General features: G+C 38.4%; 2 protein-coding genes across 2 annotated transcripts in view; both read left to right on the top strand.

Annotated features, from left to right (window-relative positions):
- Window positions 1-5,987, top strand: part of cnga1a (cyclic nucleotide gated channel subunit alpha 1a) — a 13,475-nt gene extending 7,488 nt beyond the window's left edge. The window contains exon 10 of the mRNA XM_042215465.1: window positions 5,894-5,987. Within this exon, the coding sequence (XP_042071399.1) occupies window positions 5,894-5,987 (94 nt within the window). The remainder of the gene's footprint in view (window positions 1-5,893) is intronic.
- A 5,848-nt stretch (window positions 5,988-11,835) lies between these two features.
- Window positions 11,836-35,697, top strand: tacr3a (tachykinin receptor 3a). Its single transcript, XM_005949988.2, has 5 exons — window positions 11,836-12,524; window positions 15,603-15,800; window positions 16,564-16,714; window positions 30,973-31,169; window positions 32,988-35,697. Exons 1-5 carry the CDS (start codon window positions 12,157-12,159, stop codon window positions 33,319-33,321), a joined length of 1,248 nt encoding a protein of 415 aa, XP_005950050.1. The 5' UTR covers window positions 11,836-12,156; the 3' UTR covers window positions 33,322-35,697.
- Window positions 35,698-72,089: the final 36,392 nt, after the last annotated feature.

Genomic DNA, 72,089 nt, shown 5'->3' with positions numbered 1-72,089 from the left:
AGGTACATGGAAATTCTTGTATGGATTCACTGCTGCTAGGAATTGGACCGGTGGTTAATTTAAGTATGTGGGATAGCCTTAACCAAGTAGTGTTGGTTCTTAAATCTAACCAAACAGCACATGAAGCAAGAGAACATAAAGTCTAAAAGAATGGAGTCAAATTGAAGTCAAGAAGGGTGAGAGTCGCCTCCTTTTTGGTTTCACATACTGTTGTTTCAACAGTGTTCTTTATAATTCTTATTATAAATGCCAGTTATTATTTAACAATTAAAGAAAATTTTTCATGTTAGTCATACACTATGTAAATAATTGAGCTTATTTTCCATTTCATTGTGTTCAAATATTAATACTGCAGTGAAGATTACTGCAAAAAGTGGAGCCTATGGTGTCACTAAATTGATATTCCTAGTAGTCTGTTTTTCTCCTCAAGTGAAACAGGAAGAGCTGGAAATAAAAATCTAAAATGTAACAAAAACATTCAGTCATACAATGAAGGTACTTTGTATGAAATCACATAGCTGTCTTCAAGAGTGAAGGCACATTTGTGAACCCTGATTTTTTTCAAAAATAACATAGAGAAATCTCTTGTTTCACATCAAAAGGACCTAATTCTTTTTCACTCATCAGCACTTTATTACTATTGCACTTCACCTGAAAATAAATGAACCGTTTTAGATCAAAGTAAGACATCTGAGAGAACAAAAATAAATGCCACACACTCGGGTCCCCAAATAGAGTGTGAAAGCAGCCAGGCATGTGACTATTGATCATCCTTTGTGCTGTTCTCCCAGTGCTGCTGAACGTATGGCACTAGCAAAGAGTTTGTGAGCTCTCATATGTAAATCAGTGATAAAGCCAAACCAAGAAGAAAAGCAACTCATTTGTGATAACTCACAAGGATGAATGAGTAACACAGAGGACTGTAATTTGTTGGCGCTTGGAAAATTAACAAGGTGCATTCTGAGAGCAGAACATCTTGGTCCTGATTAATGAAGGGATGACAGCAGGTTCATTGCACTGTACTTCAGATGGTAGCAATTTAGTGTTTAATTAAAAGTCCATTTTCTAAATATTGTCTCTCAATAAGACAGAATAAACAGATATGCATTCAAAGGTTTATGAAGTCAAGCCTATCTCTATTGTTATGCAGATTCAGTTTTGGATTCTATAATGTGTCAAAAGCACCAAAACCCAATTAATGTGTTTCAACTTTATTCTTTTTTTTATTGATTATTCTTTTCTTCCAACTGTATAAGATAAAGGTCTAATCATCTGTTAGTTTACTCAGATTGCACAGAGTGTATATTTGTTAATAATTTGAATCATTTTGGATAAGGATAAGTGTAAGATAATGGGGAATTTCAGTTTTTACTTTATAATTTGTTTAGGATAAGATTTACAGTTAAATTGTATTTTCTTTCCTTATTTCATTTTTATGTACTGTTCCTTTAATACATGGTAACTGTGCACGGGGGGAGCGTTCGCGACTGGCAGTGTGGAGTAACGGGGCTTTAACTAGCTGTGGAGTCAAACAGTTTTCTTACCGTGTTTGCAGTGTACAGGAACATTCAAACGGATTATTTCAAGACTGTGGAAATAAATGTTTGCCTGATTGTTTTTCAACTACAAGCGGATTATGTTCAACTGCACAAAGACACGCGTATGGCCCAACTACCAGCTAGTGCTTCTGCGGTATTACCACCAATTAAATGACAGTCAGAAGAAGAGATGGCACAGTGTGTTTATTTTATCCCTGTGTTTAAAAATGAGGGAAGATGAGCATAATTGGATAGAAAACTACTGATGAAGACAGTGGTAACCTTATTTATTAATATTTATCGTCCTGATCTAAATGAAATTTTGAAAGGTTTAGGTTGAACGCAAAAGCAGATAACAAGAAAGTCTTTGTTTTTATCTGGAAGAGCTAATGAACATTATTGGCTAGGCTGAGAAATACTAAGTGCTGGATGGCAAGGTGAGAGGCTGGGGGTTTTGGGTTACTGTTGAGCAGATGGGTTTTCTTGCACATAGGAATAACAGATAATTTAACTGGTAACCAGGCAAATATTTTTTTGCTTATCTACAGAACACAGCAAAAATGTTAAGTTAAGGGACAGTTTTTTTTGTGTTGTTCTGTAAGGATCTGGTCAGGTGATTACTCCAGCAACACTTGAAAGACTAGGAAACAACTTTATTAGCAGAACAGCGTGTTTTGGCTTGTGGCCTTCATCTTGACCATTACAAAATACCAAACATCGTTCTGTAAGGACAATAATAATAATAATAATGGATTGCATTTATATAGCACTTTTCGAGACCCTCAAAGCGCTTTACAATTCCACTATTCATTCACTCACATATTCATACACTGGTGGAGGCAAGCTACAGTTGTAGCCACAGCTGCCCTGGGGCAGACTGACAGAATCAGAATCAGAAAGACTTTATTTATCCCCAAGGGGCAATTAACATACAACAGAGCAGCATAACGTTGAAGATAAGAACAATAAGAACAGGCAATAAGAGTGAGATAATAAATACACAGAATATACAGTATACACAGTTTTAAAATTACACAGTTCAAAACTAAAGTGACTGAAAGGTGAATAAATAACTGTGAGTGACTAAGAGTGAATAAAGTGTCGGTAGTATAAAAAGAGTGTGGGGTAGTTTATGTTTCTGGTGTGGGAAATGGTCTTATCTGCTGGAGTTAAAAAGCAAAGAGTGGCTTTGGGGACAAAGGTAGCTCTCCTCCTCTCAGTCCTGCAGGAAGTGCAGCGGAGGCATCGCCCGGAGGGGAGCCATTGAAATGCAGAGTGAAGAATGTGAGAGGGGTCGATGATGATTTTGGCTGCCTGTCTAAGGGCCTGTTGGCTGAAAACCTGTGCCAGAGTTCTGAGGGAGTGGAACCAGCAGGTAATGAAGAAGGTCATGATGCTTTCCAGGAAGGCATAGTAAAAAGTCATCATGATGGGTGTGCTGACTCCAAAGGAGTTGAGTTTCCATATAGCCGTTGGTGGCACCTCCTGAGAATCTCCTCTGTGTTGGCAGAGAATTTCAGGAGGTTGTCAAAGATGGTTCACAGGTATTTGTACTCCTCGGCCATCGGCCCCTCTGGCCAACACCAGTAGGCGGTAGGTGAAGTGTCTTGCCCAAGGACACAACGACCAAGACAGACAGAGCTAGGGATCTTAAACTAAACAAATATTTAGTTTAAGCCAAACATGGTCTCTAATGGTGTGAGTGTCTAGAGCAGGGGTAGGCAACCCTAGGCACAAGGGTTAACTGATGGCACGACCATAGCTGGACTGGCCATCGGGCATTTGCTTGGTGGCTCGATGATTTTTTTAAAAGATTTTTTGTAACGATGTAAACAATGAAAGGTGGTGGATTGGCCAGATGCTGGCCGGGGTGTGAAAATAACTCAGTTGTTTGGTAGTGGCTATCGCGGAGCTTCCACAGATTCAGTAACATTAGCAAGTGGTGGAGGCCAGCAGGTGGATGAGAGAAAGGGGAGGCAGGAGGAAGAGAGACCCGAGTGTCAGGTGAACTGAACTTCAAGTAAGAAGTTATGACCTGCAGTCTATCTGAGTCAGATATGAACCAAGTTGAGGTGGGGTTTATTTTCGTTGTGCTGACTTTTTACAGTCAGTTACGTCAGTTACAATAACTCCTACTGCGTACTAGCTAGCATGACGGAGTTTCTATACAGCTGGGTCGGTGCTGTGATGTTACTGATAGTGAACTTTATTTTATTCATAAGGTTAGTTAGTAGAGTTGCCAACCATCCCGTAAAAAGACGGAATCGTCCCGCATTCAGAGAAATTATTACACGTTTCGTGTTGAGCTGAGAGGGGACGCAGTTTGTCCCGGACTTCATCTAGAATGAAAAAAGACACAAAGGTGGAGTTATTCAAAAACAATAACATTTAAGCACAGAAAAAAAAACAAAAAAAAAACAGAAACCAGAAACCAGAAACCAAACACACAACAAAATAAAACCCAAACAGGAAAACAGGAAAGAACAGGGAAAAAAATTAAATAAATAAAAAATTAATTAATAAATTTAAAAAAAAATTTAATAAAAAAAATAAAAAAATACACCAGTTAGCCAGTACAAATCAAAAGTTCAAAAGAAACACCATTGTTCAAAGAAGATGATCTTCTGCGTGAGTTTAGACAGGGCAACAGAGAGTTCACCAAGACCAAAAGATGTGGGAAAGTCCAGGAAGGAATCAGGGTCCGGCAGAAGTGCAGTTTCACACAAACACAAAGTGCAGTCAAATGGGTTAAAGTTTATGTTGGATTCCCATTAATATGATTGAGAAAAGGGCCCCAGATTTCGACAAACTTAAAATGGGTGTCAGCCAAACGATAACGAACCTCTTCAATATACAAACAAGCAATCATCTCATGTAGCCAAACCCTGAACAATGGCGGAGATGGTGATTTCCAGGCTCTAAAAATAAGTCTTTTAGCTACAATCATGCCAAACATTAAGGCTCTCTGAAGAGGATGTCTGAGTGCCAATGAGGTTAGGGAGACACAATGCATTTTTGGGACTTTCAGGTGTATGGACCAATGTTTTATTTTCTGATCAAACCAGAAATCTTTAATGAGCAGCTAGATTTGTCTCGCATTAACTGGCTAAGTTAATGCCAGTTAATGCAACATCGAAGCAGCTGGTATCCACAGCTGTGCGTGTTCATGGAGCTTGCATTTTCACCTGCTGGACATCACTACCTGACAAGTTTAACTGTCTTCAGAACATTGCAGAGGCCTTATTGACAGTATTTGGCTCTAATATCTGTGTGAGCACATTTTCTCCTACACGAAGCATGTCCTCAGGTAGCCGTCTGAATGCTGGAGTGCTGAGTGGGAGACCAGAGATGACATTAACATGTGTGTCTCTGTATTAACAGACATGCCATATTGGCTTAGTTTATTTTTCTTATCATTGTTGTGAGGACACCATAAATAGCATTTGTATTTTCTGTTGTACAGTCCATATGCTGTTATGAAGTTCTTGTTGTGGATAAAATGTGTCTTTTTTTTGTTTATATTGTGTAACTGTTCATATAGAGCATTATTAAATTTATTGCTAAAGCAATCATATGGCACACTGACTTCTGAGGAAATTTTAAATGGCACTCGCCATCAGAAAGGTTGCCTACCCCTGGTCTAGAGGCTCTTAGCAGTGGGAATGGTGGAAAGAATATTTTTATAACTCATCCAACTGGATAACCAAGTTAGGCACACTGACAAGTGTCCTAGTGACTGTCAAAATTAACGCGTTAATGCAAATTAATCCGCCATCATGGTCAATGTGATAAAAAAAATTTAACGCAATTAATGCATCTGGAGTGCAGAATGACTCAAAATCCCTGAAATGTTTCTGTCAATGCATTTTGGGCAGTTTTTGCAAGTAGAGTTACCTTTGCACATGGGCAAATGGGCAGTTGATCAGGTAGTGCGTATATTTTCCCTTTTTTCTCGAGTCTGTTTGCTCATGCAAAATTAAATGCGATTAATATAGAATAAAAATAAATGATATTTAATCGTGATTAATCAAAATGAATCCACTGTAACCCTGTAACGTTTTAATTGTTTGACAGCACTCATTTATATTATATATTAGTGTATACTTACCTATTAGTATATAGGTTTTTTAAAAAGTTGTATTTCACAGGAGAGAACCTGTGTTAAAAGATTGAAGAAAACTATTCATTCATATTCATATTCATATTTTTTAAATCACTAGTTCTGGCACAAGCAACTGGATCTGCATAGGCTAGGCCTGTTAGGCGTTGGCGGTTAGACTCCGATTGCCTGCCTCGGCAGGTGTTCCATGCTTGTGTATTGGCAGGTATGTGTGGGTGTGTGCGTGTGGATACAGGTGTGTCTGGGAGCACCTGTTTACAGGCATCTTCAGGCCCGGATTGGAGTCTTTGCCATCTCCAGGCCTGGCCAGGTGGCTGGCCACACCTTAAAAAAATGATCACACACCTGCAGCTGATCAAACATCGTCGGGGGAGCTACAAAGCAGTGTGGCTGAGAGCTCCTCGACACTGGATCGTTTTGTGACTTCCCATCAGTTCTCAGTAAATGTGTGAAGTAAGTGCCAGTCTGCCATTATGTAAAGGTACTCACGGCTGCTTTTGTATGTGTGTTTCCCCAGGAGGATTTGTGGAAACAAGGAAGCAGCAGACGGACTGTACACAAGGAACAGAGACAGAGCACGGCGCACTGGAGAAGGGAGAAGACACGGAACGGGAGTCGGGATCGCACTGGGGATTTATTGTTGTTTGGATTGTTACATCTCTGTAAATAAATGCACTGCCTTCATCTAACAGTCCTGTGTTTTGGGTCCTATTTTCCTCCACATCCCCACAGTCTGCCACACGGACTGTGACACTCAGCCTGATGTTCTAGCATACCCAACCCATGGGAGTTTGGAGTTACAGAAGAATAGGGTGGCAGAGAGTAGATATAGTTTCCAACTCTTTGTTCTGTTGTTCTCTGCTTTACTAGTACTCTAAAGATAAAATCAGAATGCTGGCAGAGTGGATGCTTTTCCAGATGATGGAAGTGAACTGAGGTCCCCTGTCCAAGGAGATGTCACAGGGAGGAGTTGACCTCAAAACCCCTTTCTGACCAGCCCATTTGTTGCTTCCCAGGCAGATGGCAATTTATGCAAAGGCACGAAAATGCAGAAGCAGTCTGTGAGTTATTATGAACGATCAGAATTAAACTCTTAGGCAGCACTATTTAGCAGATTTTAACCTCCTGTCCTTTTAATGAGAATTTTATTTTCTCTAAATATGAATGTGTTGTTACTTCTCTCATCAAAAACTGTAACAACAGTAATCAGTAATGGTGAGATCAATTACATGGTTGTGAGAAGAAAAAAAAGAAACTTTGAAAGTGAACTTAGCTGATTTGGTCCAGGTCTTGTGTTTGTTTGATCTACACCAGGGATTTTAAACTCATTTTACATCAAGTACAGGAATGTTTCTGTCATTTAAATGTTTATCTATTACTGAACTACTTTATTGTAGTTTCAATGTCCCTGGGGAGGTATTTATCTGGAAGAAATGTTGCAAAATGTACAAAAATACAGTTAAAGGTTCAGAAATTTATGCTCTCCATTATATTTCCCAAAGCTGTCCAACTTGCCGGATTGGGGTCTTTGCCAGGCTGATTCTGGCCCACAAGCCTTATGTTGCAGTACTCCATCCAAAACAAAAATCAAGTTTCCACATACAGGTTTAAGCTTTGCCTATGATGAGCACGGGTTTATACTTATCACAATAAATGCAACAAAATATCTCCTGTACGGATGTAAAAAACATTGTCAGAAGACAAAAGAGGTGTATTGTTATTAAACACAACAGCTTCTCCTAGTGATTACAGACGTGGAAGTCAGTGTGATTTTGGTCTGTTTTAAGGACTTTGACTCTGAACATGCATCACTTTATTGTCTCATTTTATTTGGTCATTCAAGCCATTTGTTTGGGGAAACAAACTTTTTACTTTAGATCTTATTCCATGCTCAGGCAACATGATGTCAGCCCAACTGTTGTCCAATCCACAACACACAGAAGGGCGAATGAATGTGGTGCTGTCCATGACAGCTGACCGCTTTATTTCTAATTGTATGTCATACTGGATGATATCCAAAGCTGCCTCGGGGACAGCTCACGAGATCCAAAGAGAAAGACCAGCATGTCACAATTTTTTTTAAATGTTTGATGATGGTTACAGTGTTTCAGTTGACCAATTTCTGACCCCTTAGCTGTGTACAACTGTAACATTGTTACTGATATAACACCTAATTTTAGCTTCTCTCACTCTGGGGCCCTCCTTCAAATAGCCCAGTCTGTGCCATCGTTTTGTAATTTTATGTGCTGTATAGACTGTGTGGCTTAAGAGTCTGAGTCATTATTTGAACTGTCTTCAGTTCAACCAGCTGTTAATATTTTGCTGACATTTTTATCACATTTAGGGGGAAAAGACTGGGATCACTGGACTTCTACTTTTACATGAATAAAATGGACCTTTTTGAATTTGTTTCCTACCACAGTCTATCTATAGTCTATCTTATATCTAATAGTGTGTTGGTCTTTAAAAGCTGAAAGAAATCGACAAAAGGTCAAAAGCTGCCAATATCCCACCCAGGTCATTTCCACAGATCTCACAGAAAATGCAACCTTTATCTTACCTCTGATTAATGCAAGTATGTATGAGCAAAGTGAAATGTTAATAGAAATGTTGAAGTGCTAGACGAGAAGACAACCACATTTCTTTGCCTTTCTTTTGTCCTTTCTCCCTCCCTTAAACCCAACCACTCACGGCAGATGGCTGTCTCTTCTCTAGTTTGCTTCTGCCAGATATTTCTTCCTGTTCAAAAGCCTTTTTTCCTTCCCACTGTTGCCAAGTTCTTTCTCATAGGGATTCTTTGGATTATTGGACTTTTCTCTATATTTTGTTAGAGTCTTACAATATAAAGCACTTTGAGGTGACTGCTGTTGTGATTTGGCGCCATATAAATAAACTGAATTTAATTAAAATTGAAATCTAACATGAATGTACAAAATATACTTTACTTTAGCATATCACCGCCATCCATGATGATTATTCCAAGCAATGGTGCTTTATTCTTATCAGTGCAGCAGACCTTGACAGCTGATGTAACTGCACTGAAGCTGGTTTTATTGAAGACAGTTAATCTTTGCTCTGGTAGGTGTATATCTATAGCAACAAACTAGAGTTTGACAGTCCTACCTCATTATTCTCATTTTAGTTGAGGTAACACTGAATACACTCCCTTGCTTCTAAATTTGAGTCCAAATGTTTCAGCAGTGCAAGCATGGCTGCTGATAACATTTAATTGATTAGTGTGTGGCAGTCTGTTGTTGGTCAATAGTTGCACTTTGACAGCAAAAACTGAACTGAACGAACAATACAATGAAGTCCTCACATGAGAGCCTTCTTAGGAATTCAATTTTCAGCTGTTAATGTCTGAGATATGGACTAATTAGGAAATAATTGAAGAGCGATGCACATTCATTAGCAAATAAATTGCTGTCCATGGTTGCTGTCCACATTTTGAACTGATCAAACCAAATAGCCCCGAGCTCTAACCCCAGTTTGAAACACCACAGCACCAGCAGTGAAAAGAGCTACACATCAGCTGTCCTGGCATGTTTATAAAAGGTACTGTTATCTAAATAGCTAAACAAATGACACATTAAGTCAGAAAATGGAGCTTCCCAATGACAATCAAGCCTATCAAGCTTTACAACAACAACACAGCAAAAAAGCAGTGACCAAACAATAAGTCCATGGTGGCTCATTACACAGCTGTTCTCAACGTGATCCAAGGGGAAAACAGACAGGAGTCAATTTCAAGTTGGTATGCGTCACATACAAAAGAAGTTGTTGTTGTTTTTTTCCAACATTGATGTTGCTGTTAAGAAACTGTGTTTGCTGACAGATATGAATGGAAATCTTACCCTGCTTTAATAATATGTATACACACAGTATACATTATGCTGTTATATTATACAATAAGGATCTGATATTCATTTTAACCGACATTAATATGCAGGATTGCAAAGCAGAACAAAATACTTATTATGTAAATCCTTCCATACATAACATTTCTTGTCTTATCAACTACATCATCAATCATTTGAACATTTTGCAAATGTATTGACTTTTTTTTTTTTTAAATTACTGGTAATTTAGGTTTTGTTCCTGCACCACAAAACCATTTAATTACTTCTGCACAGTTTCTTACTCTATAGCCATTACAATGTATTATGTTAACAGTGAGAGTAAAACCATTATGCTTCAGATTGCAGGGTAGCAATAGTTGACAGGTGTAGCGCTTGTTTGTAACTATTTGCATCTTTTTATGCACCTGTATCTCTTGGTAAACAGTATAATTAAGATGAATTTCAGAAGCTGCAAACAATGTCTTCGTGTCAGGAAACATTGTCTTACTTTTATATGACACAGCCTAGGAGATGCAGGCTGCAGTCACTGCAGTGTAATTGTGCCTAGCAGAGTGAAAATGTCTAATAAATGTCCTCTCACATTTAAATGCAGCATTAAATGTTCTGCTGAGTCAGAATTCAAAACAAAGCTTACTTTTTTCTTTTGTTTGAATGCACACATTGAACTGAGTTAAAAGTTTTAGTTTGAGGAAGACCTACTTGACTGTGGAACCATACCTGATAACTGGGGATGTATTGTTTCAATGAGGAAAAATGACACTGAGCAGCTGCCACAGTACAGTGGGATACACTCACCAGCTACTTTATTCATCAACTGCTCATTGATGCAAATATCTAGTCAGCAAATCACATGGCAGTAACTCACATGTACTTAGGCATGGTCAAGACAACCTGCCAATGTTCGAATCAGAATTAAGAAAAAAGGTGATTTAAGACACTTTGAAAGTGGCGTGATCGTTGGTGCCAGTGCAGTGTGTCTGAGTATCTCAGAAACTACAGATCTGCTGGGATTTTCTCACACACATCTCTAGTGTTTGCAGGGAATAGTCTGAAAAACAGAAAACACCCAGTGAGTGGCAGTTGCCTGGGAGAAAATACCTTGTTGATGGCTGATGTCAGGGGAGAATAGCAAGACTGCTTTAAGCTTAGAGGAAGGCAACACTAACTCAAATCATCACTTTGTACAGCCAAGGTATGGAGAAGAGCATCTCTCAACGTGTTAAACATTGAAAACAATGGACTGCAGCAGCAGAAGACCACACTGGGTGTCACTCCTGTCAGCTAAGAACAGGAAAATGAGGCTACAATTATAACAGGCTCACCAAAATTGAACAATCAAACACTGGAAATATGTTTCCTGGTCTAATGAGGGCTGTTTTCTGCTGCGAACTACAGATAGTAGGGTCAAAATTTGGCATAAACATCCTGAGTGCATGGTTCCATCCTGCCTTCTATCACCGGTTCAAGCTGCTGGTGCAATATTGAGGGGATATTTTCTTGGCACACTTTCACATCCGAGCATTGTTTAACACCACAATTGTTGTTGATGATTTTTGCTGTTGCCATTACATAAGGGATTTTTTTCAGACTGACACTGTGCCCATCTTCTGATGGCAGCTTCCAGCATGAAAACATGTCACAAAGCTCAAACCATGTCAAACAAGTTGTACAGGTGAGTGCATGTTATTGTCTGTCAGAAAGCTTTACTGAACTCAATTGGATTTTATTAGCTGTATAAAACATGTAAATGCAGCCTGGATAGAGGTTTGTATAGCACTGTATGGGGAAAAAAGCAATGTGAGCTGTTGGATGTCTGGAGGGAACTTCAGCCTGTCAGTTGTAAATGCTGCATGGGTCTGACAGGAAAAGGAGAAATGAGACAAATCACAGCTATACCAAAAGTAAAGGTGACACAGGACACTGCACACTTTCACTTTCTCTCCAGTACAATTTAATAATAATAATAATAATAATAATAATAATAATAATAATAATAATAATAATAATAATAATAATAATAATAATAATAATAATAATAATAAGCTGCACAAAATTTAATATATCTGGAGAACCCAACAGCAGGAAATGGCACTGATGAATTCATTGACATAGTTGGAACAACAAGTGTTAGAGAGAAAGACTGAATGAATGAAATGTAATATCCTGTTTGTAGCTTCGTTGGAAATACTGCAAACAACATCATCTGACGGGTCAGTGTAGATAAAGGTGCACACTAAACACGGACTGATTCTACACCGCAGAGAGACAGAGAGAGAGAGAGCATTATTCATGAAGTGTAAAACAGTCGCCACTAGAATCAATCAATCTTTTTTCACTTTGTGCCACTTGTGCGTCACTGAGCGCGCACGGCGTCCTGCTGCTGGAGGAGAGGCTGCGCATTCATAGGCACAATCAAACACTGGGATTTACTTGTTCCACACACAGTTTCACTGCGTTTTATTAGTTGTGCGCAGAGACGTGCATGTCGGATCAAACAAACGGGGATCTTGTTAGGGGTGTTTAAGTTGCGCGCTATGGCGCATGTAAGAAAATCCTTCTTGCCAATCCAGCTGTGCGCCTAGAACATATTGGCGAAACAACTGAAACCTTTACAACATCAGGGGAAACGGAGAAGAGGATGACGGCTTCATATAACGGATCCAACATAACGACGAACCACACCAACCAGTTCGTCCAGCCGCCATGGCGCATCGCTCTCTGGTCTGTTGCCTACAGCTTCGTGCTGGCGGTGGCGGTGTTTGGAAACCTAATTGTGATATGGATCATTCTTGCGCACAAGCGCATGAGGACAGTGACAAACTACTTTCTGCTGAACCTGGCGTTTTCGGATGCGTCAATGGCTGCTTTCAATACTTCAATAAACTTTATCTATGCCGCTCACGGGGAGTGGTACTTCGGGGAAGCCTACTGCAAATTCCACAATTTCTTTCCAGTCACATCTGTGTTTGCAAGCATCTACTCAATGGCGGCAATAGCTGTGGACAGGTGGGTTTTATAAGATGCAGTAAAAAAAAAAAGTTAAACAGATAATGGTCTGTTGCTCCACATGCACCTCATACACCAATTCGTTTTTTATTGGTCACCAGGTAAATTGATTAAGGTCTTATTTTAGGTTTAACAACAGCCTTTAATCAGTTTCTTTCATTTTTTTTTTCAATATTGGAACAAATAATCACTCAGTGTGAGGATGTTATACAAACACTAGAGTTCAGACCCTTCATTCAGCAATGGGAATATATCCCACTTATGTGCACAGTCTTAAATGCAACTAATAATCAGAAAAATAGAATATTAGAAAACACACAGGATGAAAGATAACCTTGACACTTTAATCTGGATCATTTTATTTCAACCCTGAGTTCAAGCAGCACTTGTGGGAATGTGAATTAAAATCAGTGTAATATCTTGCTTCAAGTCAAAATGCGTTTTGCAAGGCAAATGAATGTATTAACTTGTTCCCTTATAGAAACTGATTTGGAGTCCTCACCAGTTTAGTCTGATGCCTCTGTTATCAACTTCATCTTTGTCCTTTTTTGTTCCCACTCTCTGTCCCTGCTGTTACACGTTTTTTTTGTTTGTTTTTTTCCCAATTCCCAATGGAGTAGTCAAGTCGTGATTTGCATAATTGTATTGGAAAGGCAGTTCCTCAGGAGGGTGACTGCCATCTCATACACCTTGAGCCTGTTTCATAGATTTAGTTTTACATTTCAATGCAAGTGAATCAGACTGAAACAGTTGTTTTGGACAGAGTCTGTGCTGCAGTGAATGACTCTGTGTATGCCAACACCCTAGAAAAGATTGCCCTTTCCTCCTACACGCTCTGGCTCTTGCTTTCTGTCACATGCACATCTTTTCCTTTTTTTTCTTTTTTCTTTGCTCATTCACACGTCCTCTTTTCTCCGTTGGTTCGTTTGCGGTCTTTCTCTCTGACAACCCTTGTGCTTTCCATTAATGTGAGGATGCAGTCAACACTATCACCAGGGCTTTGAAACTGATCAGTGGACCATCATACATCATAATGTTTGAATAAAGGGATTAAACTGATGAAAGAAGTAGCCACAGGCTGAACATAATGAAAAGACAAAATCATGTGAAAGCTGCAAGCAAGTGCAGTGTGTGTCTACAGCTAGCGTTCACGTGTCACAGTGCGTTGTGTTATTGTCTGAGGTGTTTTCTTCCTCCAGTGCTTCTTCTTGTCGCTCAAATGGAACAATGTAATTCCTCAGGCCGTGCTCATTTTGGCTTCTCTCAACAACAACTTACATGCCTTTATATTTTTGGTCCACAATGTCCATTCAATTTGTCATCTGTGTACAGAGAAAGAGAACATCGGCATGACCTAGATGATGTAGATGTAACCTCCGGTCATGCTTTTCGTAACCCCAGTATGGTGCTGTCTCCGCTCTGATGTCTTGAAATGGCATGAGGCCACAGTTCATGATCATCTGTGAATTTGTCCTTCCTGCTGAGTCTCTCAGTTGCCAAGTGTGTTTCCTTGGGCAGTGGAAAGAAAAGAAAACAGGTTTCTGTGTGAAAGGTAACACCACTGAAGATTTTACAATGTCCCTGTGGTCATTTTTTTTAAACAATTTTTCATACCTCATATAATTATTTAATTATATTTTGGAGGTCAATATTGTAACAGAAATTAATTTCTTAAAAGCTTATGTACAATTTAATTTTCTTTGTTTAAATAGCTTTAATTGGGAACACTTAACATAGCTTTTACTAAAGAAAATGCAATGTTGTTCAAATGATAACAATATAAAGAAAAAAATGAATAGAAAACCATGGCTAGTAAGGATTAAGTACAAATAACAATTAATGATTCCTTTGTGATACTCTAAAGTGAGGTTTGCAGACTGATTACACATTTTTCTTTCCCTTGAGGACTTTTGAGAGAGCACTTGAAATGTACCTCTGTACATTATATTTGGTCTGAACTCTTCATCTGAGGTAATCTCTGCTAGTTAAGCACATGCTGGTGATTGAGTGAATGTTTACTTGGTAATAAAACAGTGTTGTGACATAGCTTCAAAACAATATGCTTTCCAAAAGCTGTCCTGTGTAGCTTCAGGCATGACAGGCTTCCGAGTCACACCCAGTTCTGTTGTCTCCCTAAATGTTCTTCGATAGATATCAAAAAGGTGTACACTTGTGTTATTTTATTTAGGTTTTTCATGTTTGCTCACTGCAAGTCCATTCCATCAGCTGACATTGTGCTCTGGAACATACTTGATTCCACATTTAACAAGGTCCAGTGAGAAGCAATAAGTTCCAAACAATTACTGGTGAATTTGCTGTTATCCCCGAGAGGGTTGTGGTCACTGGAGTGAAAGGACAAGGCCTATTTTTTTTTTTTTACCATCCTATGAAGATTGAATTAGCAGCTCTAAGCCCCTGTGATTGCCTATTGAAAATCATGTAACATCCTGAGCTGAGTTCATGAAGATGGTAATCTCCTGTCAGTGTTTCACTGTGTCAGTCAAACAAAATCTCATCACAGCTTTTTAGGAATGAATAATCCATCAGCTTCCCCGAAATTCAAACACCCCCATGTAATTGGACTTATACAAGACTGCCTTGTAGAAAATGAGGTATATTTTTAATGTTGAAAATGTTGTTGAATCATAAGTTGACTTAATGGGCGATTCAGTCAATTCCACTTGTGCATTAGTGACATTTTCCACTTTAAAATTATACTTTATATTCCAGCAGCTTGTTGAAGTTAAATGCTTAGGTAAGAGAAATTTTTTTCTTTATTGCATACAGCAAATAGACTTGATGCTATCTTTTAAATTTCACACTTTCTCAAATAATTACTTTTGAACTGTGAAATATTGTTTCATGTTCGCCTCTTGAGTCCTCTTAAAATCCTTGACATGAAACAACTTCAGAGTGTATAACGACCACTGATTTGAAGACAAATTTTGAGATGTTACGATCTGTAAAAAGTAACTGCAATAAAGACAAAATAATAACATTAAGGATGTGTTAACTCTGACATGTACGTCAGCAATTAAATAGAAACACAGAATTCTCTTTTTAACCTCTTTGCTGTAGGTACATGGCCATCATCCATCCTCTTAAGCCTCGACTGTCAGCGAAGGTCACCACAGGGGTTATTGTTTGTATCTGGAGTCTAGCTATAGTTTTGGCTTTCCCCCTCTGCTACTTCTCAACCATCCAAACCATCCGAAGCATACCCCAAAGGACTGTCTGCTATGTGGCCTGGCCCAACAGGAAGGATGACTCCTTCATGTGAGAAAGATTTATCTGTTTTTTCTGCTATGTCTGATGTTTGAATGTGTTGGATGTACTTATACAAATAATACAAGCAAGATGAAATAAAGTAATAAATCCCATCCTTCATTTTAAACATCACTCTGTACATTTAAACAAAGTAGAGCAGAGCAGTATTGTTGGAAACACTACAGGGTAGTGTTCCTGTTTGAGCATTATGTGTGCTAAGCTCAGCAAAAAAATAGCGATTTTACAACATAATGATTTAATTTTTGTAAGTATATAGTTGTACAGTGGTAGTTTTGTTTAAAAGGTAAAGACATTGCAAGTATTTGGAAAACATAAACCCTATGACTACATCTGATGAAAACTTGTGCCATTGTCAGAAAAATGGCAAAATATGAAATATTGCATTGTTTACTGTCGTATTCATTAGCATTATGAGAGTAAAAAATAGCATTCCAGAGAAATTATGTTTTTTTTTTCAGAGGTAAATAAGAATAGAGAAGCATTCAAAAAATACAAAATATAGTAAACACACCAAAACAATTTGTTAATTTATTGTCTTTTGTTATTTTTTCTGGAAGGTAGCACCAAGTGCAGTCATTTGGGATTATAGTGCAAGTGTTCCCAGAATGTTACATTTTTCAGTTGCAACAGGAACTAAGAGCACAGAGGTGGACATGTTTATACAGCATGAAACATATACTATGTGTGAATTATGTATGATTATTTTTTAAATGTTCCCACTTCTTTGACAATTTTTATACTTTCTTCTTAGGTATCATATCATAGTAACAGTCCTGGTGTACTTGCTGCCCTTAGTGGTGATGGGCATTACTTACACCATAGTGGGGCTGACACTATGGGGTGGTGAGATCCCTGGAGATTCGTCTGATAACTATCATGGACAGCTCCGGGCTAAAAGGAAGGTAAGCGGGCTTACAGGGGAAATAATACACCAGCATCTGAAAAATCAAGATATGACCTATGGGAACCCAATTTGCAACTGTGAATGTGATAATTGTTGAATGCTTAAAGGCAGAGAAATGGGAATAAGTATTTTTCTGCCACTGAGAATCCTGAAGCTTCAGAGTACTTTCATCTTGCTTCTGTTTTATAACCTAACCTTGCCACCAAACTTAATTATTTTCTCTGGGCCTATTTTGTGTACTTCTTTGGACATGCCATGGTTAGTGTAGCGTTGCCTTGGAATAAACATCCAGTGGAAGTGGATGACAAATAATTTTAACCTTGTAGTCTCCATTAGAAAATTTAAAGTTGTGAGAATGCAGCTGTTGTTAAAACACACCATATTTCACAGGTAACTTGTTCTGCTGCCTGCTGTCAAAAATAATGGATTACTGCTGTAAGGCTATTGATGTAGCACTTTTCTTCTAATGACTGTAGCTCCAGTGACTGTCCAACCAACCAGTGGGTATTAATTTTGAAAATGTCATTCACTTCAATTGCCTAAAATACTGAAAAAAATGCACACAAAAAGAAAAGAGAGAGAGAGAGAGAGAGAGAGAGAGAAAATAACACAAAGCAGATCTTCAAACTGCTGTAGAGGTGATTGTGATAAATTAGGTTTGTCATAATATTTTTAAAGTACAGATTACAGCCAGGTTAGAAGGACCCACATAGACCCATATTTGTATAACAAATGCGTGTATCCATATGGATATATTCAGTTATTTATAAAATAAATATTATTGGAAATTGTACTTTAATGCAATTTTAACTTGGACTATGTATACGTTTCATAGTTCTATGTTTTGTTTTGTTTTTTTAAATATCTGCTAGTCTGCTCTAGTCTCACTTCAATAAGTTTGTATTGGCTGTACTTTGGGTGGTTTTTTTGGGGACCCAGTTAGACAGATGTAGAGACCAGCCACAGGGGCGGCACCACAGACCACGCCATGCCACATACTACCATCGCCCAACTGAGGCCATCTTGCCAAACCACCCCCAAGCGACAGGGATGTGTCTGTTCAGGTCGCCGCCCAAGTATCCAGCGGCGCCAATGACAAGGTGGGTCCAGGGGCCACGCACTTGTCCAGCGGTGGCCCCGGAGCTGGGCCGGGGGACACACATGTGGCAATTCAGGGCAGCGCAGCAGTCGTGGCTGTGAGGCCTGGCAACTCGGCAGGCAGCCGGCACGCAGGACCACACAACACGCCGGCCTCTGATGGAAGAGAGGCTGGATCAAACAGCATGCCAACCTTGGGCTTGGCAGGACTCCCGCACACTTTGACCTCTGTCTCCAGCTTGGCAGGTCCTGCAGGTGCAACAGACTCCAGTGAGAACGCTGCTGTACCAGGTGGCACGGCCAGTCCCTCCGTCACCCGGACCGCTGGGCTCAGGCCGAGCTGGTCCCCCGTTCACTTCATCCTCCACCTCCGGCTGGTGAGGTTGCTTGCGTGCCTCATCCTCCACCTCCAGCTCTGGCTGCACAGGTTGAGGACACAATGGTTCCTCTGCGGCCCTCCTCCGGGGAGCTGGAGCAGGTGCAGGCACCTGCAAGGCTCCAGGTGCTCCCACCCAAGAAGTGGGTATGGGCGCAAAGGCAGGCTGCGTCCTGGCTGGCCCCACTCTGCTGGCCCCCTCTCCTACACTGTTGGGGAACGCCGGTGGGGGTTCCCCAACAGTGTAGGAGAGACACCAACAACAACAATTTAAAGACAGGACCCAGTTTCCATTTTATGCGACAATTGGGGATGTCCCTCAGGTGCGTCCGCCTTCCCTGCAGCCGCACCGCAGACCACGCCCCACTACAAAGGCATTTTAAAAAAGCAACCATTGTTGGCTCACCCACAACTATTATCTAGCTAATGCTGCTGCACACCGATTATGCTTTGGTTTAGCTTTGGACCTTTTTCTAATTTTGTCAAAAACATTTAATTCTTCTTCAAATAAAATGTCTATTTGCTAACAGGCATGATCTGTTATTAATGCCTTTCACGGTGTCTTCACGGTGCCAGCAAAATTATATCTATGAAAGAACAAAACATATTTACTTTTCTCAGACAACACTAATAAAGGTAAATATATTGGATAGATTGGAAATCACTGGAGGAGATGTAAGGTCCACTCAACAGTAGAACAGTCATTACATTTACTAAATGATGTGCTTGTAATTTTATATATACATATACATACATAGATAGATAGATAGATAGATAGATAGATAGATAGATAGATAGATATGTCTGATCGGGGTTTTGTACATAGACATATTCAGATTTGACCCCAGACATATATTTTCTTCACTTGTTTTAGAGCAGAATTGTTTAAATCTTAATTTTACCATTTAATTTTTTTGTTTTTTGTAATTGATGAAGCACTGTTCTGTTCTCATTGCTGGTTTACATGGTACAGTGTGTTTATCTGAGCACATGAATGTCATGCAGGTTGAGAGTACAGTGCTCTGAGTCTCTGGTCAGAATAGATTACACAAAGGAGAGAACAGCACCAGGCTTACAAGCTAATGTTTTTATGGTACTCCAGGCAAAACATACTAAATAAATAAATATATATATTCAGCTCAGTGAGCCGAATCAATTTGAAAACTCATAAAAAAAAATCAGCTTGGTGACTGGCACAGAAATGTAAATGAATCTGATGGAAATATTGTTGTGTCTACAGCTAAATAGACACTATAACTATAACTCATTTGAGTAAGTAAATGCAGATGGTGTCAGGGTTCCTGTTCCTAAAATGACTTCATGTTTTTTTCATGTTTTAAAGGATTGTGTCGCCTTTATGAAAGTGTTATAGACAATGTGCATAGAAGATGTCAAACTGTGCATTGTGAGCCCATTTTAAAGGAAACTCAACTCCAAGTTGACCTTAAATTGCTTTCAGCTCTTCATGGTATTAGTGAACAAAGCTATGGCTCATTAGCTGTGTCCCAGTTTAGTTTTACTTATTAATTCTGAGCAAATTAAATTTAATGGGTTCACAGTGGAAAGGCTTGTCAGTACGCATTGTGTATGAGTTTAACTTTTTTTTGAGCATGCTGACCATGAGCTTTGCAGTCAGTTCACTGCACAATAAACATGATTAGCTCCATAAACGTGCTAAAAAATGAAAGCAAACACAAAAACATCAGGTAGAATCAGTTCAATATTTTCTGGAATCACTCACAATTTTCTTTTTCTGATTGATGCCCTCTGCGTTGTCTGCCACATGGTCATCGTGCTGGACCAAAACTAGTGTTAAAATAATCAACTGTGGCCGTCACTGTGAGAAAGAAACTGGGATTGTTTTATGTGTAAGGAAACATCAAGCACAACTTAGCTCGACTTAAGCTTTCCTAACTTTGTAACATAAAATCTAATAAATAGATACATCCAAGAATACAATTTTACTTAATTGTTGGAATTTAAAAATGAAATAATAAATGAAAACAGACCCAGGATGAATACAGTGTAAAAAATGAACTTGTGTTATTTGCACGGCTCTTATTTCAGTCATTAGTCTGCAAACTGCTGTTATTTACAGTTACAGTTGTGTAAGTGGAGAATGAGGTTAAATAATATGTGACTGATTCGACATAACAAGTTATGTTATGATAAGTAAAATAAAATAAAAGCTTTTTTCTAAATGTTACACCAAATAAATGTCCCTCTAACTTCTTAGACGAATGAGCAAGTAAAAACATCCTGTTGTCAGAGCTTTTCAGTCATATCAGCTCACTTTGACCACAGTGACACAGAATTCTAACTATAGCCAAAGATAACTAGAGTAAATATAAAATCGATTTTTAAAAAATGATAATTTCATTTGTTAAGGAGAAAAACCTTCCTGTATGAAAAATTATTTGCCCCTTAAACCATATAAATGACTGTGCAAAGCTTGGCAGCTTATTGCATTTAGCCTATTTCACTTTGTTAGACAGCATCTAATTAAGTGATTTCTTAAATCAACAGGTCTGGCCTGAGCCTGGCTAGTGAAAGTGAATTCAGCTTTCCAAATATAATGTTGTTAATCACAGGTAATTCATGATTTAATAACAGAGGTCAATTAATTTCGTCACATAATGCCAGGCAGGTTTGGAAAGCTTTTTTTCCTTAGTAAAAAAAAAAAAATCATCATTTACAAAGTACCTTTTGCATTTTCTTGGGTTAACTTTGTCTGTAATACCAAATTTTATTTGGTGATCTGAAACATGTAGGTGTGACAAATATGAAAAAAAAAGCAAAGAAAAAAAGAAAGAAATCATGAAGGGGGAAATACAAATTTAAAACGTTATTTTCAGACAGGCCAGGGAAAAAATTCAAGCCAATTTATGGCCCTTAATATTTGTTTTACATTAGAGTGGAAAAAAGGATGTGTCAGGGCTGGTCTACTGTGCGACTGGGAAGTTGCAAGCCTGTAACCATGTTTCTGTCATTTTGCTCATAAACCAACAACACAGATTGAATTTATTTTGTTTGTTTGTTATACAGTCTGCAGATTTAATGTAATCTTACAATTAATCAGGCTTAATCTGAGAGAATGTTTCAGTGCAAAAAGAAATTATAGTGACATCTTACTACAAAGATCATAACGTAAGCATGTATGTCTTTTCCCTGTTTTGTCCGAGACGTTTCACTGAATCTGGATGAAACTGATTAAGTAAACTACCACAGGAACTATGTGTAGTAGCTTATCTCAGAAAGGAAAAAAACCTTTATTTTCCTTGTTGTTATTGGTAACACTTTCCTCTTTAATCCGAAAAAAAATTCTTATTACTTACATATATTAATTATAAATTTATATTAATTGACAAAAAACCCCGGTAACGGTTCACATCCATGAACATAGATTCCTTTTTCATCATAATTTCACAAACAGCAGGGTGTTATAGCACCGTACAGACAACAACGCAGCTGCTGCATCTTGCTCATTGCTGTCAACTCCTCAGCTTTTACAAGATGGTTCTTTTGCAGCGGACTAGCTCTGCAGGTTTGCTTTGGCAGAGTTTCTACACACCCATAAAGTGGAGTTGTTCCTCTGGCTGGAACTGAACCAGTGACCTTGAATGTGTAACTCAATATATCATCTTTAAAGCAGAGGTAAAAGGAGAATACCTACTACCTGATAAATTGCTCACTTACTTAAAATTATCTAGCAAAACAATGTCCTCATCATCAGCCAAATTATACCTTCGCTTGAATGAATCTTAATACTTTGAACTGCCGAATCACGTCTTTCTTTTTCACCGCATTTCTGGAGCATCTCATGACATGATTTGCTCACATCTTTCTAATGCCAAACTGCCTTCAGTGGGTCTTCTGCCTGAGCGCCAATCAGCATGCTAATTAACATGATAAATGACAAAGCTAATATGAAAGTTGTTTGTAGCTATGATTTTTTTTCCATGTTTACAATCTAATTTGTTTGTTAGGTCAGCAAGATCTGCTATTTAGTACTAAAGACGAGGTATATCTACTAATATTAGCTCTGTAAAGCTTTGACATATTAAAAATTTAGCTACATGTTAATGTTATCATCTAGAAACTTAATGTTCAAACTCAGTGAAAGAAATGTGTAACAAATATTAATTATGGTTCATGCAAAACCTGAGGGGGACCTCACATAAGTCAAATACAAGTGTATATTTTAGTCTGGACCAGACAAACAAACTGCAATAAAAAATACCCAATAAATACAGAAATGATTTGACAGTGTCTTGTTTGTTTGAACCAAACATAAAAAAGACACATTTAAGCTCAGTTTTGTAATTTTTCATCCTAATAATAGATTTCCTGTGCAACAGGTCTGCGAGATGAGACAAAGCAATAAAAGAAATCTTGATTGTGTGCATCATTTCTCATCGTTGTGATGAAAAGTGGATTCACACTGCTGCATTGTTTTGAGTTAATCCATTCTTCTGCAATCACAGCACCATGGGTACTCTATTTTAAGCTCATGCCTGGGGCTGTGCATTGAAAATGTCAGTCTGACACATGAAACACTAGTGACCTGTCGCAAGACCGCCGTGCAGTCCTTTAAGGTAGTTTGTGCTCAGTTTTTCTTTCTTGGTAGAGTCTTGAGAATGATATGTGAGAAGGTAAAGATCAGTGTGGATTACATTACAAGATGAGTTATTTGTAGATATTCAGTACAGCAGTGTTAACCTGTATCATGTGCAAGTGTAACACTAACATCAGCAATAATGAAATGTTTTAATCCCATCTGGGTTGATCCATGGCCTGAGAGAGACAGTCATACAAGCATCAGTCAGTGTGGAGGGTTATGCTACAAAAGCTTTATTAAAGGTCATTAATAATATCATATAACTTTGCTGCTTTGTTTTTTTTATTTATTTTTTGAGTGCATGCTGACCTTAAGGTGTGTCACACTCTTTCTTCTCGTCAGTGACTGATCAAAACAGCAATTAAATATCGGCCTCACACCTTGACAAGGACTCCAGCTGAAGCCCTCACTGCAGGCACAAATCATGGGTAGATTTCTACTTAGACCCTGTGGTACCTTGAGTCTCCCTTTCTTTTATCTACAGTTTGTCTGCTCTCAAAATATCGTTTATTATTATTATTGTAATTAAATATATTATTACATTATTCTATGAATATTATTGCTTTAAAGCTTTACTGTTTATATACTAATAGTTCTCACAGCTGCTAATATCTAAACTTCATTCTAGGTCATTAGTAATCATTATTTTCTTGTTCATTTTTTCATTTTACTGAATGAGTTTCTCTGTTGCTTAATCAGTTAATCAATATTGTGTTTTATTTAAACTCACTATTTGGCGATATCTGTTCCACACGAAGCATTACTCATTTTAGTTTCATGCTCAGTAATGTATGGTTATTTACTAGCTTAATGAAGTCCAGTGTTAGGGCAAACCCCAAGACTGTTTTGGTGGTTTACGGTCTAACTCTAAATTATTCATATCTCACTAGCTTTATTACTTTTTGGGTTTTTTCAAAAGGAACTGAGCATTAAATCAAAATGTCCCATTTTTGTTTGCACATTTCCCACTTTTCATTTTATTTAGATGTGAAATATTGTGGTAATGGAGATTTTTAAAGAAAGGTTCAGTTAGTATGTTCACTTTGGCTTAATTTTGTTTTTGCAGTTAAATTATGTATATAACCTATATATGTGATATAAATATATATGAATTTAATGTTGGTGCTGGACTCTGTGCTACATTTGATTCCCACTCTGTGCTCCTCAGGCTGATTTCCACATTGCAAGCAACATATTTTTGTGCTTTTCTTCCTCTACAAGTTTCACACCAACAGGGGACCAAGTACACGCCTGCAATACAGCATGTAATGTAATATTCAGTGAGAAAGGACCACTTTCATTTAGTCCCTTTTACATGTCTTGATATAAAATAGCTTAAAGGTTTCACAGGAATGCTACTGTATGCCAATTTAGGCTTGACTAACACAATGTTTTTAAGATGTAATACTGAATACAAACACTTGAGATTCTACTCTTAGACAAACACATGTTTGGTCAGAAGGCTTTAGTGTCATATTTGAACACACTGGGTTCCTTTTACATCCATCCAGATATTCGTCTTCTGCTGCTCATCTGCGTCTGTCTTGCAACAACCTACTCAATCAATCAATCAAAGCTTTATTCGTCACATGCAGGTTGCCCTGCAGTGAAATGGGACCCCCCCCCGACCTTACACATATAGCACAAACATTACATGGGGATACAGGTCGGAGATTGGTAGAATCAGAGAAAAAAACATTGAAATGTACACTACAATGGGGAAAGTACAAGAGGAAAAAAAGAGACCCCTACTCATGCTGTGCTTCCATGGTAGGACAGCATGAGAACAGGAAACAAAAAAACTCCTCTGCACAAAAAAGCACATAAATGTCCACAGCACAACATTGTGAAGACATGACAAGCCACAGGGGTGGGTGGGGGGTGAGGAGTAATCCGAAGCGAACACAGCAGCCGCCCTGCACAGCGCTACCATTCCAGCGCGGCACACAGACCCGCCGTGTTCCCTCGCAGGAAACAAGCATCGAAGGCGTTGGAAAGGGAGGGGGGATGAGTGAGTGCCTATCAGTGTAAGTGTATGTGTGTGCGTGTCCATAGTTCAGCTGAGACAGTGTCCTTCGGCCTATCAGGCTAAGTAAACAGTCCTCCAGCCAATCCAGGTGTCCTTGCATGGGATGGGAAGAATAGCCGTAACACAGTCGTTATCAGGGAGTGATTGTTCGGCTCCAGCCTTGGGCCTGCAGCTGGCGCCGTGATGGGGATCCGCAATGTTCATGTTGGTTTTGTTCATTTCCATGCGAGCAGCCCAGGAGAATTTTCAGGCTGCTCTTTAACACTCTGACACTGGTCTCTCAATCTCCCGTTGGAGAGTCGCGAGCCTCCCCATGATGGTATCAAACTTCTGTTCCATGGTGTTGTCATTCTTTTGATTCTGAGACCTCACAGCTGCAGTGATCCGCTCCACGATGTCTTCCAACTGTCGCTCAAGGGTCCCATTTTGAGCATGCCTCTCTTTGATGTATCCCCCCATACGCTCAATGGTGTTGTTTTGAGCCTTCACAGCAGCTGTAAGCGTCTCCAAGGTGTTGACCATATTACGTTCGTTGTGAGAGGTCGCGCCTCGTTCCATTGCGATTCCAGCGGGCAGCCTTGGGGGGGTTTGAACAGCCGGTTCCGTTCTACTCTGGTGTTCCTGGGAAATCTGAGATATTCCCAAACCAACCAACAGATATAACCACTCCATGTCCACTCATGTCTTCCCCAGGGCCTCCTTCAGTTAGACTAAAGCACATTGCCTAGGAGGCATCCGAGGTAAATGTTGAAACCACCTCAGTTGGTTCATTTCAATATAGAGGAGTACTACTCTGCACTCTTAGTGTGTTTGGAAATAATCTAGAATAGCATTTTACCGAGGTTAGGTTAAGTTGGGAAAATCACTGGACAAAAAGTCTTAACTATGATTAAAAAGAAAAGTATTTTTGTCCAGTGAAGGCTAGCTCCTGTTAGCAATAATTAGCAGTTTTGGTTAGTTGTAGAAGAAAACGCTATTGAATCGCGTTAGTAAAAGATCAAGATATGGGTTAAAATGCAGTCTTTCCATTATCAAACGCTGATTTTCTTCATTAGCACAGTGAGGCGGCTTTTGAAGCCAGCATCAAATAACCAATCAAGGTCCTGACCATGAGGATTTGATGACTTGAGTGTTGCACTGGCCTCTTCAGACAAAAGGGCCCTACAGGATAGTAACTGCCGGTGTCAGACTGTCTTTTGTAGCTGTCTCAAAAGTATTTAGTATCTTTTCTCAAGATAAACCAGAGAAAATATGTTGAGTCCAAATTTTAGACACTGATTAAATCGTATGATTTTCCTTAGATTTTTCCTATGTTTTGTCATCTGCCTTCCTGCTACCCTGCTGTTAAAGGAAAATGATCGTACCCATAAAAACAATTTTCTTTAAATTGAACTGAATTCACTCAGTCTTTCACACACATTTCTCAATTATGTTTTGCATGGGGTAGATTTACTGCAATAAGCTGTTAGTTGTTAAGAGGCTATATCTATCTATCTATATATTTAATATAAAATAATACATATATATGCGCTTTAGATTGGATGTCAAGAGGAGTTCAAGTATTTAGGAGCCTTGATCACAAGTGCGGAAAGTGTTGAGCAGATGATTGACAACAAGCACCTCAGTTCGTCGTTGAGCGACTTGTTTGTCACGGTGACTGCAGAGCAGAGCAAAGCTGTCAATTTACTGGCTGATGTGCAGCCATAAGCTGTGGATAGTGATATAAAGAATGAAATCACAGATACAAGTGGGGGAAATTAGATTCCTCTCAAGAGTGTCTGTTCTCACCCTGAGAGATAAGGTGAGGCTCAGTCACTAAGGAGCAGAGAAGAGCAGCCGCTCTTCCGGATCAAAAGTAGTCATTTCAGGTGGTTTAGGCATCTATATAGAATGACTCATTCAGGCATTTCCAAGACATGCTGGTGAGATCATGTCTCTGAGATGGCATGGGTACGCCTCAGTGTTGAGCCAAGACAGCAAAAAGCAGAGGCTGGGGGGACAAAAATTTAAGGTTACTTATACTGCTATTTAATGATCTGAGAGGGAGTAAAGAATAAATACAAAGACAGAATTCAAAGGCTTAGTCTACCTGTGATACACAGTCCACAAGTACAAATAGTTGAATGTCACTGCTTGTACAGTAGAATAACAAAACTGTATTTTTTTCTTTCTTTTTTTTGTAGGGTTAAAAATATCTTTAATCTGGAACTTAACCTGTTCCAAGCATAAATTACATATCCATGTACATGGCGAGGTAAGCCACCTTCATGTTACAGAAGCCCCAGGATTAATCCCAAGAGTCACCTGGATAAGATGAAATGCTGCTTCGTAGTGTAGGCCTCCAGTGCAGATGGATTTGTGTCTCCTCCTGGGATCAAACCAAGCACGTAGAACACAATAATATGGAACTACTGCCTCTAATTTCTCATAGTCCTAAGTGTGTTTGTTTGTTTTTTGTTGTTGTTTATGTTGTGTGTGTGTGTGTGTGTGTGTGTGTTTTAGATGACTTTTTTTAAATACTGGTATTAGACTGAAATCCTTTTTTCTTCCTCCCCTCACCCCAAATGCTCCTCCCTGATCCTGGTTCTGCCAGTAGTTCCTTTCTGTTAAAAGGGAGTTTTTCCTTCCCACTTTTGTCAAAGTGCTTGCTTGAATATTAGACTGAATACTTTACTCTTGCAGTTGCTGCCTTTATAAGTAGCCTGGTGCTAAATTACTGCCAATACTGTGAGCTCGGTTTTAAATAATTGTTGTTACATCTTACTTATTGTTTTCGCTGGATTTCACTTAAATTTAACATGACTGTTACAAAGCATATGATTTTAGGTATGAGCCCCTGTTTGTCCTCAATTTTTCATTCTAATATTGTCTGATGTCACTTTGAATTCAAAGCTCATTTGAGTACACTGCTAGACAGAATAAGCCCTTTGTCCCCATATATTTTCTTTCCTTTCAATAACCTCCAAAACACCCAAGGTAGAGTATGTAGAAATAAACCTTTTGCACTCTAGCCATTATTTGTTTCAGTCTCTTGTGCGTCACAGAATATCCTTTTTAATATTGTTTATGGACCATAGTTGCATAAGGAAGGGACTGTGGGTTATTTTTACTGCACACCAAATGTTGACCACTGTGGACTACATTTTACTGTAAAAGCTTGAAAAACAAACTCTGTCCTATACTCATTTACCAAAAAGGTGCTTTTTTGTACTTTTGTTTGATGCCCAATGGTACAGATACCTAATCTTCAAAGAAATGCTTTATATTCTGTTCCCCCTTTAATATTATGTTTGTTAACATAATAGTTCATTATTATTATTTAAAGCATACTTCTTAAAGTAAATATTTAAGTTTGTGTGATTACGTTTTCTGGCCGTCCAAATATGGACCATTTAAACAAAATAATAGAATTTAGCAAATGTGTCTGTCGTTCTGTTAAGTTATGAACATGTTTAGCCTGAAGAGGAAGTGCCTGTTTGGCTTTGCCTTCCAAGGTATATTCGCAAGAAATCAAAAAGTGCAGCAAGATTTTTAACAGCTGTTCCTGTAGTGTTCACTGAAAGCATTTCAATTCAGCTCAATCGAGTTCAAGTGAATTACTTCATATATATAATTAATATAACACCAAATCACAAATGCAGCCACCTCAAGGTGTTTTATATTGTAAAGTAAAGATCCTAAAATGATACAGGGAAAACCTCAAAGATCAGATGACCTCCTGTGAGCAAGAAGTTGGAGACAGTGACAAGGAAAAGCTTCCTTTTAACAGGAAGAAATCTCTGACAAAACCAGGCTCAGGAAGGGGCACCCATCTGCCAACTCAAACCAGTTCGAGATGAGGGGCAGAAGGCATGCTGGTAAACACAGAGAGATTGACAATGATTCTAAAAGACTGTATGTTTTAAAGATCTTTAAAGGAAGAAAATAGTTTTGAAAACTGGCTCCATAGGCAATGCAAGAAAGTCAAACACAACTAAAAGATGGACAAGAATAATAAATAAATAACAGCATGGTAACTACTACCATTTATATCTTATGGTCTAATAAGATATAAATGGTAGTAGTTACCATCAGTAAACACCTTCGAAATCAAAATGGATACAAGCAATCGTTGCCACTATGTCTTGCTCTTTTATCTTCTGTCATCCTTTCAAGGCTCTGTGACACACAAACAAAATGTCCAGCCTTTTATAAATGTAGAGAGGTCCTACAAATAATCTAGTGTAAAATAAACTTTGGAGTCAAAACCTTCCCCTCAGCTTTTCCCCATAAATTACACCGCTGGAGGATTCTTTTGCTACAGATCATTGTACATGCAATGGAAACATTTATACTTACACACACAAGGCGTTCCTGGTCTTTTATTGGTCTTTTGACTTGTTTAAGTTGTATTATATCTTTTGGGTATCATGCTTCATTTAATGTAGACACTGTCATTAAATAAAACAGCAACTAAGTGTTTCAACCCTGTTCAGCAGCCACCTAGTAAGGTTTACCGCATAGTTTGTATTATGCCATAAACTTCTTTTTAAAACATATACTCAAAACAAAGGGTTCCAAGACTTTGTTTAGATTTCAGGGAGGACTCAGGCATGTCTGTTTTGTATCTGCAAAGCTTTCTGCTCATGGTGCCTCTCTAGCCTCTCTCTGAAGAAACAAAGTATTGGAGATTTTGTTCCTGGTAACCACCCAGATACAATCCACTGCAGTTCAGAATTGCCTGAACTGCCATCGGTCAGGCAAAAAAGTAGGTTTTCCTCTGACTTGATTTTTATTAACCTTTATTTTTCAATAAATGTAGCGTGTTTAAAATGGGCATATTGATATGGTTTGATTCAATTCTTAAATGGTTCCAAATGCAGGATGTCGCAAAAGTGGAAAGGCATGCAGTTAACAAAGGGAATTTAATAAACTTACAAAAGATAAAACAGTGCATTCATACCCAAGCTGTAGGTAAAATGAAAAAACAAAACAAAAACAATAGCTCAATGATCTGAAGTTATCTGGAAAAAAGACAGGACAAACACACAAAGAAGCGCAATTACCAAACTAAAACAGGAAGTAGAAACAAGGAAGGCAAGGGAAGTAACACATCAACAAAACAGAGATAGATAAAAGAGAAAAGAAAAACTGGAATGCTGGGGGAAATATAAACATGCTAAAACATTTGACTGATACAGAATCCTAGATGCTCAGTGGTCCTGGGTCTTCTTTCTCATTTGTTTAAATTTTTGTGATGCTCCAAATGTTTTCAGTTTGTGAAAGAATTGAACTGCAGGCAAGGCAGTTCAGCACCTGGACTGTTCTTCTATGAAGTTGTGCTGTTATTCTGAAACCTATAAATACCTCTCAGCATTGATGGTGCCTATTAAGCCGTCAATTCCATTACGACTTTTGAACTGAATGGTCATAACGAGTCTCTTGTTTTTAGTCTGGTAAATGCAGAGTCTATTTTTCAAAAAAAGAAGAAGAAGAAAATTATGATTTGTTTGACCACAGAACAGTTTCTATTTTCCCTCAGTCCATTTTCAATGAGCTTTGGTCCAGAGAAGATGACAGCATTTCTGAATCATGTTCATGTATGGCTAATCTGTGAACTGTGCTCACAGACAGTGTTCTTGAGTCCATGTAATGATCTTCATGACAGATTTCTCCAGATTTTCTTCAAATGTCATTCAATTCAAAATGATTTTATGAAATGTTTCAGTTGAAAAAATTCTGAATTACATTATTATTGTTATTATTATTATTAGCATTACTCCATTTCCATGTATAAAAAGCAGAAGTAAGGCCAATTAAGGAATTGTTATTGCCTCAGTCTGATCCAGGGACATTTAACGTTAATTTTAGCATCTCTTTTCCCATAACAGAGTTGGCAGAAGAGTTATTTTTGGTACTAATTATTTGGTGTTTCACGTATTTGTGTGATAGTCATGCTGTAGATTGAGATCAGATGTGGAATTGATATTAAATCAGTGAAACTGGAACATGCTATCCTGCTTTCCTATTACAGCATTACAGTAATAAAAGTATAATTTGCCTGCTTTTGGACTGAAGTTATGTGCACCGTATTCTTCTTTCAAATGATTGTCATTTATCTATGCTTTTCATCATTTTGCACTCTCTCTGTTTCAGGTGGTTAAGATGATGATTGTTGTAGTGGTGACGTTTGCCCTCTGCTGGCTGCCATACCATGTTTACTTCATTGCAACAGGTCTCAACAAGTTTCTGAGCAAATGGAAGTACATCCAGCAGGTATACCTGTCGATCATGTGGCTTGCAATGAGTTCCACTATGTACAACCCCATCATCTACTGCTGCCTCAACAGCAGGTGGGTAACAACAGTGTTGCTAATTTAGCATTGCTACTTAACGAGACAACAAATGTGCAACTAATTTTGCAAAGGCACCTGATGCATGAGGGAATTCATTCAAGGTCTTTTACACCTGTATTACATAATGAGTTGATTTTTCAATATATTTTTTGGCATTTTAACTTCATTGGCTTTATTGGATAGACAGCGAAGACTGACAGGAAAGCGGAGGGAAAGACAGAGGGGAAGGCATGCAACAAGAGGCCACGGGTCGGACTCAAACTCGGGGTGGCCGTTTTAAGGCACGCGGCATATGGTCACCTGCTCATCTGACTGAGCTAAACCGGCGCCCATAATGATTGTTGTTTATATTGAGATGAAAGCAGTTAAGGGATTGTCATTCCCTCAGTGCATTTGTATGATGACTAGGAAGGCCTACAGTGTTATCTAATGTTAGCTATGCAAAGTAAGCTTCTCTATCCAAGAAGCATCATAAGCTACTTATCATAAAGAAGTCAGCTAATGCTTAACTGTTAGCTAACTCAAGTAGCTGTGTTTCAGTAGTAATATATCAGTTGCAATACTATTGCCTGGGGGAATGCTACCTCCAAAATAACATTTGCTATCCTAGCCACACTTGGTCAACAATGCAGAACAGACAACTACATTGCAGCTTCACATCTAGCATCCCTACTAATAATGACAGACACCTCTTCACTTCCCACTAAAGGCAAAGGTGAAAATGAAGACATGACCCTGTGTCTGTGTCGATAAGATACAGAGCGTACTCATAATATGTGTCTTGAAACTCATCAGAATTGCCCTTGAATCTTAAGCCAACTGCAGACACTGTCCTAAGGTGCTTCAACACTGACTGGCCTCTCAGACAACCTTGTCCTGCATTTACCCAGTGTGAGCCTTGGCATTCTAGACACATAACTTGGGGCAAGCAACTCATCAGTGTAGATTGGTGGGTGATGATGTGTTTGTCGGATCTTCTCATCACTGATGACCATGATCCACTTGTGGCCACATTGAGTCGTGGCCAGGCCTCAAGAGCAGCTTCGGCAAGTGATAGGTCATTGGGTACCTGAGGGTTGGACTAGAGGATGTTTGTGTTACCACCACTCAGTCCCGGCTTGGGACAGTTATAGTTCTCAGGTACAAATTCAGTGGCCTCATTACTCTCTTCACCAAGGAGAAAAATGACCTTCTTGGTAGTTTTCTCAGAGGCTCTTTGGAGCAGCTGTCTCCACAACCCCTACCACTCAAATGACAGGGTATTTAAATCTGCACAGCACATATACTGATGCTGATACTAGTTTCTCCCAGTCAAAAGTGGAGATACTTTCAAGTGCCAGAAACAGAAACAGTTGTCTCAACGGTGCCACCACTCTGCCAAAGATGAATTCAAAAATGAAAAATAGACCAAAAAGGCATTTCTATAAAAGGTTTTGGTGACTTCAGAGAGTGATAGCATTCTCCAGATGGATGGATGAGTGGATGATACAGAGCCAGCTGTTCTGCACCTCACTATGCAGAAAAACAATTTCCTTCATGCATTGCAGACCAGCCTGCCACCATGGTCACTGAGAATAGAACATTCAAAACACAGAGACACAAATTGGCTTATGAGAACAACAATAACCAAGTGATACAGAAAGCAGTTTGCTGTATGCCTTCCTCACCTCATACGGTGGTTCATTTACAAGCCAAGGAGGGGAACACTTGCTTTTTCAATTAGAAGAAATTATGCAAGATTTAACAGAAATAAAGGCCAATTAAATGACAAATGAACTCATTTTTTTGTCATGTGTTTTTCTCTCACTACAACAGGTTTCGAGCAGGCTTCAAGCAAGCATTTCGTTGGTGCCCTTTTATTAAGGTGTCCAGCTACGACGAGCTGGAACTACGCTCTACACGGCTAACCCAAACACGCCAGAGCAGTATGTACACACTGACACGGATGGATAACACCATGGTGGTAGTTTATGACCCTGCTGAAGGTGATGGCAGCGCTGTAGGTGGCACCGGAAGGAAGCATTCCCTGCCTGGTAGGAAGAGAAGCTACGTCACTTCTCGGCACACAGAGATTGCTGGTTGCAGCGACACCGCTGTGAAAACACAAAATGGAAGCGCTCCCAGCGCTCAGCCTGAAGAATTCCCTTGAACATGAGCATTTCCAGATGTGTGTGTACCACAAAACATTTCCATGTGTAAAGCTTTATACGCATGCATTATTACACCGCAGATGTACAAAAAAGTGCGCACGGTGCTTGGTTAGCTTAGAAATAGAAATACTGAGAGCAAAAAGTTTAACTCTTGTTCATTCAAGTTCACCCTTTGATACAAAACACTGTAAGAAGCATTTAAACACAGCCATCTGTACAGCTCATTCAGTTGATGATAAAATTATTCAGTTCTGATGGAGATCAGATCAAAAGCCTGTTTTTTATTTCACCCCATAACAGCTGTGAACTTCACAAAGGATGGGCGTTAATGGCTTCAGGAGAAGCCATGAACGAGTGGCTGCAGAGAGTCACCAGCGGAACAGCTGCTGATGGAATTCTTTCTAGCACTACATGGCTCTGTGTGTAACTCTTGGTTATGCAACTGTTTCCTGGTGACCTACAATAAGCCAGAGGAGAAATCCAGTTCATTTCCACCATGTCAATAAACAGGCAGCTCAATGAGCTTACTGAACGCAAACTAGCCATCTAGGAGCTAGGGCGTCATTGTTTTATTTATATTTTTCAGTCAAGTGAAAGGAAAACAATACAGGAAGTTGCATGGTGACGTGCAATATATAAGGATAGCGTTGTTCCGCTACCGGTGCCACTGCTGTTTTAACGCTGTTTCCCTGTGTTGCATGGAAATTGTTGCTTGTGTGAACATCAAGTGCTGAGATGGCACCAAGCAGTACGACAACCTCTGTTGTGTTGCATTTACAGTTTACAGTGGAAGCATACTGTGGCAGATCCTCACTGACTCAGCATTCATCAAGTCTCAGACATGAAAATTTTCATATTTTTGGTCTATTCATAGATTTTGCTGTTAAGAGATTAGATTTGTCACTTGTTTTGGTAATCAAGCATAATCATAGTTTTGGTTTCCTATTGAACATACCAAGCTTTGGAATAAAAAAAAAAAATAGATTTTGTGATCAAAGCTAAATACAGTTTTGGTATTTTGTCATTTATATTCCATGTTGATTAACACATAGCGAACAGATATTCAGCTGTCACATAGTGTAGAAAAAAAAAACTTTTTTTTTTGTAAATCAACCATAAGGTACAGCCATACAAACACAACACAAATGTCCTTAATTATCCTAAAGAGATTTGAATGTTAATAGACTCATGAAAGTATTTTCAAAGAATGTGAAAACATATATGCTGTGCATTTTAGTGTTTTGCATTTTTAAGTTGTCCAATCATTTTTATTGAGGTTGGTTAAATATTGAGACGTATTAATCAAAGTATTTTGCTGTTTCTGTGTGTAAATAATGTGTTTGTTTGAATGTACAGCACGGTGTGTGCCTCTCTCTGTTCAGCGGTGACTAAATTGTTTGTTCTGTCTTTAAAGTTTCTTTCAGCATGGGTCTCTTTCTTTCTTCTTGGTGTAAAAGCAGTATACTATATTTTAAACACTTAATTATTATTCCTGGTAAATGTCGAGTAATTTGTTAATATGAGAATGAATAACTTTCTAATTCGATATCACATTTCTTATATAAAGGCCTCCAAAAGATTTCTCATTGCTCTGCAGTGGTGAGTACTAATATATTTGCTTGTAGCTTTATTGTATATTGGTCTTCTTCGTCGCATTATGAGTGTTTACAAGTGACAGAATATGCTTATGATGAAATGTAGCTGTGACTTATTGCAATTTTTAAAAAGAAGTTAAATGTAAAAAAAAAAACCACTACAAAAGATAGCCAGAAAACTTCAGTATTACTGTTCGTTTATACAAAAGATTATTACTGTGCTGTGCTGCATCCAAGAATAATGTTTTGTGCAGTTTGCTTTGCCACATACAGTACATTGCAACATTTGATTTTGCAGTTACAAGATTGTTTGCGCTTTATTACTCATCTTGCGTTATCTTTTCATTATTGTGATGAATTTCTGTGTCGACGTAAGCCCGAGTGTTTCAATAATTTAAACATGTCCTTTTGTAAAAAATTAGCTTACTCAATTTTGAGAAGTGGGCTACCACCTTAGCACAAAAAATAAACGAGAAACAATGTACTTGCTGGCAATCAGAGATTTAAAAACACGTCAAACTATATTTGATGTATGCATGTGTAATGCTAAACATTACTCTCTGCAGACATAATCGCTGCACAGCACAGACCTTAATTCTACTCTCTGTCATTATGTCAGTTTTGGTGCCTGCAGCTACTAAACAATAATTCACATCTATTTTGTGGTTTAGCAGCTTCTGTCTGATGGTGAAATCCAGTGCAAAGATCAGTCCCTATGAAAGGAAAAATCGACAGCACAATGTTACAGATTTTAACATTAAATTCAACTTTAATAAACAGCCAGTGTGTGTTGTGTCCTCTGTCTTGTTATATAGAAGTGTTTAACAAACCAGACAAATTTATTACAGTGGGGGGAAAGGGGGTTCAGTGCCAGGTACTCATCTGCCTTCTATCTCTCAAGGGGACCATTCAAAGCTGTTGATGCAATTTTTCAAAATGATATAAACCTATAAGTGGGTCTACAAACTGCCTTCATGACAGATATCACAGGGGAGTAAATGTGATAGGCCTTGTGGGCGTAGTAAAGTCTGTATGAGTTTGGCTAAAGGGGAAAAAAAATAACAGTATTAAGGCAACTTGAAGGTGACAAAAAACAGCTTTGAGGTAGCTTATTGAGTTTTCACAGGGAGCTGGCTAATAGTGTTTAGCTGTTTTGAGAATGAGTAAATGAAATTCTATCTGCTGCTGTCTCAATCCCCTAAAGTTTTCAGTTACAAGCTGTGCCGCTTGGATATGTTTCATCTCTCTGCCGCCTCAAAGCATCATTACCGCATGGCTTGTCTAATCTAAAAAATGCTTTAAAATTTATGTGCTTAGCAGGAGCTTTTAGCTTCCGGTTGTTTTGTCATCAAAGCAGAACATTTGAGATAACTTTCCTTGATTACTTCTTTCTTGTTACTTAGTCTTCAGTATTTCGGCTGCAGCATTTGATGCGACGATCAGCAGTCAAGTAAAAAGAAAAACCTGTCTACATGAAAAGTGAGTTAAACTCATCAGACAGCTGATACTTTTTTTGTCTGTGGTGGTATCTCTCTGTTGATCGGATCATAATCTCACAGTTTAAAAACAGGAGGGTTTTTTTTTTTTACATCGTAGGCAGGGAGTGCAAACAAACGATCATCTGGAGATGAAGCAGATTACAAAGGCTGAAAGAGACAGTGGGTACAACAAGACTTTAATGACTGATAGTAGTACAACATGTAAATATCTGGGGGTGTAGTTTGTCCTTTTCAGAGGATAGCATGATAATTAGGACCAGCAGGGAAACATCCTCACAGTGTTCATGCAAATCTGCAGTAAATCTAATGCTCCTTAAAAATACACTCTATCACATTTAACTCCATCAAGGAATGATTTTTAGACCCAAATCTTTCAATTTACAACCTAAAAATTACCATTTTTGTCAGAACAAAGAGCTGAAACATGAAATACTGCAAAGCACTGAATCTTGAGTCAATACATATTAGGGTGATACAGCAGGTACAAGCATGGATCTGCACCACTAAATAAGGAAATTGCTGTGCAGTAGTCCATGTCTAGTGCATTCGGTTTAGGAGTGCTGGTCTGCTGGTCTGTGTCAGATTGTTTGGCAGGTCATTCCTTTTTTTTGCAGTGTGGCGTCTTACCCACCAGTGTGGTATAAAACTTCCTATCAAAGTGGACATTTAATGCATAATAACTTATTTGCCTTTCTGTGTTGAAGAAAATATATTTTTAATTGCTCTGGAAACTGATTTTAACGTTGCTAAAACACTGAATGGTTCTGTTTCAGTGACTGCAATTAATGTTGCTTTTATGGCAGCAGAGAACACTCAAACCCTTTTTGCCCCACCTTGCAAGAAGGCTAGCAAATGATGTGTGAAAATTGCAGTCCTATTTCTCCACACAGTTGTGCTTATCAGCGTTAATATCTTGCTGCCCACAAAGAATCCAATGCTTCTCAAGATGAAAGAAAGTCATGAAAAAAAAATTGCACATATCCGTTGGGCAGTTCAAACCATTTTGCTTATACTCCCAGTCTGAAGGAATAAACCTACATTGTTGGGCCCACAATGTAAGTCAGACGAAATGTGCTAAAAACAATGCACACTTCTTACAATCTATTTTTAAATACTTGCAAATATTTTAATATTTGCTTAAATATTCTGACTTGTGACTGCAGAACAAAATAATTTACACTCAATATCCTTATCATGGCATGCTGCAGCCATTTTCTTTATTTGACAAATGTGTGGAAAAAGTTTTTCAGCACTTTCTTAATTAGCCTAACTGAAAACAGCCGGGGGTGACAGGCTAATTTCCGGGCTGTCTGAAGATTGCCGCATTTGCCTTTTGTTACATTTTGACACTCCGCAGTAGGCAAACAGAGGCATAAACAGTGTGATGTTTAAACTCTGCAGGCATCTACCTACCTACCTTAGTGTCCTAGTTCTGTTTCACTTACACTTTAAAGGCTATGTGGCACTTTAATAATACAATTTTAAATGCTATTACGACACCCCAAAAGTGCATTAAAATTGAACGCTTTCATCCCACATTAATGGATTAACAGATAACCAAGTGGTGGAGGATTTTTGGAAAAATAGTCATTTCCAGAACATTTGACTCATTTGATTCACTCTCTCCTTAAATAGCCCCAAAACACAGACGGGATGTAACGCAAATATAGATAAAACAAAATGGACAAAAATACTTTTGACTTTAAACAGATCAAGCTTTTAATAACGGTACAATAAATAATTTTTCCTACAACTGGCAAGGCTCAAAAGTCAGCCCTGTGACTTTTCATTTGTCTAGGGTTTAGAAAACTGAAAAAGATTTTGATCCTGATCCTGTCAGACATAATTAATAGCTGAATGAATAGCTTGGGTTCTATGAAGCTAAAGGGATAAACTTAGCAAAGACTCCAACACACAGCAACCAGCAACAAACACAAACATTAGCTTGTTTTCATTTTGTAAAACCTGCATTATACTTCTTATTGGTGCCCTGTGTGGGTTTCTGGCAACTTAATCATGTAAGCTTTACCTTTTGTGCACCCTGTCCACCTTCTTTTTCTAACATAAGTTTAAATTACCTGTTTTTTAAATGATGACAAATGGCATTTGGTAGGTGGTCATTAGGGTTCTGTTTTGCAGATCTCTGTCAAATTGTTTACAGTTTGCTCTCATAGAAAATATATCTCACCCCAGGATTGCCATTCTGTCCTATGTAAGTGGCAGGGTTGACATACAGGCCACTGTAATATTAGCTGGCATTAGTTAAATGCTCAGACTGATTCTAAAAAATGCAATACAGTCCTCAAACATGGGTCTAAACCAAGAAGGGATCATTAAATTTTTAGGATGTTGTTGCTGCAGATTTGTCAGCTGTGCATTCATGATGCAAATCTGTTCCATCACATCTCAAAGGGGCTAAACTGGATTTAAATCTGGTGGGTGTGGAGACCATTACAGTAAAACAAACTCATTGTCATGTTCATGAAACCAACTTTAGATGATTTGAGCTTTGTGATGTGGAACAGCTGGAAAACGGGTACACTGTGGTTATAAAGAGATGGAAATGATCAGGAATGATTCTCTTGTGGGCTCAGTTGGTTCTAACGAAGCTGAGGAAATAGTTCTGACATCATTACGTCACTGCCATTACATCAGCCTGAACCACCAATAGTTGGTGAGATGAATCCTTTGATCTACACCAAATTCTGACCGTACCATCTGAATGTCACAGCACAAGTCAAGACGCATCAGACCAGGCAATGGTTTTACAATCTTCTAATGTCCAATTTTGCAGAGGCCATGCAAATTGTAGTCTAGATTTCCTGCTCTCATTTGACAGTAGCAGGACCTGCTGTCATTTTCAGACACACTGAGAACGATCACTCACTGGATATTTTCTCTTTTATGGATCATTGTCTGCAGCAGTTTCAGTCCAACTCATCTGACACCAAGAACAATGCTACGTTTAAAGTTACTTCAATCACCTTTCCTCCCAGTTCTGAAGCTCAGTTTGAACTTCAGCAGGTTGCCATCACCATATCTACATGTTTAAGTGCAATGAGTCACTACCATTATGAGTGGCTATATCAGGTTGAGCCAAAAGGTGGACCAAAAACCAGACTCAAAAGAGCAATGTTTGAGTTAATGTAACCTTTATTTACAGAGACAGTGCTAAATAACAAAACAGGAAAGGCTTTCACTGTGAAATCTGAAACAGACCAAAGGAGCTGCGATTTCAGACTGAGACACAATTGGAAGGAGAGGTGAGTCGGTGGAAACAGACGCTGGAGAAAGGTTAAATGAATGCAAGGAATGCAGACAGTAAGTATCGCACAGAGGCCAGTAAGTGTTACCACATAGGTAGTAAAATAATCTGTCACCCAGCTCCACCCCAGACGCACCTGCTTGCAAAAAACAAAACAAAACATGAAACAAGATACAACACAAAACCAGAGCTAGTCTACCCGTACCCTAACAGGCTGTCCATTAGTATTTGTGTTAACAAGCAAGTGTAAGTAATCAACTGGTAATTGAGTGTCTCATAGGTTGCTCACTCTGAGCTAGAAAAGATTCCAGTGATCTGCCTCATTCTCAAGAATCAGTTTAAAATTTTGTCTTTGCACTATAGTCTAGTTGTTGAAGTTAAAAAATATCAGTGAAAATGAGTACTTAAAGTTTACATTTTCTGACACACTGACTTTCAAACACCCCCAGAGATTAACCTCATTCAGAAAAGCTTACACAGCTGCACTAGAGAAATGTCAGACAACAGGCAAGGTTTGAGATAGGCACCAGGTTGTGAACTTGCCAGGCCTGAATTAGGAGTTATGTGACAAATTATGAGCCTGGAGACCTAGCATCGCCTGACTGGAACTCCGGCCAGTGAAGATTAACTTGATAAATCTGTGAGTGTTCTCCTGTGGTTTGATCTAAGATGTTTGCAATATCAGAATGTTCTGTGCAAAATCCTTTTGTGCGGCAGGGCAAGGAGTATTGTGAGATATTTTGAGTTGTCAAACAAAGCTATGACTAATAGGTTAAATAATGGCTTCATTCCATTCCATGTGCCCCTGCAGTCACAAGAACTAATGGATAAAACACTGTTAAGGGGAAATTTTAAGTTTGTTTATCTGTATGCAGACAGTCAAAAATTCAAGTGATTCTCTGGATACCGTTGGAAAAAGTGCTTGGATCTACTGATTAACTCTTAAGCAATGTTTAGCTTAAGTTGTATTCTCTTGAGGAGCCTCTTAAACACTTAATTAGAGCCTAGGAATGTGAATAAAAGACTTCTTTGTGAGTTAAGTCTTGCGTGAGATGAGGAAACTCAACAGTGTAATAAAGTTCAATCGGTAATGTAATCACTGTCGCGGGGAGTAGATGTTAAGATTTGCAGTTATGTAAAGACGTATACAAAGATTAGAAAAGTTAGCTGTTTTATTGTGAACCAAGAAATATAACCAAAAATAAAATAAAATAAATAATTTGTGGTTGTTATTTCTTATAAACACAGTTAAATGTTATGTTTTTCCTAATCCTCTGTCAATTATCTACCATGCAAGACATGTATTTAAATAGCTGTTGTTCATGACCCAATTTTAACTATTTATTTCAACAGAAGAGACACAATAGACAGAATGCATTACATTCGTGAATAAAATTATCTTGTGGTTTTTCTGGCAGAAATAAAAGAGCAAATTCAGAGAGCAGTTCTTTCACATATACAGATTAGTGTTTATTTATGCTTCTCTTTATTTTGAAAGTAGATACAAGCTGCAAGGTTTCAATATGATGGCGTATCATGCCACTTAATGGAACGCTACCATCATTCCTTCCTACTGTGATTTTTTTAGGTTTATCTGCATGCGATACAATGAGGACAGTAAATGTTTGGACTGTGACATAATTTTCATAATTTTTCATACAATTAAAGTTCAGGTTCTCCTGTGAACTCATTAATTCCTTCAATAGCAACTGCATCCATGTTTTATTTTAGGTTCTCTTTTAGAGAGCTCAAATATAATTGGACAAATAAAAATAATCAAATAACATTAACTTTCAATAATTTTCTAAAAATCCTATAGACAATAGTGATTGAGATAAAAATTAATTACATTTTAATCTCAATCACAATTTTGGCTTCCCACTAATCAGCATGATCGAGCAAGATTTAATTTTACATACAATTCCATTATGTAAAAAGCAAAGAAAAAGTAAATCAAGCACCTGACGTACCTGCACGAACCCATCAGAGCTGTGAGCTACACCATGCAGCTCGAAGTTTCCTGGACTAGTCTGGATGAATAACGCTACGTTAAAACACAGATATACAATGAAAATCAAATGTCTGGCACGATGAAGAGCATGTTCCTAGAAGTGGATCGTCATTTGTTGTTTGTAAATTCTTTGGGTTTACCGCAACTGATGTTAACCAAGAACAAATCAAATGTGAAGAGTGTTGCAGAATTGTGTCTGCATTGCAAGGCAACACAAATAATTTATTCAACCGCTTGAAAAGACATGACAAACTCCAGTATAATTAATGAATGAAGGCCAGGAAAAACAATGCAATGGTAGCTAGCATGAATTGTCCTAACATCAGCTCAGATGCCCATAAAAGGCGACCCTGTACAGCGCATCATCATATTTCATTTGGCCAATGGTATGTGGCCATTAAACACAGCAAGTAACAAATGTTTTGGAGAATAGTCAAAATATATATAAATATAAAAAAAAAAATCCCACGCGCCCTCCGGGTGGTCTTCATCCTTTGAGCTCGGGTGCTCTACCAAAGGCCTGAGAGCTTTAGGGTTCTGTGTAGTATCTTTGTTGTTCCATGAACTGCGCTCTTCTGAATAGCTTCTGCTGGAGCCACTCACCCAGTTTGAGGGTCACTGCCCCAAGTGCTACAATTCACACAGAAACCATCGTTGCCTTAACCCATTTTCTCTAGCTCCTCTCTCAACCCTTGGTTTTCTCAAGCTTCTCTTGTTTCTTCTTCATCATGTGGTTGTACAGCTCCATCTACCACTGTAGCCTTATATGTACAGAGGTTAGCAGTTGGATATTGTGCAAAAGAAATGGTATTTATGTACAGTATGGAGTGCATAATGTCAAAGTTCCAGTAAGTGAAGGTGAGATGTCTATGAAGTGTTCAGCAGTCTGATGGCCTGATGAAAAAAGCTGCCTCTCAGTCTGCTGGTTCGGGACCAGATACTGCAGTACCTCCTGCCTGATGGAAGTAGTTTAAACAGTTTATGTCTGGGGTGACTGGAGTCTTTCATGATCCTTATTTTATAATTTTATTGATTCTAATCTTGACCATAATCATGCAGCCCTATCTGGAACTCATGTACATGCTGCTTGTTTGTTGACTTCATGGAGTGTAAAAGGTTGAGGACCCAAAATGTAGATACAGGGTGCCAGTAGGATTTCTGCTGGCCTCCCTTCTGTGTCCAGAAAGCAAAACATGAAGTCCACAGAGTGAAGTGAAACTAAATCCATGGGACAGGTTTAGAGGAACTGAATGAAACACTTAGGGAAGACAACACTATTTATATACAAGAGTAAAGTGGAGGGTAAAGAGCAACAGCTGAGGATGTTCAAGGCAATGAGACACAAGTGAGGGGAAGTAAGACTAAAAGCAAGACATAGGATACAAATTACTACCAAAATAAAACAGGAAGTAAGAACTACCATGGGAAATGTAGACACATAAATAAACTGACCATAAGGAAATTGATACAGAAGAATGAGACAGCAAACACTGATGGAATTCAACTCTATAACTATGTTAAATTATACAAAGTGCTTAAAAAATATTCAAGAATAAATATAGATCAAAATTCAATCAATAACAGAATCAAGAACAACTAAGATAAAATAGAAAATAGAGTAAGAATAAATACATTCCAACACAAAAAAACCTAGGATCATGAGAATATTTAAATTTTTCTTCTTTTTTTTTTATTCCTGTCATGCTGTTACAGGTCAGTTTTAGGACAAAGCCTAATATAGCCTGCCTTTTTTGAAGCAGGCGAATGATTTGCACAGTGAGTTGTGATGGGCCCTCTATATTTACTCTTGTGAATTCCTCTCTTTATGGTAGGATAATAATATGCCTACTTCATGGAAAGTGTTCTGTACTTTACTGTCAGGTCTGAAGATGTTTTACCTTTCCATAAGGATCCCGCAATCATCCACCAATTTTGTCTTCTCATTATTGCCGTGCAGGCCTTTTTACATTTCAGCATTTTCTGTGTGTGTGTGTGTGTGTGTGTGTGTGTGTGTGTGTGTGTGTGTGTTGCATAAAGTACCTAACTTTTGATTTGGCCACAACTAATGTTGTTGCTCTCTCTCTATTGAATATGTTTTCTTTTGGCAGTCTACTGACGGCCAGTTTGCCTGAAGCGCTTTCTTCTCTGCATGTTGTGGATTCTTACAGGGGACTTTTGAATGCAATTTTACATTGGAAGCAACTTCAGACCTTTGACTTGCTTCATCCACTGGAAAAACATAAATTAGTTAAGAATTATTAGTGCTTAAAAAAGCCCTGCAAAGGCTGCATAAAAACAATGACAACAATTCAATTTAATTTGCAATTCAATTTTATTTATACAGCGCCAAATCACAACAACAGCCTCTTCAAGGCACTTTATATTGTAAGGTAGACCCTACTGTAAGTCTGATTAGGTGAGGGGAATTCTAGCAGAAAGCAGCTTGTAATGCACCTCCAACTGTCTCACAGAAAATCCTGACTGGCAGCTGAGATTATATTTTCTGCATCTGCAAGTCTTCTAGGGTCTGCAATGAATAATATGGAGTGTGGAGAGATTATGACCATGCAGTGTTTAAAGCTTTGAAGTACTGACATTACTTTGAGTTTGATTCCGCAAAGAAAATTTTGTTTTCATGGATTCCTGGATGTTAAACTTAATTGTTACACCTCGTAAAGCAACTACGCTGATCATTTCATTAAAGATGAAAGAACTTAGACAGTTTTTACCTCTCAGTGATGAACAAATGCAGTGTTCATTTGACTTTGGGACCGGAGAGAGTTTTGGACCCAGAGTACTCCACGAGGCTCCTGACTACGGTAGCCGTAATGCTCCGACAATCCATCAAGCGGTGCGACTTCGTAGCTTACCAAAGTTGTACTACAACATTTGAGCGCGGTGTACCACATAAAATCCATTCGAGGTCTGTAAGCACAACCAGAATTCATACATAAGGTGCACCGGATTATAAGGTGCACTGTCGATTTTTGAGAAAATTAAAGGATTTTAAGTGTGCCTTATCATCAGATTCATCTTAACTGACAGGAAATGGCTGAATAGGTTGTTGACTTTGTGTTCATGGACTACATAGTCTTTAAAAGGATAGTCTTTGGCCCTGTATCATATTGTGACAATAAAAGAGCTGAGACACAACAGCTCCCCTCCTGATGGAGGTCAGATGGTTTTAATTGTCCTTCTCAAAGAGACATGACTCCATTCTCCTGTTGGCAACTTTATTACCCTCTTTTGAGTTTTGGAGTTTAATGAAGCATAGCATCCCATAGCTAACACGTTCTCTCATCTCACACTGCTCATATTCGTTTCTACTCCTCACATTTTCACTCATGCTCACTCATGACATCACAAGCCAGTCTGAACTTGAACCTTTTGGGGATAGTATAACTAGAATAACTCACAGAAAATGTCCAAAACAAAAATACAATTAGAATACTCCTTGCTGAAACCTCAAATCTTTTCCACGGATTAATGAAATGCAAATAATTTCAAACATTTCAATTCAATTTTATTTAGCGCCAAATCACAACATAAGTCACCTCAAGGCGCTTCATAGATACAGAGAAAAACCCAACAATCATATGACCCCCTATGAGCAAGCACTTTGGCAACAGTGGGAAGGAAATTTCTAGATCACAACACCATCAGCCCCTGTGTTGATCTTAAATTCTACTGGGATGGAATCTACATTTAGTTGCACAGTCCATGCTTCATTTCTCTCATTCACATCAAACACCAAACCCACAAAATATGAGGTCTGCCCACCCTTCTCAGTCTCAGTGGCCTCATTCACTGACCTGCTTTTACGACACACTGTGGCTCAGGGTCCCATTTTGAGACAATTGTCATATGAAGCTTTCACTTCAGGGCACTTCAGGGCACTTCAGGGCACTTCAGGGCGATCAAAACCGGTTCTGAAGCAGGTGAAAACCTGGCCAGCAGGAGCCATCTCTGCTCTTCAGGACTGCTTCGAGAGCACTGACTGGAACATGTTTAGGGAGGCTGCAACTTACGGCGACTTCACTGACTTGGAGGAGTACACGTCATCAGTGTCCAGCTACATCAACAAGTGCACCGATGACGTCACTGTCTCCAAGACCATCATCTCACGACCCAACCAGAAACCGTGGATTACTGCCCCCCTCACTGGATCCACTTCAATTTGCATACCGCCATAACCGCTCAACGGACGACGCCATCTCCACTGCACTCCATCTTGCCCTGACACACTTGGACAAGAAGGACTCACACGTCCGAATGCTGTACATAGATTTCAGCTCAGCATTCAACACGATCATCCCCCAACAACTGATCGGAAAGCTGAGCCTGTTGGGCCTGAACACCTCCCTCTGCAACTGGATCCTGGACTTTCTGACCGGAAGGCCTCAGTCAGTACGGATCGGGAACTGCACCTCCAGCACCACCACACTGAGCACTGGGGCCCCACAAGGCTGTGTGCTCAGTCCTCTGCTGTTCACACTGCTGACTCATGACTGTGTAGCAACACACAGTTCAAATCACATCATTAAGTTCGCTGATGACACGACCGTGGTGGGTCTCATTAGCAAGAATGACGAGTCAGCGTACAGAGAGGAAGTGCAGATTGCACATTTGCACGTGCACTTTGTTGTTTCCTGTCTGATAACAAAAAAAAAAGTCTTCCTTAGATAGTTAGAGTAGTTTTTTTTTTTTGTTAATTTATGTTGTAATTTATGTTAGGTCAGTCTGTCTTGTCTCTGCTAGCCAGCTAACTAGGCCTCTTAGTTAGCTAGTTTAGTGTTTTCTGTTAATTTATGTTGTAAATTTATGTTGCATGTAGCACCTTGGTTCCTGGAGGAACGTTGTTTCGCCTCACTGTGTACTGTTAAACTGTATATGGTTGAAGTGACAATAAAGCCAACTTGACTTGACTTGACTTTTCATCTCTGGTTTGCTTTGTCTTGCCACATTTGTTTTCACTTGGTTGCCATGGCTTCCAGTTTGTGTTTTTCCATTTAAATCTAGAACTTGCAAGTTCACCTTTACTGGGAACTCCTCTGATTGTCTAATGGTCTGTATTCTATGTGCCAAGTTGAGGTTCTTCATCAGCTGAATCTTTTCACCTTTTCACATTGCTCTGATAGTTTGTACAGGATTGTAAACAGTAGTTTGTGGTAGAGATGGCACGATACCACTTTTTTATGTCCGATACCGATACCGATATCATAAATTTGGATATCTGCCGATACCGATATTCGCAGTATTTGCACTTTAACTTTTAAGCTAATATTAGTTCTGATAACTTTATTAATATCAATTGTAAAGTTAACTTTCAGTACAATTTCATTCCTATACAGATATATTAGTGTTTAATTTAATTACTCACCCTTATGCACTGTCTTTATTTTCTTGCATAGATTCTGCATATTGTTCCATACTCAAGTTATATAAAACAACAACTACAACGTAAAGCTATTCTGTTATATTATCCATGTATGCCAAAAAATTAAAAATTGGTCAATGGATCTAGCATTTCTCAGCAATACTGATCAATCTAATATAACTGAAACACATAACCATAGCCTCTCTCTATTCTAGGCTCTATTTATAATAGATGTACTTAGCCGTAATATATATAAGCAAACACATACAAGCTAACATAATCTGGGTTCCAACTCCCAGTCTGATTACAAGCACAACAACGACAATAAACTAAATAAATGAAAAAATAGGGAAACACACCACCCTCACGCGTCCCCTACATGATGCCTTAATCGGAAACGATCAAGTTCTCAACCTTAACTTTGGCAGGTGCACGTGTGCAAAGTAAGCAAGATTGCATCCAGAAGATGTACAATTATATTTTCAAAGAAATTTTAAATAGATTCAACATCTTTCTTCAACAAAATTGCAGCTGCACAGATGGTACCTTCCCAAAGTAAAAGAGTACTATAGCTTACTAGGGTATATATATTAGACTTAATAGTCACTATATACAGTAATTGACTTCTATTCATTTTCATCAAATTAAAACTTTGGGTGTCAGATAATTATTTATTAAAAGCTAGACATTTTAAATGAGAATAAGAAAGAAAAGTATGTCTTTGTGCCCCCTTTTCCCAGTTAATGCCCTATCGGCCCCCCTGGCTAAACTTTGCTAGATCCGCCCCTGCACAGTTACCAGCCGTCAGCTACGTAGAAAAAGATCCTGGTGTAGAAAGTAATATTAAATAAATTCTAACAACAGCTTATCAAGCTTAAACGTGCTGCTGTTGTTCAGCCGCTGGTTTGCTCTTTCTGGTGCGAAGTGGGCCAAAAACAAAGACGGACTCGCGACAGAAAAGCTGATCAGCTGATCATTTAAGCAGTTTCACGATTGAAGTACCAGCCGGAGAGCGAGAGGCAGTCGCTCGTTAAGCTTAGCGTGGGAATGCTTTACAAACATTCACGAGATGGACTTACAACGCTTGCTTTACTTCTCTCGGGGATAACTTTGTCGGGATGAAATGCTAGCGGAGATGAAATGCCAGGTTGCTAGCGAAGCTCCACATGCTATCCAGACCACCGACAGGTCCCGCATGCCACAGCTGCTCTATCACGTGATGCACACTGCTCCAACTGCTAACGTTCTGCGGTGAGTTACGGCGTGTTGCAAGTTTTGTGAGGTGCTTTCGTGATATTTAATGGATCGGATTACATTTTTTATTTTTCTCCGATATCCGATCCAGTCATTTAGGTCAGTATCGGACCGATACCGATACGTAATATCGGATCGGTCCATCTCTAGTTTGCACACATTGGATCTGATAATTAAAAAACCTAAGCATTACATTTTGAAGAGAAACTAATTTTTTTTTTTTTAAAAAGGTACAATGGGTTCAATTTATAGCTTAATAAAGCCACTATTGCAAGGAATAAAACACATATAATAATATTCAGAAAATCCAAAATGTAATTTCCCTAATGAAGACACAGGGTCTCTGGAGAAGAGAGTGATTTCTGGATTGGCTTGACAGCCTCAAGCTGTCATTTGAGCCATTACAGTTTTTGGGTACTTCATCCCCCAAAGGTTCCCAAACGGTCAGCACTGCTGCTTTGTACACCAGCCAGCTGTACGTGAATCCTCTCCAACAACATTCATAATTACGTTACTGTATAGTACTATTTTCAGTGGAGGACCCAGTTGGTTTGATGTATTTTTTCATTTCAGCTGCATGACAGTTTGATGTTGTGCTGACTGCACAGCTCCGTTAATCTCGTTTTCTTCTTTCACTGTTGGTGAAACTGCATTTTCTTTTCCTTTAATCCTCCATAGCTGCCTCAAATCAAAAATGACAAATTGGCAAGACAGCATATGCTGCTTTTCAACATATGTTTTCTCATGAGTAGCAGTTCAAATCACCCATTAAAAAAACTGATGGTTCAAAAGTACCTGTACGCTTAGTACTGTATTTATTCTTATTGTATTCTAATTTTTGCGTCATAACTTTTGCACTGTCCACTTCCTGCTGTGACAAAACAAATTTCCCACGTGTGGGACTAATAAAGGTTATCTTATCTTATCTTATCTTATCTTTCCTCTTTCTGGCGCAATGTGGGCGATAAACAAATGAGAGAGAAAAGCCGATCAGCTGATCATTGATCAGTTTCATGATTGAAGTAGAAACAGGAGAGGAGGGGGAGAGAATGAGAGAAGAAGAGGCAGCTGTGCAGCGTAACGACAGAATAACTCCAGCTTTGTGTCTTTTTCCATTCTAGCTAAAGTTCGGGACAAACTGCGTCTCTTCTCAGCTCAATACGAAACGTGTAATATTTTCTCTGAATGAGGGACCATTCCATTTTTTTAAGGAGCCGTTGGCAACTCTACTAACTAACCTTATGAATAAAATAAAGTTCACTATCAGTAACATCATAGCACCCACCCACCTAAAAACTCCATCAAGCTGGCTAGAACGCAGTACGAGTTATTGCAACTGACGGTAAAAAGTCAGCACAACGAAAATAAACTACACCTAAACTTAGTTTATATCTGACCCAGATAGACTGCAGGTCATAATCGTACATTTGATTGAATTTTATTGTTTTACCTTTGGGGTGGCACCTGGGGTGGCCAGTCTGGTTGGGGGGGTGGCCTGTGCCCCCCCAGGCCACCCCGCTGGACACGCCATTGCCAGATGACTCTGCTGGTTTGACGGGTTTGTTGTGGGGAGGTCTACAAATTCATACTGGCACTTGATTTTGACTGACGTCCACAGACAACCTCACACATGTACGAGTTGCACAAAGACACTGTATGAAAGAAACACAATAGATGCACATGTGCATCACATATGATGCACATGTCTACTCCACATAGAATGATTCAAAATATTTTTTCCACTTAACCCTTAAGTGCTCACCTCTTCAGAAATCCTTTTTGAAAATTAACTTGTATTTCACTCTGATGTGGATCAAATTTTTCATTTTTACCCTTGTAATATGCATGAATATGATATTTATACATCCATTGTCTTTTGTTTGTCCTTATCAGGGTTGGGGTTTGGGGGGTGGGGTGCTGTGTTGGTCCAGTTACTTGAAAAAAGTAATAGTAACTAATTACTGATTACTTATTTTCAAAAGTAATCACGTTACTTTACTGATTACTTATTTTCAAAAGTAATTAATTACTTAGTTATTTTTTAAAAACACCATTTACAACCTGAAAAGGTAATAAAGCGATAGATCTTTCAGCCCAATTCTATTTTTTCTGCACATTCCAGCACATAAAATAAAATATTATTTTGTATGGTGTCATTGAGGTGGTGATATAACCTACTGCAGCACGGTGGCACGGTGGTTAGCACTGTTGCCGCACAGGAAGAAGGTCCTGAGTTCAATTCCAACATCAGGCCGGGGTCTTTCTGTGTGGGGTTTGCATGTTCTCCCCTTGTTTGCGTGGGTTCCCTCCGGGTACTCCGGCTTCCTCCCACCGTCCAAAGACATGCAGCTTGTGGGAATAGGTTAATTGGATAATCCAAATTGCCACTAGGTGTGAATGTGCGAGTGAATGTGAGTGCGAATGGTTGTCTGTCCCTGTGTGTTGGCCCTGCGACAGACTGGCGACCTGTCCAGGGTGTACCCCGCCTCTCGCCCTATGATAGCTGGGATAGGTTCCAGTGCCCCCCGCGACCCTGAAAAGGATAAGCGGAAGTGAATGGATGGATGGACTCAGTCTTTCAAATAAATGCAAGTGAGACACAGCAGAAAATATCGAAGACTCTCTAGTCTCTAGTTGCTCTATTTTCACCTGTATAGCAGGTGGAGTTTTGCCCTGATGCAGGTGTGCCGCAGCGGTCAGTGGAAGAATCAGCGAGTTTCTCTGTGAATTTCATGTTCTGTCGTAGCGCACTCGGTGTTTGCTCGGAAGTTAAGGAATTTTTTTCGCTGTAAAAAGAAGTTTTCTTCCCACGCAGTGAACAGCGGACACTAATGGTTTCGTCACTTTTTACAGAATCAAACTCAAAGCAAGGTCAGTACTTCCATGCTGTAAATGCTGCACCTCATACTCACTCCTGCACTCGATTTATTATCGAGTTGTTGTTGATCTGCACACAGCTGTTGCCACGAACGTCACACTCGCTTACGTCATTGTCATGAGACACTCCCACAAAAAAATCACGGTTTTAGTAACGCGTGCTTACGGGAAAGTAACAGTAATCTAATTACCCTTTTTGCAGTAGTAATCCCTTACATTACTCGTTACTTGAAAAAAGTAATCAGATTACCCATCCATGGTGGGGGGCAGGAGCATGTCCTAGCTACCAGAGGGAGGGTACACCCTGGACAGATCAACTGTCTGTCGCAGGACTCAGACATGTCACTGTCAACTGTCAATTCTTTGGATTATTAAGATCATTTAGGTTGAAGTTCACGCAGGGAGAATGTGCTTTCATGTCCGTCTGTTCCCTGTCCTGTTGCCTAGCGTACATGTCCTTGCCCTGGTCTCAGTCTGCGTGTCATGTTCTCTTTTATTTTAATAGTCTCTCGTCCAGTGTTCAGTGTGTTTAGTTTTAGCAACCCCTGTCTCATTATGTCTAATTTGTTCCTGCTGTGTTCTCATGTGTTTCTACTCCCGCTGACTTTTGCTTGCTTTTGTGCCGCCTAAAATAAATAGCTCAGTTTTGTTAAGTCTAGTCATGCCTCCAACGTCTGCTTTTGGGTCCTCATCCTCGCTCCACACAATCTGTCGCTGCAGGCAGGCAAACTACATGTGCATGTAAAAATTTGTGTTATTTTGCCAGTTCACAAAATAAATAAATAAATAAATAAATCAAATAAACTCTGATACTGAGACCACAAAAAATTAATAAATGTATGTTGAAATCATCCCAGGTAGGGTAAGACAGCGGAAATACAGACTTTGATTGCGTTATTTAATGCATTTATTTTCAGGCTAAACATCCATCCATCCACTGCCGGTTATCCAATTCAGGAACATGGGGGTGCTGGAGCTCATGCCAGTACATGTTCAATATCCAATATGTTAAGAAGATATTCTGTTTTCTCACCTGCAATAGATATATTATATTCTAAAAGAAACACTGTTTCTCCTCTTTCTCTTGTTATTTTCATGAACAGGCTACAACACGATTTATCTGTTTGACACTTTTAATTTATGTCAGTGATTCATCCAGTTGCATGCCTTTTGCATTATTAAAATGAAGCTTATCCGTAAGTTCAGTAAGAAAGATCAGAAATCACTCATTTGCCTGCTTTCACAGGTTTTAGCTCCTTTACATTTTCCCACGCTGTCAATCTCAATATTGACATCATTAGTCTTGTTCAATCATCTTCTTTGAGCCAGTCAGCTTTCACTCTATAAAACTGTGCTGTCAGGCATTCTCCCTTCCAGACTCTCATCCGTCTCCTCCCCATCTCCACCTCACCCAAGTCACTCAGAGCTGCATCCAAGCTTCAGTCTTTATCTTCACCACCACCAGCATCTAATTTCTGGGGTGTACTTATCCTAAATACTATCACCACTGGGATTCTGTTCTGCCATGATAGGTCATCAGTGTCTAATCTAATACATTAATCAATTTCTCTATTGTTATACATCATGCTAAATTGTTCCAAATGGTTACTGAAATATATCATACATATTAGTATTGATCTCAGAAACGACTGGTCATCTTTATTTAACAGTAACTGTATGTAGACAGAGCAATGGCATCACAACTAGATTCATATGTGGCATTCTTTTGAATTCATTAGAATGACTTGAGCTCACAGGTAGTATTTAAGTTACGTGTTTGCATAATATACTTGTTTATAATATAGCCTAGCTGTGAATAAATTTACTCTTAAGTTGTGATTTTATTTTACACAGTATTAAAACCACTGAAATCAGAAACATTGATTATTTAGTTACAAGGCAGTGTTCAGCTAGGAAGGCTCAAGTTTTGAAATTCATGCAGATGTTTTGCTGACCCTTGCCATCCACCTAAACACTGTTGCAGATCAAACCCACTCCTCATGGCAAAACTAATCCTGGATAGCAGCAAAGTCCACCAGGAGGACAATTTGTCCATCCATTCTGGAAACACTTAGGAAGAACAGCATATGAATAATGCCACAACCCACAGAGACCCAACTTGGAAACCAGACCCCCAGAGGTCCAATCTATGCCCTGATAGGTCAGAGTTGTTTTCATGTCTCAAGGTGTGAAATACTTAATTCAACTGGTTGTTATAAGTTCAGTGCATCTATGATTCACACCTATGACTCTTTCCCATAGTAGAAGATTTAATACATTTTTGTTTGTTTGTTTGTTTTGCTTTGTTTAAACTCAAAGCCTTTTCAATGTTATTATTTTGAGCCACAGGGTTGCTGGTTTAAAGAGTTCTGTGAAGAAGAGCCAACTATGTAAATTCCACTGAAGCCCCAGGGGAATATTGTTTATCTAACACAGCACACACTGATGTGTGCAACTTCTCTAGGGACATGGTTCTTCTTCTTTTTTAAAGGTATGATAGTAACTGAGAAGAATAATGGCAGCTGGCAGAACTGAAATACAGTTGTGTGTTGCTACACATAAAAATAAATCTGAGAAGTTGGTTTAATTTCACTTTAGAGAAGAAATGAAATTGAAAATAATAAATAGTGATGTGCACAGGTTTGTAGCTTGAACCTATTCGCTGGAACGTTGAAGACAATATAATTACACAGCAAGCAAGACACGAAGTAGGCAAAGTTCTTCTTGTTACTCATGCATGAGGGAGACCTGCCTGGAGCCAAGTGTCGTTCCACCACTTGACCTCCGTCAGACTCTCAGCCAGGTTCCCCATAGCACTCCTTTTATTGTGGTTACATGAATATGCATAGGGTCATTAACATATAACATCTTACATAGGTATACATGTGAACAAAGAATACTGTGTGTGTGTGTGTGTGTGTGTGTGTGTGTGTTGTGTGTGTGGTGTGTGTGTGTGTGTGTGTGTGTCAGAGTGTGACCCCATAAATGACTTCCCTAAACCTGCTGGTCTGGAAGTCCAACAGTTCATCTAAACAAAAGGCACTTAGCCTAAAACAGATATAGCCACGTTATCCTGCCATAAAACAATAAAACAAGGTACGACCTCTTCCATGCTCCCAGGATGTAGCCTTTGCAGCCTGTTAAAGATCACACATCCTATCACTACACAATGATTATACACTCTAAGCATATATGGTTAAATATTTCTAAGCATAAATGACAATCAACAATACAAAACCTAACATTATCTTTTACATGACTGGTTCCAGATCAGAATAAGATAAGAATAGTAATTAATGCTTTCATGTGCTGCAAAAGTTTATTCATGAATTGTAAAACTTCTAATTTATCACATTATTTTTTAAATTATTCATTTAATTATTTTAATTTATTTAATTTATTCTATGTCTTCAGGAGAAAAGTTTATCACTGAAAACTATGAACAGCTTATGATTAATTGCCTTCAAGTGAAAGTCTGGAGTTTTTTTTCACTTATCTATTTAATTTTTTTGTGGTGTACAGGTTGCATTACTGGGGGCATTGTGAATACTTAGATTCACTGTGCTGGACCTCTTACCTGAATTGTGGTATTGAGGCTTTCTGGAGCTAATACAATTATTTGACAAATAAAGTGGGTTTTTGTGGAATTAATTGTACTAACAGCACATCCAACAAGTTCATACTATTTTTTTAAATTATTTTAAAATGGCTATAATTCCTACACAATTAATGCAAGTTAATGCAAGTTGAAAAATGTTGCACCTCTATAACAACTTATGTTTGGTAGGTTTCCTGTAAAATCAACTGTAGTTGTGTACAAAAAAAAGTGTCATTGTCCAAATAGTTGAACCTCACTTTACATGTATATACTGGGAAATGTATTGATTTTTTCTTTAAAGCCTGTTGCCACGTGAAGTTATAATTAATGGTTAAAAATGTCACAAACAAGAAACTTTTTAAATAAGTGTGTATGAATAATTTAAAAGTATCAAAGTAAACTATTAACATCACTATTTTAATTATTCTTATCATGCTACTGTTAATGTATTCTCCCTGTTATTTTTAAATAGTAGATTTTAAGTCTTCTAAAATATATAATTACAGACTATTTGGGGCAGGTTTTTTACTACCATCGAATTATATTATTCAGACAATGAATTGATTGATATATGACACGGTTAAAAAAACAGTGGTGTATTGTTATTAGTGGTGTAAACAGCTGATTAAACTTAGCATATTCAGCCAATTTCATATACATAATATTCTGGAAATGTTGGTTGAGGACCTGTTGAACTTGTCTGTTTTATTAAACCAAAGTCAAGCAACTGACAAGCTCAAGCCATTGCTAACAGATTGTGGACATGCCCTCAAAATGCTGGCTCCCTATGGAGTTCATTGCAATCATAGCTGAGTTAAATCTGCTTCCAGAGACAATAGCCAGCTGTGAAGGGCAGCAATGTGAAGGCACTTTATAACACTGAGATGATAGAGGTCACATTCACTATGGTACAGTTTGATGTCTACTTCTGGAAATATTGACTTGTGTCGTAAGTGTTTTATATTTGAATTGTATGAGGATATTTCTGCAATATAATCCAGAGTCAGCACAATATTTTCATGGTCTGTAGCTAGATGAATGGGACTTTAATAAAACATGAAGAGCTGTTTATTGTTCTCATTTCTTATTTAATTTAATTTTTTTATATATAATTTTATAAACAACACTATAAAAGTAAGCTGGGCCTGCCTCAGCTGCTTCTGGCTTGCTCTGATAAAACCTCCTTCTGAAAGCAACTTGATCTGCACTTACATCTACAGTGTTGCTAGTCACAGAGAGTTGACCTTGTTGACCCAAGGAGTCTTATCTTCCCAGGCAAAGTGAGCTATTCTCTCCTTCTATCATTTTCATTATTAGCAGGGCCCATGGTGTAAATTGTGCTTTGCATAGCTGATGAAGGTCAGACAGAATGTGAATGATGTTGATCAGCCCGGGGTGAGCTGCAGGAAAACACAGAGGAAAGGGAGATGGCGATTACTTGGATGAGGTTTCTGGCACAAAGAGTCTTTAAAATGAATTGTCAAATAAATTGGGCCTGTGGTTAATCTTATACTTTTTTAATCTAAAAAGTTGTAAAGGAAGGAGATCAGTGTAAGAAATCAAATCCACGATGTGGTTATCAATGAGCTAAGGAAGGGAATTTATATTAAAAACAGCATAGCAGAGTAGCATATAAGGACCCTTAAAGTACTTATTTCATTCAACCTGTACTGACACCAGCCTCGGTTTGACTTCTCTTTTGATAGATATGCTCCTCTATAGCAGTGCAAAGGAGCTGAGAGCAAGGGGAAGATCAAACGGTCTTTACCAGAAATAAAGACAGTTTTGAATGTTAGATTTCAAGGGTTATCTCGGGGGGTGGGGGAGGGGTCATAAAATCTAAAAGTCTCGTTTTAGATTTCACTAGAAATAAGTTAGGTGCTTTAGTCTTTAGTGCTCCAATTCTCCAAGGTCATTGGAGCCGTGACTAGTAGAAAAGGATACACTTAGTTCTTAGGGCTACAATATAATCAAAACCAAAAGCTGCAAATGACTTTATTTCATATACATTTTCTCTTTTGTAGGAGCAATCGTCAATAAAGAAATGTGGTATATCCATGTTGTTTGTATAAAAAATTTACATATTTTTTTTTAAAAAAGAAAAAAAGCATTATTTCATTCCTAGTTCCATGCATGGCTCTGGAGTCAGCAGGTTCACAATTACTTTCTTCCACAAGATTCTCTCTTTCAGGAAATACACTCAGAAGGGAGCCAACTTCACTAATGGAGTTAGATCAACTGAACATCTTCCACCATCTTAAGCAGCAGCAGGAAGATAAGATGATTGGAAACAGGTGAGCTCATTACCTCCAGGCGTGCAAAGTCAAAGGGCAGGAACCCAGGAGAAGACCCTGCTGGTAAAAGTGCTGTCAACTTTCACGGTTCATTCATTTATTCTTCTTTAAATATTTCAGAATGACCCCTATTGCTCTGAGTTTCTTTAAAAATTTAATATCTAAAAAAAATGTGTGAAACTGGTCTTCTAATAAGAAGAAAAGTGTCTGCTAAAACACTGTAAAGCTGTTTTCAAGTATGAAATGCATGAAAAAGGTCAAGATGGATTACCATGGCAATTTAAGATTTTAATCCCAGAGACTAGTTTATTTCATAAGGAAAGCAGGTGCAACTATAGCACTGTCCATTCACAAAATGAATTTATCTTCCAGACTTGCGAAGCCGCCATCCGGTAAAGTCCTAAAAGTGAAACGCTTGAATTCTGTAAAGATTCGGAGCAACTGTACGAGTGCAGCTTGTCAGAATATAAATTACTTTAATCATTAAAGATTAGAAACGATGCTTGGGTGTGGGGTGGCTGTAGCTCAGGTGGCAGAGCAGGTCAGCCACTAATCAGAAGGTCGGTGGTTCGATCCCAGGGTGCCTCCTGGCTTCATGCCAAACATCCTTGGGCAAGATACTAACCCCATGTGTGCCTACTGGTGGTGGTCAGAGGGCCCGGTGGCGCCAGTGTCCGGCAGCCTCGCCTCTGTCAGTGCGCCCCAGGGCAGCTGTGGCTACAATGTAGCTTGCCATCGCCAGTGACTGAATGTAGTGTAAAGAGCTTTGTGGTCCTTAGGGACTAGAAAAGTGCTATACAAATGCAGGCCATTTACCATTTAAGATGCCTGAGAGGTTATTGTTTTTTTAACTTTCACATTCCTCAAAGCCCTCTGTAGACATAACAGTGGGTTCTGACTGTCATTGTTTCTTACATAGTGTAGATATCACAGGTACTTCTGGGATGAGATGTACTTCATATTACAGATGTGTCACGTCTTCCATGATATTACTTCATCGTCCTTTACATTATCGTCTCTGAAAAGGACATCATGTTCCTAGGCTTTGCTTGTTTTGAAATTGGTATCATTATCCACAATTTGTAAACCTGAGTTGTGATTCTGTTTGTAAATACCTGACGATTTTTGAATTTAAGTGACTTGGTTTTTTAAAAATAAAGAAAGACTTTGAGCTGCCCATGCACGTCTTTTCAAAGTATTCAACCGTGTCATCACCCTTCTATATTATTCTGTAGAGGAATACATGATGTTCCCAGTCTCCTGCACACACATTTCTTTGCATTTCTCTCTCTTTTTTCTTTCTTTTGAAGAGAACTGTGCATGTCAGTGGTGTGGTCAGTTGCACTGAAAAGGAAATAACTAGGATGTTACCACAATTTGGAACAACTTATCTTCTGTACAAAGTAAGCACTCTGCTTCACTGACTTATCAGTCATTGCCTTTCCTTGCAATACACTCATTGTAATAATTTCTTACTGATCTTCTAAAAAAAAATTACTGTAATAGTCAGATTCAAGCAGTGGAATCAAATGAGGAAACAATATAAATAATGTTGCCAAAATCCAGAATACTTAAGATAAAAACCTTTTTGAGCTAGAAGCACACTTGCATGGTGTGACTATAGTTATTCCTCATCACACAGTTCGAAATGGGAACAGTTAGTGTGAAATAAGAAATGTAAATATTAATATATGTAATATATTTCATACCTTCTTTGGTCAGTAGCAACCTGTTGGCTTTAAATATATTATTTCTACACAGTGGACCAGCTTGTCTACTACATGCTTTGCCATGGTACTGGGTTGAGTTTGTTCAGTTCTAATGAGCTTGAAAGTCAATGTTTGTTATGACGACCTTATAGCCTGAAACTTTTAGGCAAGATTTCTTGTAATTTCTTCAAGTAGTTTTGGGGAATTGTTTTCAGTCCGAAGAACATTCAAAAGGATGTTTTTTTATTTTTTTTATTTTATCTAATCTTTATTTACCCAGGTTAGTCCCTTTGAGATCAAAGATCTCTTTTACAAGAGGAACCTGACCAAAACGGTGGCAAGATGCATAGAAACAAATATCAGATTCATTTAACAGCATTAAAACTTAATCATACATCATTGCTCACTGTAATGATGTTAGCTGCCTTTTGTTCTATTCTCTGTCAAAATAATCCCACACTGCCTCAATAATGCTGAGTTTTGGGCTCTGAGGAGGCCAATCCATGATCCATAGTGTGTCATTGTGCTTTTTTCTACTTAGGAAAGCTTTTACTGCATTTGCAGTGTGTTTGGGATCATTGTCATGCTGGAAAATAAAGCTGCAGCCAAGGAGACACTTTCCAAGTAGATTAAAATCTGATGGTACTTTTCTGTGTCTATAAATCATTCAATTTTGACAATCATCACTTAACAACTGGCTGAAATGTAGACTAAAGAAATAGAAACAAATTCTGTGTTTCTTGTGATAGGCTGCTAGCAACAAAACCTAAAGATACAGCTTAAAATTGCTTGGTTAAGTGCTTTCTTATACTTTAAGGTCAGTAGTAGTAGTCAGTGTCAAATGGAATAACAAGCAAAAACATTTTTCTGAAAATGGTCGGCTACAAGGTCTGGATTAAAAATGAGTGAAAAAGTAGCCAGTGTTCGAAAAGAAAAGAACGTCTAGCTCCTTGGAAGTAAAATATAAACTGACGAGAGGTAGCTCAAGACTATTGCACAGTACATTATACCTAGACATTTATAACTTCATGACAGACATTTTCCACACTTTGCAACAAACCTGTTTCTTAAGGCAGCTGAATTGGGCTTGATGTGAAGACTTACTACGGCTAATTCAGTGAGAGGTAACAGGAGGGGTCCCTTCCCTGATCCTCAAGTAGTTCATGCATTGTTCTGAAACACTTTTTCTGAGTACCTACAAGAAAATGCTGTTGAGCAGTCACATATTCAGTGAAGCTATTCTTTGTTGTTGGTTTTGCCAGCGTGCCAGCTATCTGACAAGCTATTCTGTTTCAGCTCTTTCATCTTAGAGATTTCATACTGACAGAAAAAAAGCACAAACTGTCTGCCTGTTATCACACAGGAAGGTTCCAAATACGGACTTCACTTCCTCCCTGGATGTTGCCTTGAAAGGGTGAATGTCATGAATTTTTACCAACTAGTGGATTAATGTTGTCATTATAAAAGGAGGAGTGTTTTGTTCCACTGAGGAGAAGAAAATCTTTAGGCAGTGACTTGAATACATGTAAATCACACCACAGGATAATATTCACAAGCTGTGCATATGTCTCAAAAAGGACTAACCACAAAACCTCAGCACTATTGGGATTAATTAGTAATGTTCTTGATTGTGGGCTGTAGTTTTAGAATCAGAATTTGGGTGAAATATGTGATATTTCTGCTGCTGACAGTCACAGAAATGAAAACTGCTTTAGCTTCATTGCCATAACTGCCTATACATACAGGCTGCTTCACAAAATGTATGTGTTCTACAATAGGTTGATTTGATTTAATTTAACTTGAGCAGTCCAGCATTACAAAATGACCACGTATAACTACTGCACTTTTGGCATGAAATATGCTTTAGTGTTTCTTTAGTGTGTCTGAGAGAGACCATTACATATTTATAGGATTTGGCTTGACAGCAGGGTGTGCGGGCATTTGCAGAATGCAGCAGAAACTAAAGAGAACTTGCAAGATAAAAATAAGACATTGCAGCACAAGTAAGACTCATCTCAGGATATACTGTGAACCCCTGCTGTACATGAATCCTCACATCGCAGAAGTACAAACCTTCTTTGACTTGAACCCCACACTATAAGTTCCTACTTTGTGCTCCCTACACCATAGTGCAGAAAGGTAGCAAACAGTTTATTTTATTACATATTTTATTCTCAATCAAAATGTGCACTGATATCAGTCTAATCTTTATATGTTTAAATAGATTTCCTCTACATGCCTGTGAGTCAGGTTTAATAATTTCATTCAGTTACAGAAAAAAGACACCCTGCCTTCCTCCAACACACTCTGCTTGCCTGTAAAAGGATCAAAGATCTTCTCAGGTTTTCATCCTGTCAGCTATTTGTCCCCAAGCTTTACAGAAAATGACAAGAAGAGTCCATTCAGTGACAATAAAAACATGTTTTCCCCTCAAGGTGCCATGAAATTGACCCCATGTCAAAAAAAAAAAATGCTGTTTGAATATTAAAATATTGTTGTAAAATATTGAATCACTTGCATGGTGTGCGTCACAATGAAATGACAAATATTCTTCTTTTTTTCATTTCTAAATAAAAATATTTGATGAAATTTTAAGTGTCCCAATGTACCTACACCGGTTGAGTTTCGGAAGCCAATAGAATTTAACAGGATGTGTGGAGAGAAGCTATGAATTGCTTATTGGTGGATAAAGCTGGATAACGACACAGTTAAAAAGAGATGCTTAAAGGTAATCCTATTTTGAAAGTCCAAAACATTCACAGGCTGTAAATTGAGCCAACAAGACTAAGATAAGATAAGATAACCTTTATTAGTCCCACACGTGGGAAATTTGTTTTGTCACAGCAGGAAGTGGACAGTGCAAAAGTTATATAGCAAAAATTAGAATACAATACAAATAATATACAGTACACAACTGTAAGGAATAGAATAGAATAGAATAAAATAAGATACTATATACAGTAGAATACAATAGGATAAAAATAGAATACAAATTCTATATACAACTGAGTAAAAATACAACTTTGTCAGAAAAGATTATTGCACTTAGTGTTATTGCACATGTGTGGGTTTGTGTGTGTTTGATCAGCTGCAAAAGTCTTTGTTGTACAGTCTGACAGCAGTGGGGAGGAAAGACCTGCAAAATCTCTCTGTCCCACATCGTGGGTGCCGCAGCCACTGAAGGAGCTGCTCAGTGCTGTCAGCACTGCAACATGAGTAAAAAAGCAAAATGTTTTAATCACTGCAAAATCGTCAAAATAAAGGGGAACACTGACATTTTAGCACATTCTTTTTTGTGCATTACTTATTCTAAAAATTCATACAATTCATTGTATTGTTATAGCTCTGATACAAGATCATTTATTGTTCTTTGGGTGGAACAGTCCATTATGCTTTTGTTTTCTTTTATTTTATTATGCTACCTTTGGATTACCTGCCCTGTTCCTTTTATGATGCAGCATAAATCTTCTCTTGCATTTTAATCTCAAAGTAATTTTTCTCTTTGGAAAATTACATTTTTTGCACATTTTTACAGTTGCTAACACTTTTCTTTAAACCTTCCACCCACTGAAAACTCTAAACACAAGACTCAATTTTAAAACTACCATCAAAAAAACCCTGACTTTTGTTACAAAACCTTTATCTGTGCTCAAAAGCACACAGTGTTGTCTGACTAAGCACATAACCTGCTGTCCTACTTCCCTCCTCCATACAAGAAAAAGACACAAGGGTAGCTGGAGATCAGACAGCCAAGAAGTAATTTCCTGCTAAAAGGGAATTTAGACTTTTGTGTTTAATTCACGCTGTAGGTACATCATAATAGCAAACCTGTGAAACCCTGCAGTGTAATCTAGCTGTAACCTGACTTGTGAAAAGGAAATGTACAAAGAAATGGAGGGACAAATAGGTTTGCCTCAGAAAAATCAAACAGAAAAAACAAAGAACCCCTCCCCAAAAACAAATAAAAAGTGTCCAAAGATACTTTTTGTATCTGTCATGGCTGACAGTGAAATCTTTTCCCTCCTTATCTTTTCTGACTGTTTTCTGACTGACTTTTTTTTTCAATAGTTATGCAATTGATTAGGGTCAGTGTCACTGCTGGTGAGGGAGTGCAACCTCCAGGATTGCCAGAATGTTTGCTGTGTGTCCCAGCATAGTCTGAAAAGCATGGAGGAGATTCCAGGAGACAGGTAGTTACTCTAGGAGAGTTAGACAGGGCCTTATAAGGTTCTTAGCCCATCAGCAGAGCTGGTATCTGCTCCTCTGTGCAAGGATGGAACAGGATGAGCACTGCCAGAGTGTTACAAAATGACCTCCAGCTGGAGCTAGTGCAACTGTTTCCAACTAAAGAAACAGAAACAGACTTAATGAGGGCCCAGCTTCCTCTAGCAGGCCTTGTGCTCCCTGCCTGGCACCATGGAGCCTAATTGGGATGTGATATAGAATACAAGAACTGGCAGTGTTTTTCACAGATGACGGCAGGTTCACCCTAAGCACATGTGACAGAGGTACAAGGGTCTAGAGAAGCCATGTAGAACTTGATGCTCCCTGTAACATCATTCATCATGGTCAATTTGGTGGCAGGTCAGTGAAGGTCTGGGGAAGCATATCCATGGAGGGGCGCACAGACCTCTACAGACTAGGCAACAGTACCCTGACTACCATTTGGTATCAGCATGAAATCCTTGGACCCGTTATGAGACCCTGCGCTAGTGCAGTGGGTCCTGTGTTCCTGTTGCACGACAATGCCTGGCCTCGTGTTGTGAGAGTTTGCAAGCAGTTCCTGCATGTTCTGGTAAATGATACCATTAACTGGCCCCCATGCTCATCTAACCTAAATTCATTAGTAAAACACATTATCTTTTCATCCATTGCACCTCAGACTGTCCAGGAGCTCAGTGATCCCCTGGTCCACATTTGCCAGGAGCATGCCTCAACATTGTCAGTTTGATGATCTGTAAGACATGATCATAAATGTAAATATACAATACAATTGCTGTGTGTTTTGTTACTTCGAAGGAATCGGTTTTGAGAAGGGAGAGCACATGGATATCTGTCTAAACATTTGAGAAAGACTAGTTCCAATTTTAAAAAAAACAAATCTGTACTTCATCTCTTCATCTAACTGGCTCTGGCCACAAGACTGTCAGTGCCTCAAGCTTGATTCTCATCTACAACACAACATGAGAAGAATGGAAAGATGTCAGAATCCATCCTTGTATAGATGCCGCATCAGTTTGATCACAGGCCTTCTCTGTGCCTTTAATGAGGGGAAGTAATAGAAATAAATTAAAGTGATGTTGTCTTCACTGAGATGAAAAGTGTGCTTTACAAAATTGACATTGGAAAGAAGGCAGCAGATGTTATAACAAATGAACATAAATGCACAAATTCAGATGGAGTTTATGAAAACAACGTCCAGAACTCAGATTCTATGAAGGTAAAAGCCCCTCATATCAGGAAGCTATATGTCTTTAAATTCCTGTTAGAAATGTAAAAACAGAAAATACACTTGGATAATTTAACTGTTACCTGAACTCTTTATACAAAACCTTATTAGACTCTCATTTTGTATCTGATTAGAAATAATAAAGGAACCTTGAGCTTCTGGTTCTATATTCAAGGTTAATGTGGCCTTATGGCATTATTTCTACCAAACCATAACAAATGTTTTTTTTATTCTGCTTTCTTTTCTTCAATATAATCAAGAAGAGGTATCAGAGGGAAACATAAAATACAATGGTGCAGGCTTGTGTGTAATATCTAAATTTCCCGTTGGTCATTTATTCCCTCAGCTTCCATGGCAAAGAGTGTTCAATATTCTCATAGGGCACTAATTTTGTGTTGCACATTTGGTTTTAGTAATGCATCTTTATATCTTATCTCTTTTGGGGAATTTAATTTAATAGGTTATTTTCAATTTGTCTTTCGCTTTCATTTCTCTGGCAGATAATGACTTTTTGCTGTAGTGCGATGGATCCATGTGCCACTAACTTGCGACGCACGCTTGAGACTTCTGACAGCAATTCAATTAGAAGTTGGCGATTATTATTAGTGGAACTTTGTAGCTTAAAGGCCCTTTCAAAGTGGAAATATATTGCTAATAAAATATAATTATCGTTTATGCTGTTTTTTTCCTGCATTGTATGAAAGGTACAAGAATTACACATGCGAGTAAAGCACATTGATTATTTTGGAAGGGTTCCTTGGAGACAGCAGAAAGGGAATTCTTGTTTGCCGAGCCTGTGTGGAAAACATTCATAAGGGAAAAAAGTCACTATGCTGTTATGAGGGTTTTCCATTTGCTATATTTTTGTGAGGGTAAACACATCCCTCAGCAAGAGGCAAAAACTACTTTATTCAATGTCAGCTCAAATATCAATTTTTCAAGCTTAAATCATTTAAATGCTAATTTTATTATTAAACACAACACAGTGCAGCCAGTATTTGAACCCTCTCACTTGCTATAGCCAAATGGAGCAGAGTCTTCTATTTGGGCCTCTTCCTCAAAGTCCTGCAGGAAATATTATGGACTGAGATCAAGACCATATAGTCAGATGGGTCTTGTGAGAAACAGTTGAAAAAAATGTCCTGTTTGTAAAGTGCTCAACAAATGCAAACGGCTCCTCTAATTCTTTTTCTAACTGTTATGTGTAATTCTGTACACATAACAGTTTGCCAGATAAAAATCACAAATCTATAGTGAGTCCAGCTGCTATGACAGAGACAGATCTGCCAAAGCAGCTTCAACAAAATGAGACATGAACTCCACAAAACTTTTGCATTTTGTTAATTGGAGCTGAGGTCTTAGTAGCTCTGCCTTCAAACCCTCCCAATTATGAGCTGGAGACGTCCTGGGTCAGCTTTGTTGCTCCCCAACACCTTGTCACTGGTATGACGCTGGTGTTTCTCCTAGAATCTCCTCCACAAAGAATTTTATGGACTATGGACTTAACTGTGGGAGTCTGACAAGCTTTGAGATCTTGGTCCTTATCAAAGTCTCTAAGGTTTCCCTTTACCCCATCTCGATCTTAGAGTGCAACAATACTACACGTTAATCAAAACATTTATTTTATCTGTGAGTGGCTATAGTGTTTTATCTTAACAAGTCAAGATTAGAGGATTTAGGTAATACTGCTCTCTTTGCTTACATGCTAGAGCTAGATCAGAAGATTATTTCCTCGTGCTTTAAAGCACATGGAGAGGGAAAGGCATGGCCATGACTGCATAAACTGCAGGTGCTGCCATGTGCAGCAGGCTTCAATACCGTCCCACAAACTGAAATTAATCTAATGGACTCAGTGAAAGCAAGCAGTCATTAAGGCAATACTATCAAGGCAGGGGCAACTAATTACCAGAAACATATTCTTAAAGACCCATTCCTCTTAGGAAAGTATGAGAAGGAAAATGCGAACTGACTGTATTTAAAGATACACCACTTGTTTTGGTTAAATTATAGTCTGGCATGTTTTCTGTGTGCCTGCATGTCAGAAATGCATGTTAGCTAAAGCTGTGGATATAAACATGAATAGTTTCTGTCTCTATGTGTTAGCCCTGTTAAACGCTAACATCCTGTCCAGGGTGGACCCCTCTCATTACACTATTTCAGGGATAGGCTCCTTGAAAGCAGGTGGTCCGATTATAGTGGGATGGAAAAACAATAGCATTAGAAATGGAAGCCTACCACACAAATGCTTATTTTTTGATTAGATTATATCAAAATTAGAACCAGAATCAAAAATTCTCACGCTCCACTTTCTACACCCACTGCTTCAACTATATCTACATTGTAAACTGAGGCCGTGTGCCATTTGTTTGGCAATGCAACTGCCAGAAAAGCAAACTTTACTCAGTGCTCTCATTCTGCAGCAATGATAGGATCCAACGTTGGTAGAGCGGAAATTGTTGTGATATTTTCCAGCAAATCCATGGCAAACAGTTTCTGCACTCCGACCAAAGCTGTTACTATGTTTCCAGATAAGACACTGAGCTTCCATCCGTATTGCTTCTTATATAACCTGCTTTTTTTCTATAAAACCTTTTAAAAGTTGAGATCATCTAAAACTAAAGTTTCACACTTTTATACATGGAACAAACAAAAACAAACCTCCAAAGTAATAGTGAGGTTCTGCAGTTATGCAGTCATAATTATCATTGAAACATAATTGAGCTAATTACTAACATTAAAACATGAATGCTAGGAAGATTTTAAAGTATGAAGGCAATGTAGAGGTGCACTCAGTTTCTCTGTTTCTGGACTTCATTTGCTTCTCGATATCTTAAAGCTTTTTTTTTTTTTTAAATATTCCTCATTGTGCTGCTTAAAGAATGCTCTCTGTGACTTTCAGATAAGAAAGCTGGAAATCTACAATGTTATGCTGACTACATTGCAAGGCTATTTTTATATGTACCCTCCCGAAATATTACACCAGCAAAAATAAGCATGCAGCAGACAGAACCATGAAATCAACTGAAAACGGTTTCTGAGTATCTAATGAGTTATCTGGGCACCCCTTTGTGTCTGCAGCTTTTATTTATTTCCTTTCTGAAATCATTATTGCCTTTACATATGAGCTATGAAAGTAAGGCTGGAAAGATGGAAATGAGAGCAGCTTAGTGACATTCAGCAGGAGTCTGGCCACTCAAGAATCAAGTGGGATTCATGCCCAGGTAGAATGCTGTCTCATCAGCCTGCACATTTTGAGTTTATTTGGAAGACGATAGTTTCCCACAGTCCAAATTAATACTGTGCCATGGTAGGAATTTGCTTTTTTGAATGGTTTGTTTATTACTAGAGTGCCTGTACCCTTCCAAATCCAAAATCATTTCCCTATTCGCTGTGCAACTGCTTTGTTTGCAAGAAAATCTCTTTTTAGACAGTTGCAATACGGATGGAAATATTTATGTTTTAGCATCTGCAGTCCAGTACTTGAGCCATGACAAATGTTACCTATCATTACTTGAGCTCTGGCCTATTATCAGACAGGGGACCTGAGACAGCTTATCAGTCCCCATCTCCAGTGAGGTGAGTTGCTATACAACCCTACACCCACAGCTGACTACTTTACCCTTACCTGAATATTGTATATTGTATATTGCATAGCTTTCTTGTTAATTTGTATTGTATTTATTTAAATTTTTACTTTTTAATTATTTTATTTGCATTTTTTAATCACTCTCTTATATTTAAATGTTCATTTGCTATTTCATCTAGGGTTTGAGAGTAACGAAATTTCTATTCTCTGTATGTCCTGTACATGTGGCAGAATTGACAAATAAAGTTGACTTTGACTTTGACTTTTGTCTTATGGTGGTATTGCACTGGACTTATAGTATACTGATAATATTATAATAAACTATTACACTGTTAAAATTTATCATATTTAATTAATATGTTAAAAATGTTAAACAATGTGTTAAAAATGTACAATTAACAACACAAAATGTGAACATTGTAGTCATCAGAAAGGTTGTACTGGATTACATAGATGTATCACAAGAGGCAACTGGTATGGCAGACTATTTCTACTCCAGCTAGTTTGCACAACTGATAAGAAAGGGAAGTATCAGCAGGTAGTCAGATTTCCAAAATCTCATGAAATACCAGGCAAATATCATTACAGCTGCTATTTTATTGTGTGTAGCTTTTTAACCTATAAGGTATTCATACTGACACTGTTTTAACTCATACATTTAGGTTTCTATAATGCAAAATTTACAGAATAATCACACAAAAAGGACATCTATTTTGCTGCAGTTTCAGAAAAAAGTGGTTCACTAAAATATGGGTTAAGCTTCACTCTGTTGTTTGGCTGTATTGGCTGATGATCTCTCCTGAGATACAGACTGTTAAGCACTTTTGCTGTTGTGTAAAGGCTCAACAGGTATTGCTTATTTAGTTTAAACAACTAATGTAAATCTTACATAAGGTTTTGATAGGTTGGCTTGGATTAAATGGATAGTAGCTTTAAGGAGGAAAGTGCTATTAATTACTGATTTGAATCAATAAGTAATTAAAGGTTCACAACAAGTCACATTTAATTTAGATTCTGTGCGTGTGCATTGATTCTTATAGGAATACACCAGCCATTTAGTCCTTCTTCACATAAGAGTCACAAACATTGATTTGAATCAGCTCAATGAATGATGAGATATCCTGATTCTAGTCCCTATGGTTCCAGCTCCAGGAATCCAAGATCCTACATCTTCCAGTGTCTGTCAATAGACCTTTGTTCCTCAGTAAAAACCCTGGTTCTCAAAAGAGTACTAAATCAGTATTCCTCACTCAAGGTGCATGCAGTACCTTCAAAGAGCATCTGAAATCCTCTCTCACAAACCTCTGAAAAAAAACTTTCTGAAACCAACAAACTGAAAAAGTGTCCAAACATATCATTAGTGTGCAACAACTCACATGCTTGGTTATCATTCGTCTCACAAAAGTCCTCCAGAGAAGACAGGTTACACCTGTTCTGAAAGCAGATCAAACACTCCCATGCCTTCTAAACCAGCCTGTAGCTGTGAAATAAAAGGATAACTTTCAACAGCACAAACGGCATGAACTTTAAGAAAATAACAACAGCAATAAAAAGCAAAAAATGCTGTATTTAGTTCCCAGTACTCATATACTATGCCATTTAAAAGTAATAAAAGTGATACAAATAAAATAGCAATGAAAACATGACATTAATAATAAAAAAAGAAGCTCATTTCAAAGCTAAGCAATAATATAGAAAATTCAGTTCAATTCAGTTTTACTTATATAGCACCAAATAGTTGCCTCAAGGCACTTTATATTGAGAGGTAAAGACCCTTACAGGGAAGACAGAGTGAAAACCCCCCAAATCAGATGACCTCCTATAAGCAAGTGCTTTGATGACAGTGGGAAGGAAAAAAACTCCCTTTTCACAGGAAGAAATCTCCAGCACAGCCTGGCTCAGGGAGGGGCAGCCGGTTGAAGCTAACGGGAGCAAAACAGGACAAAGACGCTGTGGAAGAGAGCCCGAGCATCTTTAGCTTTAATCTTTGACTTTGGAACAACATTTCAAACTATCACGTCTCATGAAAGTAATCAGTAAAATCTTAAATCAGCTGGAAGAAAAAGCCTGGATTAATGTGATATGGTGGCATGTGCTAAACTCAGTAACCAGTAAGAACCATACTCTGAATTTTATAACTGTCACTGTCCACTCAACTGCCTCCTTTACTATCACTGGTCATCTAAGGCCTGCCAGGGTAGCTTGTTTTGAAGAAAGGTGTGAGATTTTCATATCTTGAAGACTTTGTCACCTCTGTCAGAGAGAAAGAGAGCGAGGGAGAGATGGTCTCTGAATGCTAAATGTCACTGAAAATCATCGCAGGCGTGCTCTGAATAGTGGATACTGTAGATTATGCTTTGTGGCTCAACATTAAGTGTAAGAAGAAAGTCCACAAATATCTAATGAATAATATGGCTTCAGTTATTTTAAAAATATGATGATAGTATTGCATAAAATTTGCAGATTTGGCACTGATTTTACACCAAATGCAACACTTCCATTTATCCAGGCTTGGGACCAGCACTACAGGAGTCCCCTAGCTGGTGACCTGAGATCTTGTCTCAAACTGGGGATCTTTCACACTAACATGTGTTAACCACCACACCACAGTGGCAAAACAAACAAACAAACAAACAAACAAAAAACAACAACAATGTTTATTAGAGTTTGTAATGTATTACAATAAACTAGAAATCAGGTAACACAAGCTAGGTATATGGTATAATTTCCCACATCCATGAGTAACCAGGGGCAGTTATAATCATCTTGGAGCTGGCCCATTACTTAATCAATCTTTTCAAATTATTATTATGTTATTGATCAGTGTTTTTAAACAGTTTGGGCATTTCTATTATTGGGAATGATGAATCATAACTGTCTTCTGTTTATCAAAATTACAACAGACAGTCTTAAATGAAAATAATGAGATGGAATACTAGTTTCAAATTAAACATTCAATCAATGAACCACTAAATTATAAATGTTATGCAGGAAAACGTATAAAGCAGTTTGATAAAACATTAAAAAGAAATATGATGATGGAGAACAATGACAGACTGTTTTCATATTCAGCTGAGAGCCCAGAACTCAAAATGCAATATGTGTAACAGTGTGGTATCTTGAAAGAGCAAGAATGAACCAATAAAAATGAAAATTAGATTTGATTTAATAAATAATATGCTTCACTTGAGCGTAAAATAAAAATTTATTTATGACCCTGGAAATAGCAGCTGAGAAATCCGCCTCATCTTGAGGGTAGCAGTTATGTTCTTTGAGCTTTGAGTTATGCATGGTCTTTGTCACCAGATGGACTTGCCACACTTCTGATGCCTTAATTACTAGAAAAACTGACTTGAAAATTTGTGCTTTTAATATGTATGAAAGCTACGTTTTATAAAAATAATATGAATAAAATGGTCTGGTAAATGGTCTGTATTTGTATAGTGCTTTACTTGGTCCTAAGGACCCCAAAGCGCTTTACACTATACACAATCATCCACCCATTCACACCCTGGTGATGGCAAGCTACATTGTAGCCACAGCCGCACTGACAGAGGCGAGGCTGCCGGACACTGGCGCCACCGGGCCCTCTGACCACCACCAGTAGGCAACGGGTGAAGTGTCTTGCCCAAGGACACAACGACCGAGACTGTCGGAGCCGGGGCTCGAACCGGCAACCTTCCGATTACAAGATGACCTCCCAACTCTTGAGCCACGATAATAACCATTAACAATAAACACTGAAAAGACCTGACAAAGGAGGGGCAAAGGTCATTTTCCTTCCAAAGTCCTTCCAATTACAAGTCAAGATGATTTACAAAGACAGTGAAATTTTCCAACTCATAATTACAATAACAGAGTATAAGGGCTAGATTAAGAAAAAAGACAGTTTAGAGTGATCTTTTATTATTATTATTATTATTATTGTTCACTTTGACAATAAACTTGAAATACTATTTTAAGATTAAACTCAAAATATAATTTCACCTTAAGGAGTATGTGAGTCATGTGCATTATGCATTACATACTATTTATTTCAACTTTTGTTGTGAAATTTCATATTTACTCTCAAAATGAATAATTGAAAAATTCTTTCTTATATTGGTTTTTTCTTGGTCCTTACAAATAAAATATTTGTATCAAATGTAAATTCTTATACAGGACACTCAAAAGAGAACTTCTTTTAACAATTTAAAAAGTTCGTACAAAGCTTAATGTCTTTAATTTTTTAAAGGGTGAAAAAAAACGTCTGA

The sequence above is a fragment of the Haplochromis burtoni genome, unplaced genomic scaffold (assembly GCF_018398535.1).
Source record: "Haplochromis burtoni strain Fernald_Lab_line unplaced genomic scaffold, NCSU_Asbu1 Contig_730, whole genome shotgun sequence".
NCBI classification, from domain to species: Eukaryota; Metazoa; Chordata; class Actinopteri; order Cichliformes; family Cichlidae; genus Haplochromis; species Haplochromis burtoni.
The sequence above is the reverse complement of the archived record's forward strand: the minus strand, read 5'-3'. Positions and strand labels throughout refer to the sequence as shown.

Bases quoted from the DNA above. Each gene is read 5' to 3' on its own strand.
- tacr3a (XM_005949988.2), top strand. From the start codon at position 12,157: ATGACGGCTTCATATAACGGATCCAACATAACGACGAACCACACCAAC. The intron at 15,801-16,563 runs GTGAGAAAGATT...CTTTCTTCTTAG, and splicing joins AGGAAGGATGACTCCTTCAT to GTATCATATCATAGTAACAG. The intron at 16,715-30,972 runs GTAAGCGGGCTT...TCTCTGTTTCAG, and splicing joins AGCTCCGGGCTAAAAGGAAG to GTGGTTAAGATGATGATTGT.